The 72,089-nt window shown below is 36.6% G+C and overlaps 2 protein-coding genes across 3 annotated transcripts in view; both read right to left on the minus strand.

Moving 5' to 3' along the window:
* Positions 1 to 22,308: 22,308 nt before the first annotated feature.
* Positions 22,309 to 49,953, minus strand: gria2b (glutamate receptor, ionotropic, AMPA 2b; the record flags this gene model as incomplete). Of its 2 annotated transcripts, none has more annotated exons than XM_081382235.1 (14): positions 49,851 to 49,953; positions 36,428 to 36,667; positions 31,305 to 31,501; positions 30,236 to 30,289; positions 29,976 to 30,134; positions 29,256 to 29,423; positions 28,752 to 28,856; positions 28,548 to 28,655; positions 28,231 to 28,437; positions 27,699 to 28,066; positions 26,943 to 27,141; positions 26,144 to 26,391; positions 24,295 to 24,409; positions 22,309 to 22,554 (listed from the first exon to the last, which is right to left on the minus strand). In XM_081382235.1, the coding sequence occupies exons 1-14, from the start codon at positions 49,936 to 49,938 to the stop codon at positions 22,309 to 22,311; spliced, it is 2,502 nt and encodes an 833-aa protein (XP_081238361.1). In that variant the 5' UTR covers positions 49,939 to 49,953. The 2 variants fall into 2 exon arrangements, with proteins under 2 accessions (XP_081238361.1, XP_081238362.1); XM_081382236.1 differs by lacking the exon at positions 24,295 to 24,409 and adding an exon at positions 24,824 to 24,938.
* A 12,514-nt stretch (positions 49,954 to 62,467) lies between these two features.
* Positions 62,468 to 72,089, minus strand: part of glrbb (glycine receptor, beta b) — a gene marked incomplete at both ends in the record, with an annotated part of 17,558 nt that continues 7,936 nt past the window's right edge. Inside the window, 5 exons of the mRNA XM_081382378.1 lie at positions 62,468 to 62,764; positions 67,262 to 67,548; positions 69,529 to 69,681; positions 69,831 to 69,971; positions 70,438 to 70,520. Coding sequence (XP_081238504.1) covers positions 62,468 to 62,764; positions 67,262 to 67,548; positions 69,529 to 69,681; positions 69,831 to 69,971; positions 70,438 to 70,520 — 961 coding nt within the window. The remainder of the gene's footprint in view (positions 62,765 to 67,261; positions 67,549 to 69,528; positions 69,682 to 69,830; positions 69,972 to 70,437; positions 70,521 to 72,089) is intronic.

Genomic DNA, 72,089 nt, shown 5'->3' on the forward strand with positions numbered 1-72,089 from the left:
TGTGTTTGCTGTATCATCAAGGTTGGCTTATAAGTCAAAATATTTTTTTGGGTCAATGCGTGTGTGTGTGTGTTTGGTATTTGTTTGTATTACAGGCACATGTAATGGCTATAGAATATTTAGTTTTCTAAATTGTTTTACCTTTTAATGCATGGTAAAACTGTGATCTGGCTGCTTGTAAGATGTTCGTAAGATTGTGAGATACAGAGTACTCCAGTCAAGAAGAAGTAAAATAAATATGCTATTCCCATTGCTCTTTGGTCTAGTCAAAACTGGTGACAGAAATTCAATTAAACCTGTTTAATGACCCTCTGAGGAGTCCCTGCCAGATGCCTACAATATTCTGAATGTGATTTAGAACTGGCCTTGTGAAATAAATTACATCCCAAGCCACCCCGGATGCCACACACTAAACTAGCATACTAAGGGGGGAAAGCTGCATATGTAGTATAATCTTAAATATTCATCATTGCAAATAATATATTTTGCTGTATTTTTATTGTACACAAATGAGGGAATCTCAAAGAGAAGGCATTTCAGCTGAGAGAAACATATTAGCACAAAGAGGCCCTAGATGCTGTTTTATTAGTTTCTATTTCCCCTTTGTTTTTAAATTGCCTTTGTTCTTCACATATCCTCAAATCCATCTAGTCCTTTAAGACCATAATCCAAATGTATCTATAGAGTCCTATAATTCAAAGCCATTTTTTTTCCCTCAGTGAACATCTATTAGACTGATCTTACAGAATTTGCCACAGGTGAAATACAACGTTCCTGCTGTACAGCACAATAACAGCTAGTAGTCCCTGGACAGGCAGCTTTGTAATATTGTGCAAAGCTCAGTCAATCTGGCATGGTTTTGTTGTACGAAATATTGAATGAAGGATATACTGTTGTTGTTGTTGTTGTTGTTGATGTTGTTGTTGTTGTTGTTTTATCAACATTTGATAACCCCGGGTGTACGGCTGCAAGAAGGGTCTTCTGGACTAGACTCTAGATCAGGGATCAGCAACTCCGGTCCTGGAGGGCCACTGTCCTGCAGAGTTTAGCTTCAGCCCTGATAAAAACTCACCTGCCTGTATCTATCTAGTAATCCTGAAAACACTGATTGCCTTGTTCAGGTGTTTAATTAGGGTTGGAGCTAAACTCTGCAGGACAGTGGCCCTCCAGGACCGGAGTTGCTGATCCCTGCTCTAGATTGTCAGGTAATTGCAGAGCTTTTCAATGTTAATAGTACTTTTAGTCACAAGAAACAGTCTTTATGGAGTCTTTCTTATTGTGCATATTGAGTCCTGTGTGAATTTCAACTCCTTTGATGTTCATAGCAGTGTATGTCGCCATAACAACAGCTTACAGCTTTATTTATAGCCTAATGCAACGTCGTTTGCATTCCGAGAAATCTATTATGACAGCCAGCGTGAGCATTGATTCATTTCACATTTACATTTTAATGACTGCAATATCATATTGCTGATGGAAACATGCGGGAACAAATATAATTGTACACTATTGCCTGTGGCATTATTTTCCATAATGACATATTCATTGTCCGAATTACAATAAATTAAAGGCTATTATTTTTTTTTATCGGAAGATATGCTTGCTTGAAAGCCAGAATAATTTTTACTCTTCAAATTATTTCAAGTGATCTCTAAGTATTAATTTATTGGCATCCCCTGCCTCTGTTTTGTAACCAGGGTTTATATGTGGAAACTGCTTAACATGAGTGTCAAACAGCCTGACTGAAAATTTCAATGTAATAGGATTGCATGTTAAAAGTATATTTTAAAAATCATGATTTGTTTTTTCAGTTATGATTAGCTTTAGTTTGTATCATAAAGGCAAATAGAAATTATTCAAATTTGCATTGAAACATGCATTTGTTAAGTGCAGCGCGCATATGTGTGTGTGTGTGTGTGTGTGTGTGTGTGTGTGTGTGTGTGTGTGTGTGCGTGCATTAATACACACACTTAGAAATTAAAGGGCCCCTATTATGGATTTTTGAAAATGACCTTTCATGTAGTGTGTAACAGCTCTAAGTGAATGAAAACATCCTGCAAAGTTTTAAATCTGAAAGTGCACCATATATGAAGTTATTGTCTTTCAAAAGTAAGAGTCGACTCAATGAAATGAATTGTTTTTCAAATGAGTCATAAGCCGTTTCGTCGTGACGTCAAGACGAAACATTAGCATATTGCCCGTCCATTGCGCACGCAGACACCAGGGAAAAGTTGAACCTTAAACCAGCAGCTGATTCCTGTGGATACTGGACAACATCATGTCGAGAAGACGATTGATCAGGTATGTAAGTCATAATAGTATACATTTATATGCCAACAGCAAGTATTATTGATAAACAAATGAGATTTTTGTTCTGTTAAATTCACTAAATCACTTTTATTTGCATTTGTTTCAGGAACTCAACAGATTTGTTGAGTCATTAGTTGGACTCATTATACTGGACTCATTAGTTCTATGATGATCTCAGTGAGCCCATCTGTGACCTCATCCGACACTCAAAGCAGCCGACACCCAAATTTGTGGTGTTCTATCATGAACATTAAAAATTACAAGGCACATTTTGTCAAGTTGTAAAATTTCACATATTTTCCCAAGATACTCAAATTACACAAGATAAAACAATCCAAATTCCCAAAAGAAAGTACCTTTGAAACTTTTTGTTTTTTATTGTGTTTGTTTCTTGAGTTTTTTGGTAGTTATCAGCATATTGTTGTGCATGTATACACACTAACTGTTATGGCCCGGTCACATTTTTTTACAAAAATTGTTCTTTTAAGAGTACAACGGCTTGTCGCTGGGGCAGGGCCCTTAAAGGGACAACTATGTACCTTATCAACAGTCAGCTCCCTATCTCCCTAGCCCACACCATAACTATAACAATAACGGCACAGAGAAACAAATTCTTTGGAATCACTGATAAAATATTACAATGATATTTTCCAGCTGATGAACTGTAAAAACTTTGACTGCCAATCAATATCCATCCTGCTTTAAAGAGCTTGAGCATTTAAATGGTCAGACGCCATAACTGCAGCACATGCTTATAATAAACAGAACAATCATGTGTTGCTGTGGATGCTAATATAGTTATCTATATTAATGTTCTTGGTGTGAACTGGCGTTTAGACTGTCCTGGACTCAGTTTCTAATGGCAATGTTCATTCACACCGCAAATATATAACTAAATCTAATTTTGATGCAGCAAGTGGCAAAATAATGAAACATTTATTTTATAGCCACAACATAATGTCCATTGTTGATGTGTCTTATGTTCTAAAACCACCTGCCATGCACACTGTAACCAGACCAGAAATGTAGTGCTTTATTCTGGGGTATGGGGTTCAGTCATATTAATGGGAATGGTTGAAATGGGGGGAGTTTGTTTTAGAGGTAATGTTTACACAATACTAACTATGCTTAACCAACTATTACTTGCTCTGTGATTGAGGTATAGGCTAATTAAGACCTTATTTGGCAAAAGGCAGATGCATCACTGTAATACAGTAACGCTATTTCAGCGAGTTTTAGTAAGTGGCTGCTCATGAGTATTTGTTTTAAATGTCAGAAAATACCACGCATCCCCATTACTTTTAAATTACCTCCGCATTGCCCACCATGCTCAATTAAGTAATGAGAGTCTAGTTAATTAAAGGCAGTTAAAGAATTTGATGTGTACAGTTGGTTAGAGCAGAGGTGGAGGGAATTATAGAACGCTTCTTTGTGAATATAAACCCATTTAGCAAAAAAGCCTGATTCTAAATGTATTTTCACTTTTTTACGGGGCAAGTACAATCATGCAACAAAGTTCCATTTAATACTTAAAAGTTTGCTTATTTGAATAATTATGAGCAAATATTGCTTTTGGACAGTCTACAAAATGGATATTTTCACACTCAAATTAATTCGCCACCCCTGGTGTAGAGTACTTTGTTATTAACAGTTAAAAAAAAAAAACATTTTCCATATAGTCACTCAACTGAGTCTCCTGTGCTTTTAGCCTTTAATTAGACCCAGAGACCCTTTCGGAAAATGCTTGTGTTTCAGCTGAGAGAGCTTGCCCTATGGTGGCCAAGATTTATCTGAGCAGCAGAATGTAAAGTAGCCTCCACAGAGACATGATGCCTCACCGACCACTGTTCAGTCTGGTCTCTGGATAAGAGGCAGTGGAGCTCTGGTGGTGCAAATCACACATCGAACCACATGTTTGTGCGGGCAAATCGATAGGACTCTTGGGTACCAAATGGCAAAGAATTTTGTCAAAATTGCAGATAAAATTGAGCTTATCATCCCATCACAGTGGGAATGCTGGTCAAACTCTAATGTCCTCAGTGATGTTGCCATGAGAAATGTCACATTGCCATTCTAAAAGGTGTAATGGCCATTATTTACAGTTTTTCTCAATTGATTCGAAGTAAGGTTGATGTCGATGTTGAAACGTTTCATATTTTTTTCTAAACAAATTTAAATATTCAAATGGCGTCATATTGATGTCTACAACTATTATACAAAGGTTCATCTGTGAAAAAACAGAGCAAACAAATGAGGACAAGGGAGAAAAAAAGCTTTGTTTCCATCCACCTATTTTTATGCACGTTTTGAGATATTGCATAAAAAATGTTGGACGGAAACCTCAAAATGCACAATTGAGGCGATATATTTTGGAAACACGTTTATCAATTAAATCTCTCTATGTGCAGCAAAAAACTTGTGTGATTTTGCAACAACAGAGGATGTGATTGGATGACTGGACAAACCAGCGGACCAATTTCATTGCTCAGCATCTCAAATGTTGGTATGATCGTTCTGAGATGTCTGTCATCAGAATGATTTGGTATAATGACTTTCCAGAAGTGTCTCTCATGATTGCATTCCCAAACATCAGGCATCCGAACGCAAGATAACATGCCAGCATTTAGTGCATTATTCGTGAATGCTTTATGCGTTATTCCCATTTGCGCATAAGTTATTGAAGACTAAAAAAGAGGTGGTGAGGACAGAAGTAGAGAGGCAAGAGATGAAAAGAGAAAGAGCAAGAGAAGATATATAAAGCAGACAGCAGAGAGGAAAGGGACAGATAATGGAAGATTATCACTTTATCACGGAGGGAGAAAGAGTCTAAGGATTTTACAATGAGAATGATGTTATATACAGTAAGTTTAGAGAGAATAAATGAATCTTTAAGGGCAATTATCTCTCCAAAAATAATCAAGTCAAAAAGGAAGAAATTATTTATTTGGGATTTGTAAGAATTTTTGATTTTAAGATATCACATTTTTGAATTGCAAGATAATATCAGTATATATATATTTATATTTATTTTTCAGAATCTATTTTATTAATTTATTTTTTAACCTTAATCATGTTGTTTTGTTTCCACAATATCCGGCCAGGCTGAATATCTCTAGATTCAAATTATTTTTGGTCCAGTACACTAATATAAGTTCCATACTGGCCGTGGGGTATTTAGCATCTCATACTTTTTAAAAAAAAAATGCCTTTTACATTCACAGGAGAGTCTGGGGAGAAATAGAGAGAGTGAGAGGGGAATGGTTCAAGCAGACAAAGCATGAACCTACATCCTCATTATAGTTCTTACATGATGTACTTCCCACTGTGCCCTATCTTCAACACATCACATGCTGTATTAATAAACATGATTCCATAAATGCAAAAGGAAAAACATATACACATACAATATGCAGAAATAGGAGCTGAAAAATGAAAAACCATCAAAAATCACATAAAAACAGCGAGTCTTATTCATGAAACAAGCACATTGAATTTATGTGCAAATTGTTTGTTTGCATATTGTTGTTTGTTTGCCCTTTTTGCATATTGTCACATTCAATTCAATGCAACAATTTACATAAAAATGGATTTATGAAGGATTTACACAGAAACATGCTCTGTTGCCATTTCATGAAAAAGGACCAGAGACTTTTAAAATGTCTCCTTTAATGATATGCACAGAGAACATTTCAGAAATGTTTCAGCACTGAGAGAATGGGGAGTGTTATGAAGTAAATTCATAATTTATAAGTAAAGGAAGGCAGACCCTATTTGTGCAGAATTGTGTGCTTCTGAGAGAGAATTTTACAGTGTCTCCTGAGCATTAGACGCGTGGCAAACTTATGTTTCAAGCTTTTTCCAATGTATGCTTGTTATACATAAATGATGTGTCTCTCCAGGTATGTTTGTTGATACTTGATTATACTGTGTGCATAAAGGTGTGACAATAGACTTTAACCGGGGTTCATGCCATATTTAATTTTTCACAAATGTAAATGTGGTTGTGCATAATATATATATACACAACCACATTTACATTATATTTACTATTATTATTATTATTATTATTTTATATATATTTTTTTATTATGTCTCGTCTGCTGAATGATCAAAAGCAAGTTAAAAACAGAACAACCTATGGAACTGGCGTACATATCCTTCAGCCTTGTTTTCATCCATGAGAAATTAGATATGGCATCTACCCTAACTAAAGTCCAAAGCAGACACTCTCTCTTGTCATTAAAGACGCTGTATCCGTGTTATGTTCATTATTAATGTTCTTCCAGAGTCTTTTGGAAGAATGCAAGATGACAGGCCTAACCACATACTCAGGTTTGGGGGCAATCAAACGTAATTACTTAAGCATTAACTATTGAAAAGGCCATATTGGTCCTACTGAAATGAATATTTAGGGAGGAGGGATTTAAGGGACCTGCTCTTTGGTTAATGTCAGCTGAAAGTAACTCCACACAGTTCAGGAGATACAGCAGTCTCTCAGTGCTCTTAATTATGACAAACACATGTTGCATATAAATTACCCTGGAGCCAGAGAAGCCATGCATACTCTGTTTATCAGGGTCATGACAAGGTGAAATAAAACACATCTGTAGTGTTCTCTCTTTTTGTCTGTCAGATCACACACACAAATGCACACACAATTTGAGCACAGTGCCTGAGGACTTGATCTTCACAGCAGTGCTTTACTATGCAGCCTCTATGTGTGCTTGTGTATGTGAGTTTGTGTTCTTGAGACATACATTAACACAACACAATTAGGTAGGTGATTAAAAGTGTTGCTCTTTTATTACCATTATTCAGCTATGATTGTATTATTTATTCATACTAATATTATTAAGCAGTTTATCCTTGTATCCACACTTGATTATATTTTCTGTTTATCATCAGTTCTGTGTTGTGATCGGTGCAGTTGAAACCTTTTTTTTAATTTTTTTTTTACTTTTTTATTTTTTTTTATTTAAACTGAAAATGATTCATGCACCATTAAAACATTTTAAACAGTAATTATTTTTATAATTATAAATATTTCTTGTTTGCCTTTTTCTGTTTCCTTTTTCTTTTCTTGCCCAATCGTAACATCATGATTTGTGCCTGCGATTTGTCACTGTCTACAAGACTAGAAAATAATGATTTATGGTCTTGAGGATATTTTTGTTTTCTCATATTCACAAGTAAACATAATTGTTTTTAACCAATATATCTACAGTTTGCACCTGTAATTTCTGTATATTAAATTAAAGATTAATAATTTGAATATTGAACAGCTGAAAAGTTGAGTTATCGATAAACAGTATAAAAACACGTACACAAGCACAACAGAGGACATTAGCAGAGAGCTCCTGGCTCAGGTTTGCCACAGGCAATCCTTGTCCTGCTGAGCGTTTAATGGCCACAATGATTGTAGAGACCATCTAATATCAAGAGCACAGACAGAGCTGTATGGGCTAAAAGAAGAAGAAGAGGAACAGAACTCTAGAGATTGAAAATTACAGGAACTCAACAGTGCAGGACTGGCCCAAGCTATTAGTGGGTCATAAATAAGAAGGGCACAAAGGGCAGATGGGACAGGAGAATGTATTTTAAAGAGACTATACACTTCAGATTGATATGAGAACAGAATTCAGATTAACATGTTTGCCACACCAGCAGGGATAAATGCTTTGCTTTCCTCATCCAAAAAATTTACTCAAGTGAGAACAGCAGAATTTATGATAAATTATTTGTTGGCAGTGTGTGTGTACACAACCACCCTATAATGGTAAAAATCCTCCACTGTTTAAAAAAAAAAAAATCTGTTTGCAGTTTCTAATGCACAGGCCCCGCCCACAACTGCTGACGGACGCTGCCCTATTAGCATAGACTCTGGCCTGAGTGAGCTCGCCAGAGCATTGAACATCAGCATTCAAGTAAGAAATGTATTCTTGTTAAAGCTATTAAAGTTATTAAATCAAGAGCAGTGAGTGGTTTTCTCATTTTCTTTTGTTGTTTCTTCATATTTATAGCAGTAGGTACTGTACATTACTTTGCCTTCACTTTAATACACAGATCTAATATACACATGCGATTTCTTTACTTGCTGTTTTCATTCACAGACATAACCGACTGTGTTTATGTGAACTTTGTGCGTTTTTGACAACCTTGCGATTTTGACAGTTTAAGCGCAATAAGACGTGAAAGAGAACTACTCACGGGACGCGCTGTCTGACATCTGTGTGCATGTGCTTTGGATGTGTGTGCTCAAAAAAACATATATCAGAAGTTTAGACTGATATGGCTATAAAGTGCATGCAGATGTGCAAAGTGCAAACTTTCATGATGATGAAGAACTGCAACATTATGTGAGCATGACCGCGATAGAGATGATAATCAAAACCAAACAGACGTTTTAGTTTTTGACAGAGTATCCAAGGCACGAGCTGTAAAGATTCCGCCCTCTTCTGGAAAGCAGGGTTGGGAACAGCAGTTTATTTACATTTAAAGATACATGCACGAAAACAGCTTTTTAGCGCAATTTTCCAATGGACAAAATTGCGATTGTTAAATGGACACTTCACCCATTTGCATTAAGCTTTGCATTGTTAGAAACCCAGTCATACTATTGAATGGTCATGCAACATTTTTTCATTTTCCCCCGAGACGAGAGAAATCTGTATTTACCTCTTTACACTTCCTCCTACAATGACGCAAAAATCGTCATTTTGCGTCATTGTAGGAGGAAGTGTAAGAGGGGGGGATTTCTGTTAAGACTACAAGCACTAGATCCACCCTTTCAAACCCGCCCATAGGGGGTTGGACCTAATGCGCTAACAGACCTATCACAGATCAGTGCGAGTGCGTTTGATTTCAACGGCAGAAACCTGCAGAAAACATGGACGAAGAAAGCTGAGTAGTAGGGGTTACCATACTCTATTTCCCGGACATGTCCGGCCGTCGAGATCGACAAAAATGTCCGGGATTCAGCTTTTGCTTTCTGCGGTCGCCATCCATTGTTTACATGCTCACCTTTTGTTTCAATCTAACTGAATTCACCCCGATTGGTGAATCTGAATGTAATGTTTACATGAATTTAAACAAGTGATCGGTTGATTTGCGTTTTAGCATTGCTAAGAAAATACCCGCACCTCCGTGAGAGATAGCCCATGAGACCGGTGCATCTCACAGGCGCGCTCATCAGTAATCACAGTAATACAGGGAGCAGGACGAGGCTAGCGCCGCGGGAGAAAGACGCGAGGCCGGTGGCGTGATCGGTTGAAAGACGCGAGGCCGGTGGCGTGATCGGTTGAAAGACGCGAGGCCGGTGGCGTGATCGGTTGATGTGTGTTTTACCATTGCTAAGAAAATACCTGCTCCTCCGTGCGAGATACGAGAACAGTGCCTCACAGGTGTCGGTCGTCGTCAGTAATCACGCCACCGGCCTCGCGCCGTTCTCCCGCGCCCCTCAGCCTCGTCCTGCTCGCCACAGTAAACATGATGAATGGCGACTGTAGAACCCAAAAGCCGAATCCCGGACATTTTGGGCAAACTCGTCACGGAGACTCACTCGTAGCCTAGCCTTGCCTTGATGTTCTGCGCTGTCTTACCGGTAGGCGTGGCTTGGGAGTGGCCTTGTAGGGCAGCGAAGCAAGTGCATTCTGGGAGTTGTTGTCTTTCATCCACATAAGCCAAAAATACATTTTCTGGCTTTTCTCAGTCTAGAAAGCTCCAAATTCAAAAATAATTTCACATTTCTTCTACATAAATGACCCACTTTCAATACACATTCATGTCTCCACGGGTGAAATGACCCTTTAACTCATGATTTCTGTTCTGTCTGTGCGCACCAATCTTGCACTTCTATCTCCTCCTCAACCAGACCACCTAGAGACTTCGGGTTTTCGGCATTATGTTAAGGAAGGTCTAATTTCGGGAACGCACACAAAAAAAAAAAAAAAAACATAAAAAGATTGCCTATCTCTTAGTGTTGTGATCCCATGACGTCAGAAAATTGCGCTAAAACACTCACTGAGTTTTTATTACTTGTTTCCCCTTCTGCTCAAAAATTTGCATTTACAAAATATAATAAATGATCTGTGGGGTATTTTGAAATTTCAGAGACACATTCTGGGGACACCTGAGACTTATATGACATTGTAACGCAGTTAGATGTTGTGAGAAGGAGGAGGCGGGAACCGGCGAACATTTAAAGACTTTAATGGCATAAAATAAATCAACAACAAAACAAAAGTAAAGGCAGCAGTCCCTCACGGACGACTGCTGCCACATATAATAAAACAAAACATCAAATAAAGTAGTCCAGGCCTGGTCCTCTCTCATCCTTCACGATCGCCGCTCCTCCTTTTATGCCTCCGCTCCTCCGTGAGAGATACGAGACAGGTGCGTCGCACAGGTGTCGCTCAACAGCAATCACGCCACCGGCCTCGTCCTGCTCGCCACATACATCTTGTAAAAAGGGGCATAATAGGTCCCCTTTAAATGTAAACTTAAACAAATCAGAAGCCCAAATGAGCCATTACAGCAGCACTCAGGTGATTAAAGGCTAAACCGTTCATAAGGCGTATTTTCAAAGTCGTGTTTTCAAAAAATCTGTATTTTATTAATTCGTTTTTTGTGTGATTTCCTCAAGCATTTGTCATCAGGTGTTTGCAGAGATAGGGATAGGGTATGTTTTAAATGAATATTTTGTCTGTCTTTGTGTTGTATAGCAAAACAAATGCAAATTGATGCAGATTATGCGACAAAGACCTCTCTCTGTGCCTCGCCATAACACTGAAACTCAATGGAAACAACAGCTTTTGATGGCCTGTTTTGTTTTTGCCGAACAAAACACACAACAATTATTTTTTCCCCACTTCATTATTATTATATTCTGCTCTGTTTTTGGGCCCTAGGGGTCATTGTGCCTTTTTATTTCCGCTCTCTGGGAAGTTTTACCACCAGAACACACATGGATGTTGCTAACAGGCTCAGCGGTAGCTATCAGTTCGACATCAGGATTAATAATGTGCCCGTCAACAAATGAGGATCCCACTGTGAAAGGCACCACATGTGGTGGCATGAGTGGGGCTGCAGTGAAGTCGACGAACTGATTGCCCTCCCCCTCAAAGCATACATGCTCACATGCGTCCATCCCTGCAGCTGCTCGCATGACGCGCAGCAGCGACCTCTGGATGTCCTCACCTTAAGTTTGCATGTGAAGGAATTACATCATATTTTAATGCTGCATTCACAAAGCATTTTGCAAAGGTGCCAGTTTGGAAAAATAACATGAGGCATCCCCTGTCTATACAATTTTTGTAATGGTTGTCCGGGGGTGGGACAGCTGAAGCATAAATTAGTGCTGCCATTGATCTTCCCCATGATATGGGCTTATTTTGCGCTGATGAAATCTTCCTTCACATTGGCCAGAGTAAATGCCAAGCTGCTAGCAATGCCAAATACGAAACCCTTAGACCCAGTAATCTCACTCTCTTGGTCTGGGTACAGTGCCTAATTCCCTGCCAGGGGACTGCCCTTCTGTTCTTCTTTGGCACCAAGCTCTCTCACCATGTCTACCATATGTCAAGTGTTACCATGGGATGCTTTTCAGTGGCATCCTGGAGGCTGTCAGAAAACTGAGATAGACTACCGATTATGACCTCTTTACTTTCTTTTGATTTTGTCCTTGATGCTTTAAACACATTAATATATATCATAATGATTTAAGCTGGGGCACAGTTGGAAAGCATAGTCAAAAGCATTGAAAAAAACACTATGAGCATAGCAGAAAACCTATAGGATTAGGTGGCACTGCATGCAGCCAGATGCAGATAGTCTGTGAACATTTGAATAATCGGGACATAGAGGCACAAATCAAATGTTTCCATTAGAGAGTGGAGCGTTAATCTGGATGTGCCTCGGTGGACATGTAAAACCCATCTTCACAGAACACATCCATGGTCTCCCTCTGCATCTATGGTGGGGAAACCCAGAGGGATAAGGATCATGGAAAAGTTATAAGCAGAAATTGAAAGAGGATTCCCACCTGCAGATATGATGCTCTGGTTAGTTTGCCAAGCTCATTTCTATTCAGTTGAAAACCAATTCAGTTTAATCTCACTTGGAATTGGTAAGGAAACATGCAATGATAAAGGTATACTACATCAGTGTCTCACTAAGCATGACATCCCTGTGGGAGATATAATTTTCCTGGTTAAAAGTTTTGTTATATGTTATCCCTTTATCGGTTGTATTTAGTGTATCATGTGGCTTTGTCAATTTTGATATTGGTTGTGTTTTTCCTGTGTTCTGTCAGCATGCAGTTTCTTATGAAGTGTAAAATAGTATGCATAATGCCTACTACAAACCTTAAGTAGCTTCAGTGTAGTTAAGCTACTTTATCTAAAAAGTAATCTGAAGTTTAAAGGTGATGTAAGCAATTTCAGCTGATTTGCTTACAGCCTATAGATATATTGAATTGAATTAGATTTTTTATTTTTTATTTCAGGATAACCCCTTGAGATGTATCATCTCATTTTCAAGGGTTTAAAGGGATAGTTCATCAAAAAAATTGACTTAATTTGATAAAAAATATAAACTGCCATTCACTGCCATTATAAAGCTTGGAAGAGCCAAGACATTTTTTAATATAACTCAGATTGTATTCGTCTGAAAGAAGAATGTCATATACTACACCTTGGATGACTTGAGGGTGAGTAAATCATGGTGTAATTTTCATTTTTGGTTGAACTAACCCTTTAAGTTGTCAATGCTGGCAAATTACCATGGTATAGCATGGTCCACCTTGCGTTGAGGGGTTCGTTGCCTCCACGTCGTGCATTAAAATTGTTTGCTGCACAGCTAGCCATGGATTATCCGTTACTTAAAATGTCTTTTGAACTTTCAGAAAAATCCTGAAATAAATGTATCACAGTTTCCACAAAACTATTAATCAGCCCAACTTTTTTCGACATTTATAGTATTAAGAAATGCTTTCGCACCAAATCAGCATATTAGATAGCCTGGGTTTCCCCATGCTGCCTTGAGCGCAGCACGATTTTATTCACACGGCTAGGCGGCCTGGATTCCATGGACCAGATTTTCGCCTCAGCGAGGGGACCAATCACAGAACGGGGAGGGAGCAGCAAGACGATGACGACGTTTATGCGACACACCGAAGCAGTTTGTTTATATCTATGGATCCAACATGGCATCAGATGCGAAGTTACCTTTCGATGCAGCCTTAGATAGTGTTCTAAGTAGTTTAGAATTTGTTGTCATAGTTAATGACGAATTTCTGTCGCTCTACATACGTCATCCGGTATAATTGAAACGATTGGCTATGAGCTACTTACAGGCGCATTTGATAGACATTCGTAGCGCCCAATAAACGGCTCTGGGCATTCGTAAACCACGCCTCAAATACGAGAAAATTAATGTTCCCAGACCACGTCTCAATGAGAAGAGGTCTGACGTTAGCCAGGCTACATATTAGACTGATTTCTGAAGGATCTTGTGACACTGAAGATTGAAGTAATGATGCTGAAAATTCAACTTTGCCATCACAGGATAAATTACATTTTAAAATGTATGAAAATTGAAAACTTGTATTAATTGTATTCATATGTCTCAATATTACTGTTTTATCAAATAAATAGCCTTGGTGAGCATAAGAGGCTTCTTTCAAAAACATAAGAAAAAATCTTACCAATTGTAATTAATTATTTAATTTTCTTTATTAAACAGTTCTCTCGAAAATGTGATTTTAATTGATTCTATGTATTCTTCGGTTAATGAGGCTTTGAAAGTCATATCTATGAATTCTGACTAAAGGCTATATTATGTTTTTTTGCACAGATGGACAGAGGGAGAGAGACACCAGATGCGGAAATGGGGAATGAACAGATGTATGGAACAGAGGCCTTAGGTCCTGCCACGTCTCATACATCAACCTCACACCTCACTTTGCCCTTGGCCTCAAGTATTCTCGGGATCAGAATTAAACCGGATTAGTGAGTTGATTACGACAAACATGAGATTACACAAGCAAAAACTAATTGCTCGCACATGCTTGTTTTTATGTTCTTCCTGTTGCCTGTAATACCACTCTAGATAAACACTCGAAAAGACCCATGAGGAAAATTATTGAATCACACTAATGCTTTCATTTACATATTTATTTATTTATGTAATGCTAAGGAGCAGTGACTCATAGCCTACTCTCAGCCATTTCTTCAGTCATAGAAGAGACGCATATCTCCCCTCTCAGAGAGACACACCATTTAACTTTACTGCTCTGTCTGTGAGGGGGTGTAAGTGAGCGTGAATAATGTGGGACATTAAAGCACTGGAGATCACCCACTCCCTTCTGCTGACTATTCAAAAGAGACTGTCTGTCTGACCATTTTGTCCATTGTACCACATTTGACTTAATATAAGTAACTCAATCACATTTATACAATCTGTTAGATATAGAGAGCTGTATCCATGCTCAATTTCTAACTCCATTTCATCTGAAAGCAATTCAATCAAGAGATTAAAGTGCCTTTTTTGTACATTTTGAGAGTACTGCATTAGTGTGTTTTAATTCTCTGTCTGTGCTACTCAAAGGTATATTTGTGGTTTCTATCACAACATACTCAGTTACATAAAGCACATTAATACCCTTGCACAGTAGAGAATCTCTGGATGAGCTGAATAATCACTGCATGTAAGTGGTTGCCATAGAAACTCATGCAGTGTAAGGCGGCAAACACTAGTTGAACTTCGGCACAAATTAGTATGTTGCATGACTACCTCAGCTAGTGCCTCTGTGGTTTTGAGGTACAAAGATCACACCAATCAGTAGTTGTAGACATGTGTTTGTGACTTGTAAAGGTGACAAAGACATGAATCAATTACAACAACATCTTCAGATCCCACATGCTAAACGGCATCCTGTTCTTCACACAGGAAAGAGCACAGCCAATGCTGTTTCCATGACAACACAGCCAGGGGATAACAGGTTCTATTTTTTCCCTTCTGTGCAGAATCCCAACCCATTACCGCAAGAGAGAAAAAAAAAATCTGAATTTTTCTTTTGTTGTTTGAAGATAGCCTTGAGAAAAACGAAATGAAGATGAGCTTTCAGCAGTGTGTCCTACGTCAGCTCTACAGAGAATAGACTTCATGTCACATGTCAAAAGCAGATGCCATCTGCAACTTTCAGACAGGGCTGCTAGTGTAGGCTACTGTGAAACCATCTCCCAACTGAATTATGGGTCAGGGATACACATATCGCATCAACTTATCAAGTTTTTTGAAGGGGAATCTGGTAAGATATCCATCTTCCATATCTTGAATATTGACACTTCATCTCAACCAGGCCAAATAGAGTCTATAGTTTTATGCTTAATTTGTGTCGGAACCTGCCAGAACCTCTCGGATTTGACTGTATGTTTTCCAGTACCTGTTTGCGTGGATCCAGTATCTCCCGTCAGAAGAAGCGTTATGGGTGCTCCTTACGAGAGTTAAACAGACAATAACCCCTTTCACACAGCAATCCCGCTAAATTACCGTAAAATTGCCAGAATGACTTTACCAGTAAATACACAAATATGCTGTTCACACATGCAATGGCGTTCTGGCTTTTTACCGGTAAGAGACCATTCACAATTCTGTGATGTCAGTCATCGGAAGGGATCTTTTAACAGTGCGCCATTAGCCACCCGCATGAGGAGAAGCACTTTAGTTTCACTGTCTGTTCTTGACAAAAAAATGTGACGTCTGAGTGAAAGGCATAAGGGTATGATCAAACAGTGTGTTTTTGCTCTTAAAAACACCCAACCGCCGAGCCACAAATGCTGTTGAATGAAAGAAATGGCTGAGTCTCGAGCACATCTTGAGCATATTTTAATAGAAAACCTATTAAAAAGCAGTGCTGTAAACAGTGCTGAGTAATCATGTCATCTCTATAAGAAATTTATGATCGGCTCAAAGCAGACTTCTTACGTCAGCACATTCTGACCTCGTACGTGATCATACCGGTAATCTTCATTCCACGTTCACACAGAGCACATTACCGGTAATGTGCCCACAAAGATGGCAATATCCGAAATCCTTGTCCTTGTGGGGACATTTATTGGTTTATAAATCATACTAAAAGATGTTTTTTTGAAAATGTAAAAATGCAGAAAGTTTTCTGTTTTGGATAAGTTTAGGGGTAGGGTTAATAGCATATACAGTTCAACAATACTACAAATAATTATGTCTATGGAAAGTCTCCATAAAACATGAAAACACAGTGTGTGTTCCCGATCTGCTCTTAACTTTATAAGTTAAGCATTAAACACATAAAGCATTAAACACATATCTTACCCATGAATTTTTTTATTTTTATTTTTATTTTTATTTACAATATGAAATGCTTAACGGAAATGTAATATATCACAACAAAACAAACCAACTTGAATTATTCAGTTTATATGTAAATTCCAACTCTAGATTTAAAATGAATCGTGAGAACTCGGGTGGGTCACATGACCATAAACGATTAAATGATTTCCTTGAAAAGACCTTCACTAACGGATTTGTGGAAGGGCCTGGAAGGCGTCTGACCACTGAATGCTGCGATTGATTAAGTATTCCAGAATGCTAATAAGTGATTATAAAACATAAAATTCAACTATTATCCTTGAAGGTTTTTTTTTTTTTTTTGTTTTTGAATAATTTGATCTGAATAGTACCGTACAACTAGAACAGAGTTTGTCCCGATGAATCACATCTCTGGACTGGAGAAATGGAAATATTTTAGTGGATGAATACAAATGATTTTGTAATGAGACTTTGGCCACTGACCCTAATATCAAAGTAGTTTTCCTCGTCTGGGTGACATATGCAAAATTCATTGCTAGGGCAAAATTGTGAATTCAAAGTAATCCAATGAGCCGTCAATCAAAATGATCTTTTACCGTTCTAGATGGAGAGATATTAAGGTCATGTTACATCATACTGCTGGTTAACTGATGTAGGGAATCATTTCGTCAACCTTTTGTATTTTGGAAAGAAACATAAGTTCATCCTTATGAATATGTACGTACGTACAGAAATATTTACATGTATTTTGCTAAAGCTTGTAATATAAATTATGCAGTGAATTGCTGTATTATTTAAAGCACAATCACATTTTTGAATTTGGGATTATTAGGATTACTGCTGTAAATTTTCTTGCCCCAATTATGTCCCACATAATTCCACTTTTAATGCATGTGTTTTCATAAAATTGTAATCGTGTTCTTGCAGCCCACTCTCTGGTTCCTCTGCAAACCCCAGGAAATGGCTCTGGGGCTTCATTATGAGAGTAGCGAGATGAAAGGTGAGACTGTATGAGGTATTGATGTCTCCACTGCACTGGCATATTCAGGGCAGTCCTGTTGTTCCTCCTGCTGTCATCTAGCTGTGCTGTGCTTGACTTTATCAATGACGGCTTTGATTGAGTTGCAAAAAGGGGAAGCTGAAGCACAGATAGTCATCTTAGACATGGCAATGGGTTTTTGAGTTTAGCCCACTAACCCCCTGTCTTATCATTGACCTAATGACTCATAAATGCTGGAGATAACCCAAAGGTCAGTATTTTCTGACTGATGTAGATATAACCACGGCTATCCCTCCTTTTGTCTCTGTATCGGATGACTGCTTTATTCTTTGTAATGCATCTTTGAAGGTCTTTTGAGGACACGTTGTAAGTCTTACCAATTATTTATACTGTTTTTATATAAAGAGTATAACATTTTGGTCACACTTTAAATTTGGGTCCAATTCTCACAATTCTTTGTTACTATAAAACTAACTTTTTACATTTTACCCTAGAATTCAACATCTGACACAAAATGGCAACTACATTTTGTGCGTTTCGCTGCCAGTTGTTTCTGTGAATTGCAGCGATCCATTGCCTTCTCTTTTCTGTAGCTTTCGGAAGTCTGTAAAAAGATAGCTCAGATTTCTTGTTGATTATATTCCTCTTTCCTATTTTTCCCACGTGTTTTGTGTGTTTTTAGCAGCAATCAAGCTGAACACCAACACTGCCACTCATTCTGCAGTGACTTCCGCCTTGATAAGTTGGTGTGATGTGTATCCCTGACCCATATTCATATTTTATGTATTAAATTAAGCAGTTTACTTGTCTTTTTCAAAATTAACCTTAAATAATTCTTTTTGTTAATTAACATTTTTGCCACTGCTTTCGGCGAAAAGATTAACACTGATGGGGCCACCATGTTGAGATCACATGACCAAACACTTACTAATAAAACTGAAAACTGTCCTATTTTTCAGACACTATTGCATCCATGCTGCTAGATGTCAAAATAAATGCAATTTGGTCTAATAGAAAAATGAGCAGGGGGCATTGTTTGGAAACCCAGTATAAAGGAACGGAAACAGAAAGTCCCAAGCTATTTTGTTTTGCATCAAGAATCTTCAGAAATACAGGGAACATAAAGTTCAGATGATGATGTGAAATTAGATTTTCTATTAGATTCGAAATTAGATAGAAATTAGACACTTCATTTCTAAACTGCCCTGCAATTCATTACATGCCCCTGTTTAAAAGCCCAAAGAGCCTTTAATTATTTGAGACTAAATGTTAGATGAAATATTAAATGGATGTCTCCAGAAGTGCTAGGCACCATATGGGCTGCAAAGATGGAAGGGGGATTATGTATGAAGAGCAGGGGGAGGATATCTGTCATCTCAGAATGTGTGACATTCATTAACACCAATGCGTCACAGCATGATTATTTATGATCAAAAACACCTCTCATTTCCTATCAGCTAGCAGACACGTTCAAATCACTGCCAAAGCAACAAGGAATGAGTGGAAATCACTTCATGAATTATCTATTGGAAAGAATGAAATCCTTGATTGTGTCTTTGTGTTTGATTGAATCATTTTGACAGTGATTACTGGAAACACTTTAAAAAGAATCATGCTAAAATTACTTTTTATTCAAAATGATTAGTACTTCTCAGATGACTCGAAATGTTCTGTAAAATTAGATCTATGAAGCTCTGTTACCTCAAACTCTTGCACTACATGCTAAGACAGAACTTAAGTCCTCCTGTAATTTTATCCCTTAAAACTCATCTTTGATCATCAGAATGACATATTTAGATGTTTTTTCCTTGAATTTTTTTTTCTTATTCATGCCTTAAAATAGCTTGAATGTAACTCTACACCCTTGCCTCATTTAGTACGGTTCTATGAATATGCAAATTAGCCCAGCCTCCACTCACTCGCACCAACTCAGAGATCCACTGATTGACGATCACACGTTGACGTGATTGGTTACAAGGTAGTTTGTGACGTCAGAAACACCATCGATTTCAAACCGCGTTTTTGAGACTGCAGTTTTAAGGAGAAAATATTCAGCAATGGTGTTGACTTATGAATTTGCACATGGTTTGTCTTAAAGCATATTAAAACACCACATAGACATATAAACAGCTTGATTTTCACCACAGGGGGATTTTAAGACTGAGCAGTCTGAGCAGACTAAGTCTGTGAAACTGTGGTACAAGTAAAATGATGCCATAATCTATTTGGTCACTGAAAAACTGCAATCAAAACATAAGAATATTAGTCAGCTTTTATTTAGAAAGAATCCCAAAAATAAACAAGTTGGCACACATTCATTTACAAAATGGTAGAGAGAGCGGTCCTTAAAATTACATGGACTTGTTCAACTAATATTAAGTATATCATGACAAAACCAATCGATCCAGTATCTGTCTCCCAGTCTAGTGCGAAAGACTGAGGAGAAAAAGGCTGAAGAAGTGAGAGAAGAAAAGGACTAATAAAAATCATTCAAAACTGTACATAATTGTGACAATTATCTAAGTTTACAAATGTTCTCTCACTTTTGGTGACATCTCTTGTTTTTTAATCTTGGCTTATTGCAATATCAAGTGTTAACTGTTACGGTTGCCATTGCTTTTATAGGAAATAGTCATTTAACTGTAAGATAGTAAACTGTGAATCGTTATCATTATCAAACAAAATGAGAATTGAGATAGGTATCTTAAATATTGAAGAATAAGCACAGATGTTTTTGCCTGTAATATGGAATTTCTCATATTTTATGAAAGAATATATTAAAACTAGATGCTCGGAAAACAAATTCAAGATGCAGAGTGAACATTTTAAAAAGCCATATTGTGTGAATCCTAACAAAAAAAAAACAAAAAAAAAGAAAGAAAGAAAAACAATCCTTGATAAATCACTGTGTATACCATCCAACTGTACATTTAGTAACAAAACTTACAGAATGTATTGACTACATTCACATTGATGACAGATTAATATATGACTAGGCTATATTTATCAATAATTTTGGCACATTTAATTATTTGGCATTTTTAACAGAGCATTTTGTTGACGTGTATGCTTCTATTCATTTCACAGCAAAACATATGCAACAATACAATAGGTACTTTTTTAAACATTTTCCTTTTTTGTTATGTTCATATTGTAGACACTTTTTTTCTTTTTTTTTATATTTTAACCGCTACCCTGATTTTCTTGGTGTACAAGAAAATACAAACAGATTCTTGAAACCAAACAAGTCGATGAAAGTAAGAGAACATAACTGCGGCACCCACTTTTCAAACAAATTTCAAATGTCAAGCATTGCTAGATATTTCATATTAACACCAAAATGTTAATGAATATATCAGAAAAGGACTAATAAATTACAAGATAAGCAACATATTTGGCATTAAAATGTGAAACTAGTAGCTAAGCTCTTAAAAGTATGTCGAGATTATGATTTACAGCTTTAATTAACTGGTATGTAAGCAGGTTTATTTAAAAGCCATTTCTGTGAAAATACATAAAAATACTTTTTCATAGAGTTTTTTGTTTGTTTGTTTGTTTTATTAAGAAAAAGACGTTTCACATCCTGAAGCAGACAATGGTAAAGTGTGCTTGAGCCGAAATTGACATCGGATGGCGTCAGCTACGAAAACAGACAGACTTTATTGACTTCTTTCTTTCCCGCTCAGAGCTTCTGTGAGTTTCAAGTTTGTTGTCAAAAATATCCGTTACAAGGGGTAGATGTCATCAGCTCGCTTATCGAGCATCTTTATCTCAGTCGGTGTATTTCCAATAGGAGAGTGCATTTTTTGTTATAAAGGGCCAAGAAAGGATTCTGTCTCTTATGACATCAAATGAAGCCTCCGTCTTCCATTCAGACGAGAGAGGGGAGAAAGCGACAGGAAAGAGAATAGAACGCGCTCTATTGAAAACCATTGTGTAAGGCACTCGACAGGTTCTTATCCATCAGGAGAGATCAGTCAGACTGTCGTTCATTCCCACACCAGGTCTAACAAAGGGCACCGCATGTACTGCTTTGGGAAACTCAGGACTCATCACACGTCCATTCTCGCCAGTACTTCCAGTTACAGACAGCCTCGCTTTGCTCCTCATAGCGTCCGAAAAGGTCACCTGGAACACACGCCCAGACGCAAACGGAGAAACAAACATCCACGCACGCACACCAAACAGAGAGACGGCAGAACGTTAGAGCGTATCCCACAAAAGGGCTTCAGTCTTATTTTTAAAATGTTTAGTTGAAAATGCAGATGTGAATTTGATGTGGTGTAAAAAACATTGAAAATGTGGAGCAAAGTTACGAGCAAACACCATTCAGAAAATCATATCGCAGGCAGGGAATGAGGGAGACGGGCGATACAACAACAAAAACATTCATACATGACAATGGGGTTGACGGAACAAAATGGGATCACATGGGATGTCCAAAAAACTTTTCTCTCCAATATATGTGCAGTGGATGGGGAGAAGTCAAGTTTTTTTTCTGTTATTTTTTCACTAAGAACACCAGTACATACGATCCAGCTTTACGGTCCAAACCTCCTCATTCAATAGAACATTCAGGGAATGGAACAGATGGAAGCCAAAAGAAGCGTGCACGGGGATAGATTGGAATGACGGCCGCGTATCCTACCCCCTTAAATTTTTACACTTTCGATCCCATATACGTTGTACCCTTCCTTATAAGTGGCAAAATTCTGTGAATTCTGCGAGGAAGTGGGATTAATATTCTGTGCATTCTTTGCCACCTTCATGCGCTTGGCCTCGGCTCGGGACTTGTAACAGAACTCGACCAAGGCCACCAGCATGGCCAAGCCCAGGCCGCCCACTAGGATGTAGAAGACCCCAGCCACATTGCTCAGGCTGAGAGCGCTGGTCTTCTCCTGTAAATGCACATGAGACACGGGTCAGCGGTCAGGGAAAGTACAACATATCTGTAATAAGCATTTATATGCATAAACAAGAGAATATTTAAAGTGGCAGTTTTACGTCTATGTGGATACAAATGCACAGCTCAGGACAGTAATGTTAAAACAATAACTGTGCTAAGTAGAATGCGCTATTGGTTAATGTGCCCTTGAAGCGATGCGAATGGGGGCATTCAACAATTCTGCTCAAATGGGATGGATTTACTAAAGCCTTTAACATTGACTTGAAAGTTACATACGAAACCAGCAATGTGGTTTTAAATCACAGTCCTTACATTTCCCACATGCTAATGGCTGTAGTAAATATTATTTCTTTGTTGAATTCACAGTTATAGCAAGGGTTAATGTGCTATGCTTAGCTGTGATATGAATTATGCTTGTGTAAGAAAGCCTACAGGACCATTTAAAGGGATGCTCAAGAGAGGCATCTGAATGGAAGGCATAGCATTAGACACAGGGAAGCAGATGAAGGGCATTGTGGGTAAAAGACAGGAGATCGACACACATACACACCTACCAAAAAGGTATTTAGGGGCTGTCAGTTAGATATTCTTTTCAAATATTAGTGTACTGTACTGTGCACAGAATGACCACGCATAAAACACGACACATAGACAGATATAGAGCTTACTTTTGTGAAAATTCATTTCTTGTTTGCACTGTTACCTGTAAGGATATAGCTTCCTTTTTTTAACCTTGAATTTTAAAATGTAACATAATAATTAAAATAATTGAATTATATGTATTTAACTATTTAACCTTTTTAAATAATAATAATAAAATCTTTAAAAATGTATTTTGTTAAGTTTGTTTGTCTAACCATATGCAGATGGATTTGACTTTACCTGTTAATTTAGATGTTACCACACAAAGCACTTTTTTTTTTTAACAATCTGTCCAATAATAGCAATAAATTGGGGTTCCAAAGGTGAAATTTTAAGAACTAGACGTACCAAAATTGATCAACCGCTAACTTGAATATTGCCTATGGTGGTTACAACCCTGAAGCGGAGATATACTTTGACTATATATGGCTATGAAAACAACCTATGCCTTGTTGCAGAGAGTGTACTGTTTTATATTCCCATTTTTGTTGTATTATAAAAGTGCAAACATGGCAAAGCAGTTTTCAAACAATGTACATATAAATATTTCAATAAGCATCGAAATAAAGCACACTAAGACAATACAACAATCGACAAAACACAACCAAACAGCTTAACACACTATGAAAGACATTTAAGAATCTTGGACACCCTTGTAGATGGTCCTACAAATGACCTGAGAGAAATCATGTTTGTACTGGAACAATTTGAAGTCTTTCGTTGTATGTGCTGGATATGAATGTCTGAGAACTGCAATTCTAAACTTGGCACAGCTCAGGCCTGCAAGTAATAGCAGGATCTGTGATTCTCAGATTTAGAAGCTGGAAGGAGACCACTGATTATGGTACAGATATTACAAAAGGTGCATATGGCATAAGTGGCATGCATTACTTTTTAAATCTCAGTGGATGGTACCAGATATTAGTAGCTCTGCAGGCATTAGTCAAAGAATCTCACCAAGGCATCTCATGCTTGTCTGTGCATTGTCTGTCTAAAATCGTTTTTTTTTTTTAGTCATTATTATTTAAAATATGGGTAATTCCCACTAATCAAAAATGTGCTTGATCACATAGAACCTGCAGCGACTAACCTTACTTCCAGAGTCCTTGGCTCCACATTCACCTTTATCGTACCACCATTTGTTTTTCAGCTTGTCTAAGGTGCCTTGCTCACTGAGTTTCAATACTGCAAGGTTTACTGGCGTTCTTCACGTGGGAAATAACATAAATAACATTATCAATGTTATTTTATGTTATTATTACATTCAACTTTCTCTTAGATTTCACCTTTTCTCTCCTCTTTTCTTTATTGCCATAGCGATTATGACGTTGATGCGCCATTTGGCCTAAGCAAATGCAAGTTTTGCAGAGCCAGATGTGCATTAACGTATCGCCTGAAGTAAGCAGCAAGGACAACAGCGATGTGTACTGCACACAATAACCAATCAGAATACCAGTGGCTATTATGTTTATGTGTGTGTCCTCTGGCAATGGTTAGCAATGTTTAACCTGTCAGTGTTGAAGAAAATGTCCGCCTTTGGACTTGTGGTTCCTGTGTGGTTTTGCTGCTTACTTGAGTGTTGCATTGAGTTACCCATCACTTTGCTCTCTGGGGCTGACCTTGGAATCACCTCCCCCGCTGCCGCACTCTCCCTTGTCGTACCACCATTTGTTTTTCAATTTGTCCAACAGGCCTTGTTCATTCAGTTTTAGTACTGCGAGGTTAACCGCATTTCTTGAAACGATAAAACATAACTTGTAAGACAGGGTGAGCCAACTTAGCAATTGTCAATGGTCCTCTTTCAAACCTGCTGATTGCTTTTCTCTGTTTTCAGCATTTAAACAAGTAAGAAGAAATCATATCTCCTCCCTTTCAAAATATGAAGCTGTTAGCAAATATAAGTCAAATCAACTAATATCATCAGTTAAATGTACTTTAGGTGAGTTTAACTGATAAAGGTGGCTCAGAGTGCCGTGAATAGAGACGTTTAACGCAGTACTCACATCCATAACTAATAGCAGTGGCCTGCAAGTAACATTACTTGAAGAAGGACAGCAGAACAGCAATAAAAGCTGGTTATATCTTCATCATATATAATTCAATCTTCTTCTAAGGCCCGCCCACCCAATTCTTAAATCTGTCCAGATTGGTTGCTGTTCACAGGAGGAGGAGAAATTGAATCCCACTAAAAGAAGACTGTCTCTAATAAGGCTGAGAGATGGCATTATGAAATACATTTCAAATATCAGCATATCTTCAAATACATTTACATAGGTAAACCCAAGCAGTGCCACCTGTTCCTTGAATATGGCTAAATTTAGTTTGATTGCCAATTTGGAGGTTCAAAGCACATCTTTGTTAATGTTCTTAACGAAAAATGTGTACTGCAAGGGTTTGGTAAAAACATTTCAGCAATCATTACATTATTAGAAATAGGCAAAGACAGCAATAATTAATGAATATAGAAAGATGAGAGACATGATAGGAGAGGATATTAGGCAAAACCTTAAAACATTCAAAAGACAAAACTGAGACACAACACTTAAAATACAAAATCTCAAAGATATATCTCTATAGATTAGCATTCGGTTAAACTTGAATTCAAAGCATGAAAAAATGCACTAATATAATGTATATCTTTAAGATATAAAAAAAAAATATATTATATATATTTATTAAATAAGGAGGTATTCATATATGTAAGATATAAATAATGAAGTATTCATATTTTTTTTCAAATTTGTAAAAAAATCTGATAAGATAAATATTTTCTTTCTTTAAAAAAAAAAAGATTATTAATCTTTGACTTATTTGGCTCTAATGTATCCAGCTACTACATCTATCTCTTTTATACAAACCAGGACACATGAGCACAGCTACATCAGGGTAGGTGGGATACTATAACAACATTGGACACATTGTTATACTATTCCACCCACCTTAATGAGGATCCTTTGGGGGTGGCGATGCCGTAGCCTTTGGAGTCCAGGTTCCCTCCGACCTTCATAGTGTCACAGGGTTTGCGCTGCTCGATGTACTCGTTCATGGTAGACTCCAGCAGATAGGCATACTTCCCCTTGGACTTCCTCACCCGCATAACACCTTCTGCTGTCGTCTTAACAAATACTGAGGGCTCCGCACTTTTCATGTATGTCCACATTTTGTCGAAAAGAGCGATTTTGGAACGCTGGAGAAAAAATGATTACGTAAACTCTGTTAAATCTTAGTTACACTTTACAATAAGGTCCCACTGGTTAACTAAAATTAACTAACAAACAAATCATTTGTTACAGTATTCATTCATTTGTGTTCTTGTTAGTTTGTTAATACAGCTGTTCGTGTCAGCTTAGGTGCATTAAAAAATATTACCAGAAACAACTTTTGATATTAATAATTTATTAGGAAATGTTCGTTAATACATGCTTTAGAGTTATTCTTAATTTTTTTTATCATAAACAATATAGTTAAATAATGTTAACAAACTTTGTTACTAAAATGGCCATGCCAAACTTTTTTTTTTTTCAAATTACTGTAACTAAAGCAATTTATTATTTAGCTGTGCATTTTATCTTAGCCTCTTAAACTCAAACTTAAAAGTATGTGCTATTTCATCAGTCATATTTAAAACAATCATACATTATATATACAGTAAAAAAATAAAAAAATAATTGCAAATGAAAAAGTAAAGAAAAAGTAGGCATCTGGATTACATGGGAATTAAGAAAATGGGTGTCTTACCCTGAAAAACTCTTTCGTTGAACCAGAATCTAAAGTTCCATAAGCAATCTCTGTTTGCTTTGCTAAGTCCTCTGCACTCTCAATTGGAGACACCATCCTTTCCACTGTTAGGAAGGCAGCCAAATTAGCCGTATAGGATGAAATTATGATCAGGGTGAAAAACCACCAGACACCTCCAACAATGCGGCCAGAAAGAGACCTGATAAAAAAAAAGACATGAGATCATGATCACAGTTCAAAAATTGTATTCTCAGCTAACAGGCTACATTGAAAGCAAACTGCGATCGATGTAAAACTCAACCATATAAATGTTTTAACAAAATTTTGCAAATTTTACATATTTTCCATGACATGCAACTCATTGTATTGTTGAAACTGTGACATCTTGTGTTATCTCTGAAAAGATATTTACAGTATGTAAGAGTTAGACTAAGGTTTTTGAAGGCAACATGATGTCTGAACAGAAGCTTCACTAATGATAATTTAAGGTATTTGTGAAAATAGCTGCTAGGTAGAATTTGCTTTGCCTGCTTAGATGAGTATGCGTCATGCATAATGAATAATGAACATCTCAATATATAATGTTTAATCTTAATTTAAAAGTGTAGTATATTTATGAATTTCAGCATATAGATGTAACTAATAATTTATCTTAAATAATATCTTTCGACCAAAATGCATGTGCCTTTATAAAAGCAGCATTTCTTGAAAAAATGGCATGTAGAAATATAAAGAACTTATAAGTCAAAAACAAACCTTGGTGAAATATCACAGCCTTGTCTCATAAAAGCTCCAAGAGAGAACCAAAGGCTGTTGAAAATCCCAAACTCATTGGTTGACTCGTTGGTCTGGATCTGGCCGTCCTCATATTCCTCTGTGTGCCACTCATATGGACTGAAACGACTGACCAGGAAAAGCACCACGCTCACGCCGATGTAGGCAAACACGATACACATCCAGATCTCATAGGCCAGAGGGTCCAGGAATGAGAACACTCCAGGCTTGGACTTCTGAGGCTTCTTGATCATGATAGAAATGCCCAAACTCATGAATGGCTTCGAGAAGTCGATGACTTCTTCTCTGACTAATGTGATAGTCAATGGAGCCACTGCTATGTCCGCTTTCTAAAATGAAAGAGATTTAATTTAATGATATTGTTTGAACTGAAAAATGTTTTATCAAAGAAAAATATTTATGCTCATCATGGTTAAGACTACTTTTCAGACCAGCAGCAGTTACTTGTCAATTATGCTCAACTCTGAAAGTTTAATAAATAAACCGTTCTTACCCCATAAACCAGTTCTCCAACCATTCCATTCCAGATCTTCGTCTCTGCATCTCTAGCTCCATATTTGCCATCTTCCACTATTTTCAGCTGATATTTAAATCCACAGTGCTTTGCTATTTCAGCTGCCAAGTCCACACAGTACCCCTCATATCTTTCATTGTCCATAAAAAGGTCAGCATTCTTCTTTAGCATTACATACGGCGCTTCCTGAGAGCGACAGCAAGGAACACCTTGTCAGAGCCGTGCCCATTTTTACTACAGTGCACATATTTCAACAGAACAGCATAATAGCATGGAAAACCACAAGTGAAACCTACTAGAATGGTGGTGACAATCACAGTCTTGTTTTCCAGCCCCATTGTATCATTTGGGAAGAGATCAGACTTTGTCACGACCATTTTGTCAACTTCATTCCAATAGCCAATCTGAAAAAGAGAGGCATTTGTGAGTATCTTATGACTTATTTGAAATGATAAAGCATGCTTTTCTGTCCATATACTTTTCTTAGAACAGAGTCTTACCTTAACTGGCCCATTGCTTTTCAGTTCCATGACATTGACGGTGTAATTCACCCTCTTTCCATACTGGTCAAACTGAATGTTACCAGTGAGACCATCAACTCTCACCTGCATGAAAAAGATATGACAGTGAGGAATTGTTTCCTTTCTTTTTTTTCTAAGAAAGATGAAATATCTAAAATGGGCATCAAAATAGTATTTAATCATGGGAATAAAAAAAATAAAAAAAATAAGTTTATTTTAAAAACATATTTAAGACCCAATATTAAGAAGCTCTGTTTTCTGTTCAACATTTTTTATCAAACATTATTTAGAGATTAAATTAAATGTGAAATAGAAACATTTTATATAGTGTTCCGAAAAATTAATCAATTAGAATTATTAATAACATATTAATTAGATATGATTATTATTAATAATATTTAACAAATATAAAATTGTAATTAAAATAGTTCTATAAATTTCTTTGTGCTCATCGTATGGCAGGGTGGCGTGGTGACTTGTCACCTGTTTTAGGGCACGCTCTATCTCAACCCCCTGTGCCCATGGTACAGCTGGATTAGCCAGGCAGTCTCCGTTGTTAGCTCGACGAGAGATGTCAATTCTCTGTTTGTGCAGATAGCGGAAGGCCTCAGTCATCACCTGAACCGCGTCATATGTCAGTGCTGAAGTGTACTGGATACAGAGAGAGAGATAACAATGAGTTAGTTATCAGGAAAAAAAATCTGAAGGTGGTGTAGCAATTCAAAATGTAATTTGTGGTCCAGAATTATATTTGAAATGAATAACACATGGCAAAGCCATATGCTTTTACTTTAACATGTATTTGGTGAAGCCGTCTCTGAAAGAATAACAGCAGGTATATTTGAATTTCATTACATTTGAATTCTACTCACATACATTTAAATTCTGTATTCTGTTTGTTGCCTTAATGTAGGTTCAATTCATATTCAGGATCCGTTAGTAATGTAAGAATGACACACTTGATTTCAGTCCCAGGAAATTAAACACCTACTTTGTCTTGGTGAGAAGACAGATGAGACCACATTTTATCTGGAGTACAAATTGACTAACAAGCTTGTCCTTTAAATGGCCTGAACTATACAGGCATTTAAATGAAGACATTTTATGTTCATGTAGCAATTACCTGAACATCTTTTTTAATCCAATTTAGCAAAGCTGTCTGAAATAAAATAATTAATGGACGGACACAAACCGGGATCTCACCCGTATTTTGCTGTCTGCTCCAGGATATTCTTTTTCCTCCAGAGCTTCCCAGCGCTGGTCAAATTTGGACACCAAGGGGTCATCGAAATCCACAATCTGAAAGCCTGATACATTGGATCCACCATACTGGATTTTTGAAAGATCTCCATCCACAAAACCCTGAAAACATGACATGGTTTTTCTCAGCAATTTTGTTTAAAAAAAAATTTTCTCATCGTCATATGTTTTTCTTCGGTAGTGTTCCATTTCAGATCATTTACCAGATTTGCTATGATGTAGTGATATCCCTTCACATGCCTGCCAATAGTTATCACCTGCAAAGAGAATAATGAAACTCATCAAATTAATGAGATAAAAATAAACAAAATAAAACTGCACTTAACATCTAAGCCATTATAATATTTTTAAGACATGACAAGACAATGCGAACTGCTCCACACTGCCGTCAAACAGACGGACTGAAATAAAAGCAGCTTCAGAAGTTTGTGTGTGATAAGGGCAAGGCACTTGTGATGTATATGTGTGAGTGTGTGTGTAGATGAAGCTATATTATAGAGCCAAGATCAGTTGCATTGATTCTGGCGGTTGGTTAAACACACTTCTGCAGGCCTTAAATACAAATCAATAGCTCTTCCCTGAGGGTGCAGCGAGTGAATGAAAAACCCATCTCATGAGGACTTTTCTGCCCGCTAACAACATTTGTTTGTGCAGCCTAATTAATGATTCATAGTTATGGTGCTCTTAGTCTTAGTCCTTAGTTGCTTTAATTATCTATTTTTTTTAATAGTTTTTATGTAGACTTATTAGACTTACAGTATATAAGATTTAAGATCTAAGATTTATATAAACACAAACATTTCACATTTCTTTTGGATTGTCACTTTCTTTTTCTTTAAATGTTCTACCATTTAAAAGTTTGAGGTTGGTAAGATTTTTTTATGTTTTTGTTTTCTTCCGCTCACCAAGGCTGCATTTATTTTATCATACAGTAAAAACAGTAATATTGTGAAATATTATAACAAAACTGTTTTCTATTTTAATATATTTTAAAATTTGTTTTATTCCTGTGATGGCAAAGCTGAATATTCGGCATCATTACTCCAGTCTTCAGTGTCACATGATCCTTCAGAAATCATTATAATATGCCGATTTGATGCCCAAGAAACATTTCTTATTATAATCAATGTTGTGCTTTCACTTTTGATGAATTATTGCATTGCTGCTAATTATGCCTGGCCAGGTTGGTGGCTGTTAGTGAATATGAGGCAGGTTTTTCAGCTGAAATGTTCCAAATGTATATTAAATTGTTACATGTGTTTATGTCTATACCTGCTCCATGATGTCTTTAACTTTGTCCTGCTCACAGTCAAGGATGACCCTCCGCTCCTTCTTGTTTTCTAGGTCCTGAAAGAGTGAGCGATATGCTTCATCCTTTTTCTCGTCCTTCATGTTGCCCACGTTGATGGCGGTCACCTGCCATTTCTTCTCAGCTGCTGTGTCTAGCACAACTTGGAGTGTGGTAAGTCCTGATTATGAGGAAGAGGAACAAATTAGGAAAACAAAGACCTCCAAATGTCGATTAGACCCCTTATAAACTGCTTTATAAGTGACTTAACAATAAGTGGTTAAGAACTATGCAATGCATTTGCTACACCGTTTAGACTGTTTGGGTTGTATCGCCCGAGGGCTGACAGAAACCACAATGTGATCAGGTCAGCACTGTTTTTGCAATATTCATGGCAAGCAGCAATTCAGGGGTTATACATAATATAATATAATAAATAACTGTCTTTGTTTTTATTCAGTCACTTTTTTCCATTTCTTTCCATGCTTAACAGAGTTGCCAGTTGCATTATTAATAATACTCCATGGAGGATTTGATACAGATAATACGACTCTAAAATTGGCATTTTGATTTCTGTCAGTCACAGGGGAGGTAAACAACTAAAACAATCAATTAAGCGTGCATAATAGCTACAGCACTTGTTTATACACAAGTACATGTCAATGTAAGGGGAGTGTTTGCATGCTAGATATGTGTATTTTTTTTTTTTGAAATACCATGTATGTGAAGTAGTTAAGGGTAAAATCTCAGGGAGTGCAAGGCACAGTGGGCTCCAATGTTTAACCTTTGTAAAATGTGTGTCTTGGGGACATGAGGATCAAAGCTTACAGCTATTCTTGGAGATAAGTGATTAAAAACTCATTAGTAAGGGCCATTAGCGCTAACAAATGAGATGATAGCATTGAAATGCATTGTTACTCCGGCACACTCCAAAATCACTTCTGAATCTAGGAAATCCTGATGTGGGTCACTAAAAGACTAAGGAGCAAATTAGATGATAGCACTTCTGTTCATTATTGTTCCAGCACACTCCAAAATCACTTCTGAATCTAGGAATGCCTGATGGGTGAATTTTCAGCATCATTACTCCAGTCTTCACTGTCACACGATCCTTCAGAAGCCAATTGCTGATTTTGGTGCTCAAGAAACATTTACTATTATTATTATCAATGTTTAAAACCGTTGTGCTGCTTAATATTTTTTTGTGTAAACCATGATAAAAAAAATCAGGATTCTTTGATGAATATAAAGTTCAAAAGTCTTTAAAGTATAAATGTCTTTACTGTCACCTTTCATCAGTTTAATGCATAGGCTTACTTGCTGATTTGAAGTATTAATAAAAAAAAAAACTTATTGACCCCAAACTTTTAAACAGTAGTTTTTTTTTTTTTTTTGTTTGTTTGTTTTTTTGTTACATAAACATGAGTGAAACCTTAGTGAATAATAGTCCAATATCTGTCTATTTGTTTCCCGGTATGGGGTCTCCCTCATTGAACTGTGCTGTCAACTGCATTACATAATCTCATTGTCTCTTTATAAGCACTACACAGCTGGATCTTTGTAGATTGTGAGAGGTGCTTGGCTGATTTAATTAGCCATCCCAATTATGCAGAGGTCATGGATGAGTCATACAGTGAGGGAGAATTAGTCTTTGTGCACAGCCAATCATTTATTGATTATATAAGACACTTTAACATAAAGTCCAATGAGACAAGGATCAGTGACTGTCTTTAAAATCCTTCAAGCTCAAACAAAAAAAGAAAACAAAAAAAGAAAAGCACAATCCAAACTTTAGTTGACTTTATTGACCTGCTGAGACAGGGATTCTGGTGCTCTAGTATGTTTCCAGTCGTAAGCATATTTCTCTGTTGTTGTTGTTTGTCATGCACCTGTCCCTTAAGACAACACACCATCTAACAAGCACTAGAGAGTGTGTGTGTGTGTGTGTGTGTGTGTGTGTGTGTGTGTGTGTGTGTGTGTGTGTGTGTGTGTGTGTGTGTGTGTGTGTGTGTGTGTGTGTGTGTGTGTGTGTGTGTGTCAGTGTCGCTCTGGGTCCCTTGTCTCATGCACTCCAGGACCACGGACAGCACCACGCCAGATGCACATAGGCAGTAGGCAGGGTGACGAAATGACCCTCAGCTGCAGTCACTTACTCACTTCTGTGCTCATCAACACTGACTACAAAAGAGATGTTAGCATCTCTGTCAGGTGGGTGATGAAAAAGTATCTAAAGAGATCAATTGAATTGCAGAAAGCAACTAGCCTGGGTTTCCCCATGCTGCCATGTGCGCAGCGCAATTTTATTCATGCTGCTAAGCAGCCTGGACACCATGGACCAGATTTCCCCCTCAAAAAGGGAACCAATCACAGAACGGGGAGGGAGCAGCAAGACGATGACGACATCTCTGCGACACACCGAAGCAGTTTGTTTATATCTATGGATCCAACATGGCAGCAGACGTGAAGTTACCTTTCGATGCAGCCTTAGATAGTGTTCTAAGTAGTTTAGAACGCAAGTTTATTTCGTCTTCTTCCTCGTCGAATTTCTGTCGCTCTACATACGTCATCTGGTATAATTGAAACGATTGGCTATGAGCTACTTACAGGCGCATTTGATAGACATTCGTAGCGCCCAATAAACAGCTCTGGGCATTCGTAAACCACACCTCAAATACGAGAAAAAGAACATGTGGTTCCCAGAGCACGTCTCAATGAGAAGAGATCTGACGTTAGCCAGGCTAGAAAGCAACCAGCATGCTGTAAGAATCCACCATGTCATCACATGCCAGCCAATGAACGAACACTTAGCAGGAATCTTTCCACAATTTATATAAGCACAACAACTACCATTCTGGCCATCAGTTACTTTAAGCCTTAAAAATAAAAGGCTTTCCGGGGTTATAAATTATGAATTTGTTTCCTGCTAAAGTGCTCAATATCAGGCTTGAATGAACTCTTTATTAACCCATCAGCCATTTCTTTACTAAAACATTCACAAAGCCATTTCTTTACTAAAACATTCACAATGTATTTAATGCAACAACAAGTGTGTATGCCTCTATCTTTGAAGGTTATCCGGGCCAATGTAAAATGCAGTTGTGTGTGAAGGCAAAGTCACTTTTTTTGTCTAATATAAACTCATATTCCAGTTCGGTTTGATAGTTACACATTTTCCAGACATTTTTTCCCCCATAATTATTTACATTATAATGTAAACTACCGTTCAAAAGTTTTAGGTCAGTAGGTTTTTTTTTTTTTTAAGAATAAAATACTTGTATTACTTTTATTCAGCAAGGACAAAAGTGATTAAGTGACAGTAAAGGTATTAATAATGTTACAAAAGATTTCAGTTTAAAATAAATGCTGTTCTTTTGAACTTTCTATTCATCAAAGAATCTGAAAAAAATATCAAGCAGCACAACTGATAATAATAAGAAATGTTTATTGAGCATCAAATCCGTATATTATAATGATTTCTGAAGGATCATGTGACACTGAAGACTTGAGTAATGATGCTGAAAATTCAGCCTTGCCATCACAGGAATAAATTACATTTTACAATATATATTAAAATAGAAAATAGTTATTATAAATTCTAATAATACTTCACAACATTACATGTTTTACTATATTTTTGATCAGGTAAATGCAGCTTTGAGACTTCATGAAATGAGCAGAAGAGACTTCTAAAAAAGTTAATATTAGCAGATTATAATTTGAAACCAAATTCAAGTTTGTTTATTTTTTCCTTTAAAAATACAAATAACTACAATAATACAGAAACACATATTTCATATAGCTTTTATTTGTTATTATTGCCCTTTCGTAGCCTTTATTTTTCATAGCCACCTTCTTTCAAACTATCAGTCAACAAATCCTCTATGAACAACACAAGTGTAATGAAGGTCGCAGACACACAGATGTACCACTATAAACCGGCAAATCACTCACAAATCATCATTCAGTACATTCCATTTACACGCGACCGAAAGTGATGTCTGAGTAAGTGTGTTATGTCATACTGATTTAAACTAAAAAACTCTGAAAATTATGTTCTTATGTTTCACATACCAAAGCATGCAAATCATTTGAAAATATATATATATTATGTACCCTCAATCTTCAGGATTATTTGCACAAATGGAGGAGTGAAATACTGGTTGTGGCGTTAAGTTTGCATTTATGTCAGAACAATCTCACCAGTGGAATGCATCATGACCACAGGCGCAGTGCTGCTGCTCTCACACTGTAACGTTGACACATTAATAACACACACAGCACAATGGTTGCCATGGGAATGCAGCGTCGATTGACCTAATTAGTATGGCAGGTGATGAAATATGCACCTTGACACACGTTTATTACCACACACACAACCACACAGGTCTGAAATAAATAATGCAGCCAGATTCAGCCCGCAACAAAAGCAAACAGTCGCAAATGCACGCATGCAAAAACACACACAAAGGTGATTTTTTTGTGGGGTGGGCATTGTGTTATGTATACATAATTAATATTAATAAATTATAAATGGCACTGATCCTCATCACTGGGAAGTTGAAAGTAGCAACCTCACAGTTAATAAAACGTCCCCATTACAGATGTATGACACCGCGATCCTTAGAGAGACACATCAACCATTCTCATTTGTGCCACAAAGCTCTCAACCTCCGCAACCATCAAAGAAATGGGAGGGCGGGAGGAAAATGAGTGAGACAGAGAGGGAGACTGAAAAAATGGAGAGTGAGAGAGACAGATATGCTTGAGGCAAATAGAAAGCTGAGAAACAAAGGCCAGTGGGTCCAACAAACACAAAATGAACCTTTAATAATTCTGTAGCCCACAGGATCCTGCCACTCTTGCTCAAGGTGCAAAACATGCCTGTGTTTTATTGTAGATATGCCTTTTGACAGGCTATGCTCCCTTAAAATATACTTAAAATATGTGTAACTATTCAGAAAACAACAGCCATAATCCATAATGACATCCCTAAAAACACATACGCAACAAGACACTTTAGTGATATCTATTTTAAAAATCACTATTTATCTTCAACCCACGCATCTCATGTTCATATGGTATTGAATAATGCAGTGCAGTGCTTTACCTCGGTCACTGTCGTACAGGTAGGCAAACTTGTCCCATTTGTAGTACTCTATGAGACTCAAGAGAGGACCTTTGATGTCTGGTCGCATCTGAATGATAAACTGCTGATTTCCATCCAGGGGAAAGCTTGGTGTGATGAAGGAGACGTGAAGTGTCCCGCAGAACGACGTTATTGTGTTCACTGACTTCTTGTCATAAAATCCAAAAATAGCATAAACTCCCCTTGAGAACTGTGAACAGACTGGAAATAAAGAGAATCAATTAGAATCTGACAGACAAACTCTAAAATCTCATCTGTAAAACATTTAAAAAGTATTAAATGAAGTGTTTTTAAGAATTATGTAAAATGTGATTTGAAAAAAAAATATATATATATAGGAGAAGAGTTTGTATTAATCTTTTATCAACAACAATGTGATCGAAAGAGAAAATAGGCTATATAATGGTGCGTGGTAAAATAAAATAGGTATATGACTCTATACATCAATATTTACAATTTTTAAATTAAATTATATTAATTACATCTTTTCTCTTTCTCTCACCAAAGAGGCGAATAGCCTAAAAAAGATGAAAACCCCTGATCTACAATTTTATTGCAAACAAAACCTGAAAGAGCCCCCAGCACAGATAAAAAATTCTCATTCGGAGCCACTCATTTTTAAAGTTGTCTAACGGGCTGATGAAATGAATTTGAGAATCTGAGCACTGTAAACTTCATTGTTCCAATATGATGTGAGAAGCAAAAGGTGAAGATTATTACTGGGGGATGGCATAATCAAATTCATTGATGAAATATGCATTGCAATCAGTGTAATTAACTCTAATTACTCTTGTAATTAAGTCTAATTGCTGAACAAATTATGACTTTATGATTGATCATATAGTTAAATTAGTATATTAAAAAAGCCGTGAAAAAATAGAGACAGTAGTACTAACAATTTTTTTTGGTCTTACTGTCTGGTCAGCCTCAGGAGTATATGAGCAAGAGAAATGATATTAGTAATAAAGAATGGTTGCTGGCACAAAGAGTCCTGCTGTCACTGATGCCGTGCACGAGTATAATTCACCTCATATAATACACCAAGATTAAAAAATTGTACAACTAACGTACAATGTGTCCTCATGTTCATGAGATGGTACAACATACTGTAACTGGGCCACCTCTATATATCAATGACCATCTGGCTCTGAGCCTCTGAATTTTTTTCCCTACTTGGTCCCTTCCCCCACTCCACTTTTCGCTACCATCCCCAACTCGGACTGTCGCTATTTCCCAAGACACCTTTCTGCCTGTCACTTCCATGTTTTATACAATGAAAGCTGCATGGCGTGTGACAGATCAGGCTGCTCTTAGACCTGTCCTTAATGAGTATATTGCTCTGCACTATTAGTGAAACCATTTATGAACATTAAACTTTCTTATCTATAACCAGTTTCAACATTTCCGTTGATCTATAGCAATCAAACGGTCAAGAAGAGGTCGGATTATCAGATGGGTCAGGTCATCTGGTATATGGTTGGTTGTTGAATCAGCATGAATCAACCCCATGAATGCATTTTTTTTTTTCAAAATACCAGCCATATAATACTGTAACAAAATAGGTAAAAAAGGATGTCAAGTGCAGATAAAGATACACTTTTGAATTGCCTTTCCTCAGGCTATTACTGAATAAAAATAAAAGGACTATTTTTTATTTTTACAATTCTGCCAATTATTGCTTGCAGTCAACCTCAATACATGTTGAGTGATTCTTCCTTCAGGGGAACTGTTTTGGTCTCTAGTATGAATTTAAAGGGGAACATGAAATTATTCTAGTTGTAAAGGATAGATTGTAATAGCCTTGAACTTCTTTATTATGTCTCTGTAATTACTCTTTCCTAATTAGAGATTAGAAATGTTACATTTGCCAGAATTTCTCGATATCGGTCCTCTACTCAAACTTCCCCTCTATAATAAATGTATAAAACAACATTAAAATCAGCGATGTCCTACCTTGCGCTTTTTCCTAAGAACTTTTGCTATTTACAGAATGTTTACAATTTTTTTTTCTAACAAAGAATCACTGTATCATCGCTTGAACAATGATTATTTAGTAGGATGAGTCAGTTTATTATCTTGAGTGAACTAAACGAATACTTTCAACATGTTGCTAACTAAAGTTGTTTAGTTGACCTTATTTAGATTCTCAAGTATTTGTCTAAATGTTGTCCCAACTTTCCAAATTGAGTTATCTGAACAAACAATTTTACGTTGAACAATGTTGTGCCAGTTCCCAGCATGCATCGCAGCTTGAAAATAATATGTGGTAATACGTATTATTAAAAATGATCACTGCTTTGCATTTACTGGCTAGAAATGTATAATGCAGCTGGTTTTTTTTACAGTTATTTAGCTGCGGTTCAGAGTTCATATTTTTACTGAATATGCATTTGTTGACGATCATCACCATGTCTGAGATTTGTGTTGTGTTGAGGTATATGTGTATCTTACTGCAACGTTTGTATGCAGTTTATTTGCCTAACAGTGTAAAATGTTTGGCTCTTGTTTTAAGAGGTAAATAAAGTTCATATAATGTAGTTAGCCTTGAAAATGGACAGGAAAGAACAAGGATTGTAGCCTCTCCATCACTAAATGCTTAACAATCTTTGGTTACCTTGACAAGAATTTCAGTTCAAAAGACTACTAGTTACTCATTAGATGGAACAAAGGTTGACTTTAATTGGAGCAAATTAGTTGAGTAAACTTAACAAGTTGAATGTGGTAGGTTGCCTTATTTTTTTCAAGTTTTATTATTAGGATTTAAATTTTAACCGATAATGTGCTACGTAATGAACAGAAATTTGAGACTTGAGTTCATTTAAATGTTTGCATGGCCCAGTCAGTCAAGTGTGGAAGAACAGTAGATATATGTCGTCTTATTAAAGTCTTTTAATCAAGACCAAGACCGCCACCATATACAGAGAGCGAATAAGAGACCCAAGAAGTCATTAATGACACTGTCACAAATGACTGCTTTTCAATAGCACAGAGTCATTAGCATACAGAAACACCCCCAATGAGTGAAGTGTGAGGATAAATTACTTCATGCTGTTAATAGCTAATGCTTCAAAGCTCTGCTTATTTATTTCATTTCTCGTCATCATTATTTTTACATTTAATCGAAGAAACACAATAAAGACTGGTCTGTCTTAAAGGATGTACTACTGTATGTATAATATGTATGCGTTCTGTCTTTAAACTTTGCTCACAGCAAATTTCTATCTTTGGTCACACTTTAGATTAGGTTCCAATTCTCACTATTAACTATGACTTTTGCCTCAATAAACTCCTAATTACTGCTTATTAACAGTTAGGGTAGGGTTAAGGGAATATGGTCATGCAGAATAAGGCATTAATATGTGCTTTATAATGACTCATAAACAGCCAATATCCTAGTAATATGCATGCTAATACTGTAGGTAGTTAATAGTGAGAAATTGACAATTATTTTTATATGTAATATTGCAGTATTTATTATAAATGATTTATCAGTATTTGTACAAATAGGATAAACATCACTGCTAAAATAGCACCATAAAAGCTACTACTGGCGTTTTTTATTTAATTATTTATTTTTGAAGCATGACAGCCCTGGTCACTATGCTGTATGACAAGTTGCGTAATGATTATTAAAAAAGAAAGAAAAAAAAATCTACTTTCATTTTCCACATAAAAAATAACAACAGCAAATGGGGTCAGAACAACATGACGGTCAGCAAACAATGACAGAATTTTCTAATTTTTGTTCTCTATCCTTGGGCACAAAAATTAGTATGTCTTCTTTGAAAATTATGATGGTCCAAACCCCAGATAAAGCTCTATATGGGCTCACTGGGCATGACCATAAAACTGATATTAAATGTGTCCTTGTGTAATGAAAGCAAGGTAACCTTCAGAGAGAGAGAGAGAGAGAGAGAGAGAGAGAGAGAGAGAGAGAGAGAGAGAGAGAGAGAGAGAGAGAGAGAGAGAGAGAGAGAGAGAGAGAGAGAGAGAGAGAGAGAGAGAGAGAGAGAGAGAGAGAGAGAGAGAGAGAGAGAGAGAGAGAGAGAGAGAGAGAGAGAGAGAGAGAGAGAGAGAGAGAGAGAGAGAGAGAGAGAGAGAGAGAGAGAGAGAGAGAGAGCGCAGAATGCCTGAAGTGGTATATTTAGCTGTCCTCATTAGTTGGCCTTATTTTCTTGTGTCTGACACATTCTGTTCTATAGGGCTTCCATTTCCGGGACCTGCGATCAAGTTTCCCAAACGTGTTGCTTGATTGACTTGTAAGCTAACTAAGCGCATTTCTAGTACACGTATTGAGTCCACGGCACATCATTTTCCAGCCTCCATGTTATGTGTCAGTCACCTTTGATGAAATAACTATATTAACTAGAGCAAAAATTAGCACAATACTGTGCAATATATTACACTCACATGCCCTAATAACTTACACATAAACTGCATAGGTGCCACACAAGAGCAATCAACTCCCCCTTAAGTCCTCATTATCATTTCTAATTTGTTGTTTACTCATTTACTTATTTGTTTCTTTATATTGACTGAGAGCGTGCACAGTAAGTCTAATTAAACATTGATTTTTTAACATGATAATTTCTACTGTTCCTCCTCCTCTTATGTGTTTGACATTGCAATATATTGCATATGGCACCTTATCACTGCTTGCCAAAGCGTTTCATAGGGTTTGTGCTGTTAGCAAACAGAATTGCTGTTCTCTTTTTACGCTTGACAGTACATTACTCTGTCACTTTTCATATATGATGTGCTAAGGATGTGAATACTGAAATGGCTTGGTCAGGTTTAATAGGCTCTGACTGTAACGGTCTGGTCCTGTGTGTGTTTAAGTCTGTATGTGTCTCTGTGTATAAAAGCAAGTTTATCTGAGCAGACATGTCTGAGTGGACACATTCCTGCCATTGGTTTAAGAGGAGCATTGTGGGATGGATGTGGTTCTCACAGTCTCTTCCTGCAGCTGCTCCATGGAAACACAGAGAGCCTCAGTCCCCAGCAACCCTCTTGTTTACAGAGACCGGATAGAAACATGCTAAAAAGACAGGGGGGTGTAAACCAGACAAAAACCTAACCTTTGAGACCTGACCTAAATGATCTGATTTTAAACACATAGGGCAAAAGTTCAAATAAAGCAGATTTCAACACATAATCAAGGGAATAATCATCTGGAAATGGAGTGACTTTCTGGTTCAAAATATAATGCTCTCTATGAAATAAACAAATTATGCTTCAGTAATGCATGTGATTGTTTTGATGCTAAATTATTTTCACCTATCTCAATAAAAAAATTAGGGGAAAAAATTACACCGGTCTGACACAGCAACACTAGCTTAACCAATGGTGGAGTTTGGGGCGGGGCTAACTCTGTATTCAGCCAATGGCAGACGGGGGGAGTTTTCATGAAACCTCATTAAAAAGTTTTCTCTCCATTTTTCCCCACTTCCATTTGGTGAAACAAGTGGTTCAAAAATTACACACATAACCTTTAATAGACTTCTTGGGACCATTTAAAAAAAAATACTTTTTTGGTGGAAATCATTTTGCTTTTATTAAACTTTAAAAGGTTATAAAATATTAATGTAGTACCCCATTTAACATGGCCGGAAAGACAATGTTCTGTATTCTTAAATTATATTCTCTTCTTTATGAGAAAAACAACTCTTTTGGATCAATTATCCAGTAATATAACAGCAAAAAGTCAATTTAAATGTTGTTCTGCTTGATAATGGTTCAATTTGTATTCAATTATTAAAAATTTGTAAACCAGCTTTATTTATATACAGTATTTAATAATACTTTTAATTAGCTTTATTTTTCTATTTTCAGTTTTCATTTTTAGTTGATTTTTTTTATCAATATCTATTATATTGATCAAAAAACTACTATATTGATATTGATAATATTAATATTTTCTATTTACTGTAGCTTTCATTTATTTTTACTTTAGTTTTATAATTTTAGTACTTTAACTTAAACATATTTTATTTCAGTTAGAAAACATTTCTCATTTCCGATTAAGTTTTTTTTACATTTCAAATTTGTATTTTATTTCAGATTTATTTCAACAAACAAAAACAATTTTGAAGAGCTTTAGGTTTGTAGCTGATTTTAGGGGCACGATCAGTGAATTCAGGCACAAATAAATAAGCCTGAATGCAGAGCAGGTGCGTATGTGGAAATTCTGCAAATGGCTGGATTGTGCAGTGCACTGGTGTGTCACGGCATCTAATAAGCTTCTGTAAGTCGTTCCGAGTCGGAGTCCAGTGTAATAAACACATGAGACTTGATGTTTGCTCATTATTGACGTGCCGTTGCCATAGAAACAGCAACCGCCAGACATTCAATGGTGTGAGAGGGAAAGCTGAATGTTTCAAAGGCTGTGAAATAAACTTGAAGAATGATTAAGGGAATAGACAGATAAAACATGAATCGAGTAAGATTATCATTTTGTTTTAGAAAACACCTAGCAGTGGGAAAATCATTTTAACACAAGGACTCAAGTACTAATATAAATGAGCTGTGCACAAAAGACACTCAATAAGCAGTTTTTTTTTTTTTTTTATAATAGTGCTTTTATAATAGTTGTATTAATTATGTCATATTGCCATCAATTATTCCTTGAGCTTTTATAAACAGTGTAATTGTCTGTGTATATTGGAAAAGCGAAAGCGCTTTGGCGGAATTTATTATAATGCAGTCTGCATGAATACCGGCACAGCTTGCAGACTTTCAGACACTGTTCTGAATTCACTTCTGAGAATTCCTGATCAAACATGCACACTGTAACAACTAACTGAGAGAAACCATGATTAGTCATGCTTAATTTCAGTCATGAACACTTTATATGGATTACAGCAGGGCGACAGCGATAGATGCAATTTCCATTATGTAAATGCAACCCTTTAAAAGGAACCCAGCATCTCCATGGTGACCGTCGAATAGAGCGTTTATCTTTCCTGTGTGTGTGTGTGTGTGTGTGTGTGTGTGTGTGTGTGTGTGTGTGTGTGTGTGTGTGTGTGTGTGTGTGTGTGTGTGTGTGTGTGTGTGTGTGTGTGTGTGTGTTGAAGTTGATTTCACACTCTGGCAGGACAAATCATATTCCACCCACACATACAAACACACACACACACACACTCATTGAGGGAGTTCTCAGTGGCAAGTGTACAAGCTTAGGAACAGATAAACCACAGGGTGTTAGAAAAGTCTTCCTCTAACGGGGAAGCTCATCACTATGGAAACAATGGCACAGTCTGGAGCACAGGCTGTGAGGGATACTAGTTGGAAGTCCCTTCGTTTCCTGTGAAAAGTACCACAAGAATGTCCATAAAATATGCACATTTCAAGTTTTAGGATTATCTCAGAAATTAGTGTTTGCCTGGAAAGTATGTTCAATTTATTCATTTTATTTCTATTATAATTGTTTTCCTTTGTTTGTTTATTAGGTTATTGAATGTGCCTTATGAAACCTAAGCTCAGGTGCCTTCAATGCATTTTTTTTAACCTGTAACAATCCCAAATTTTCCATATTTTTTTTTTATGGCATTGCACATACATCTCAGGTCAAAGTAGAACTGCACAATTGATCGTTAAAAAGACTGTGATCTTGATTCAAACACCCACACAGCCTCAAATGACAATGATTTAAGCCAGTTGCACACTGTACATTTTGGCCACGATTTGCCTGTCTGAGACCAATTTAGCAAATCCTAAAAGATTTCTCTGATCCAAAACACTGATTCATTCAGGAACAAACAAATGACTGCCTATAGTGAGTCATTGGATCATTTATTAAACTGATTCAATACATTTTTAAAAATAGATTGAAACATTTTATTCGGAACCTCAGAAGCCTGGATATTGCAAGGTTTTTCTTTATAAGCCTAATTTTCAGGTTTTGTAAATCACTGAAATAAAAAAATATATAATTCTCCAGAATCACGAGAATCACAATTTCTGTTGGAAGAAAAGAATAGTGATTCTCAATTTATTCAGAATAGTGCAGCTCTAGTTCAAAGCTATAAACCATTTTATCCATTCTTAAACATGGATCGCAGGTGTGAACCACCTCTGGCCATAGCTGAATGGAGCACAGACTACTAAAATAGGCCAAATTGAGATGTTGACCAGTTCTGACTCTCACTCATTTGTCATGATGAGATGATGTACTGGACTTACGCAGAAATATGACAAAGCTGCGCTGTCTCACATGGCTCAGTTTTAAAAGCTCTTATTGAATGTCACACAATTACTGTTTCCCTCTGTATGAGAAGGCCGGAAAAAGTGGAAATCGAACTGTCAGATAATTTATGCAGCCCATTTCTGTTATGTGGCTGCAGCCAGGGGAAAAAAGGGCTTTTAATAGACGGGGGTCATCCCTGTGCGGGGTGGGGGATGAAAGAACTGCACTTCACTGAAGACAAGACACCTTCCCAACATAATTGCCATAAGGAATTTTCATCTTTCTTTCTTGGATTTCCTGGTTTTAAATGAAGTAGGCCTATAATAATGATCATTTGACCCTTGTTGATGTAAATTATCTAAGCAATTCAAGTCAAACCATCTACAGTAATAAAGAAAAAAAAAATCTGTCGCTTTTACCTTGGTGGAAAAGATGACGTTTAGCTGAGCCTAAAGTTTTTTTTTTCCTCCAGAACTTCTTGCGACAATACTAATGTGGATTATTTCATGCATTAAGCCACCAAAATGGAAACATGAGAAAACCTGAGAAAAACATGAAAAAATCGCGATGAGTCATAATGTGTCAAGTGCAGTTTTACCAAGAGACAGAGTCTGTCACAAGGACTAAAGTATGTATTTTAGCAAGACAAAATATGCAAAATATAGTTTCATGGGCAATAAGAAATATTTATGACTAGTAAACGTCCTCAATTCGTTCGGCATCAGCAGATGTGGCATAAAGTTATTTTGGACCCTGACTTCAAATCATTCACAGTTTCTAATGCTTTTTTCTGTTCCGTGCTTCTTTTTTTCTCAGCAGTGCAGCACTAAAGCCTTTCCCAGGCTGCTGTGTGACAGCCGGATCAGAGCGAGCAGTCCTGAGAACCCTGCTGTGTCAGGTAGGAAAAAACAGCAGGTCTTTTTAATTGAAATGGGATCGAATCACTCAGTTAGCAGAGGATAGTCGAACGACTTATGTATGTACTGACAAGAGACAAGGATTGAAACACACGCAGCTATTGATCATGATCACGTAATTTATTTCCCACAGTTAATAGACTTCACAATCCCAAACCAGACTGAATGATGTGGAAGGGAATAGGGTCCTCGCTATTTAAGACTACTGATTTGGTATCTGGGGGTTTCATAGTTACAACATTTAGTGAAGCACAAATGCACTGAACAAGATCCAGCACTGGAAGTGCTTCCAAAACCAGGGACAAAACCACACTGGATATCAATCAGTGCTCCCAAGTGTACATGAAAATGAATGTCCTGTGAAAGTCATGGCACGTACAAAATTAATTTCACATAGATTAGTCTGAGTAAATATTTTGCTATCCAAGCTCAGAATATATGTTTTTATTAGGATAAATTTGTGTAAGTTGAATACATAACACACATTTACCAATTTGCACAATCAGTGCTGGCTAGCTTATTTACAAATTGTAGTCCGTTACTGATTCCAAATTACATGACAAAAACTCTATTAATCCATTACATTACACATTTAAGGTAATACAATCTGACAACTTTTTGATTACTTTTAGAATACTTTTAACCTAACTCGATTATCATATTGATTTGAATAGGATAAGTATCATACTGATACAAAGAGAAAGAAAATATGTTCCATTCTTTGTTATCAACAACATGAACTGCATTAAATATTATGGGGTTCATAATGGAACTGCAAGGGGTTCATGAGTTTATTGTAAAGCTAAATGTTAAATTAAAATAAATAATTTTAAAATGAAAACAATCAAAATAAAACATTTACTAAAAAAGCAATATATATTTAGTTTACCTGCATGTAATGTGACCATTAACCGACATCAGAGACCGTAATTGTATTATTTAATATTTTACTTACTGTCATAATTTTATTACTGACCTAACTTATAAACTAAAAAATTTAGGGAGTAAATATATTAGGTCAAAGGAGTTTCAGCTGACTAAAAAAGTTGGGAATCCTTATGTTGCATTTAAATATAAAATGACGTGAATTTGTACATTGTAGTGTGTTTGAAAGACAAAAGCCTCCCAAAGACAGTAATACATACTGTAGTTAAATGACTCACTGAAGCATAATTAAAATAATACTTATTGTGTTTGTCAGAAGTTGATTAGATATGCAGTGTTGCAAATGCAATGCTGAGTAAACACTTCTTAAAAGTGAAATGATTTTTCAGTTTTCAGCGATAGGCACATGGCTCGTTGCTGGTCTGTGTGTTTAATTCCACAAACCCAGAAGATATTCTGAACATATAGCAGGCTTATATACGATTAAAAAAAAAGTAGTTCCAATGTAGAAACAATGTATTATAAATAATTTACTGCCATTGTGAGAATAACATGTGATCCATAAAAAGTAACTGTAATCTGATTACGAGTATTTTATGTTGCTGATACAGTTTCCATCCAATTAATTTGACAATTAATCTTCAAGAAATGTCAAGGAGCAGCAGACTCTTTAAATGTATTTATCTACAACTAATCTGTGTTGTGTTTTGTGCGATGTCAGCAAACGTGCTCCAGATATATCTTCCGGATAGATGGAAGGGCTAAGGAAAGCTGACCAGCACATCTGCTTACTTGACTCAAATATATGCATTTAAATATGAATCATAAATCCACTAAATTAGATTGGGAGGCCCTGCGCAAACGTAAAGCTTTTATGTTTAAAGCTGGGGTGTTTTATCATTCAGTCTAGTCCATTCCTGTTTAGATTTTTTTAGTTTGTTCAGTGAAGTGAGCAAGCAATCATGGTCAAATCAGAACATAACATGATCGTTGCAACTGACTCTTAAGCTACCATTAATTGTGACACCTTTTCTTGTAAAGCAACAGAAAATATGTTACTCTAACACATACTGAAAACATATTTCTGAGTGGTCAATTTGAATCAATTTGAAGTTGGGATGTGGCAAACAACCATATTTACATGATAGTACGAGTGCCATCAATGCCTTTCGGGTTATATAGTATGTGGGTTAATTCACATCTGAGGTAAGTGCTAATATAATAATACACAGCATCTTGCCAAAAGCTATATAGCTTCAAAGGAGAAGAGTCTCATTAGTTGCATTTCATACCAAAGTAGCATATCTTTTTCTCATTAGAACAGCCATTTAACACTGGGCTATTCACAGTATTTGTACTCGAGTTGTCATACTTCAGTTACAAGAATGACTGTAACTGACTCATGCCTAACCAACAACACAGAGCAAATGTCAGGTTTAGAGAGTAAATGTTTTTCAAACCAACAAGACCCATGAAGTCTTCCATATACCAGAGACCAAAATCAGTGTTGCATTATGAATCATATCATCGGTTGTGCTCTTCAAACTATTTATTTTAAGTAAAGCAAGTGTAAATGACATTTAGTGTGGTCCAGATTAAATACGACTGATGGACACATTCTCCCCAGCTGCTTTTAAAAAGACACACTAAACTGTATGGGAAAGATTGAAAACGATAAAGCAGTGCCTGTAAATGCATAGTGCCATCTAGGGGTTTTTATGTTTGAGAAATAAAATGAACGACGCCTGACAGACCAAATATTAACACATAACACTCATCTTGGGGAAGAAATTCAGTGCTAAAGTATGTTTTTCAAGAATACGCACAACAAATGAAGTGCTACACTATCATTATTAACAATATCAAAGAATACTAATTCTAAAAATGCATCTGTATTGAATAGGAAACTAAAGCATCAAATAGAATGTTCTCATAAGGTTGTTATGAGAAAGTTCTGCAAATGATTTAGATATGTAGTATTTTTTAGGAAAAATAATTGAAAAAAATGGAACTGAACCTCTTGAGGAGACTTCAACAAGAATCATTTTCGAAATATTGCTTAGCAACAGCCCACTGAATACTTAATGAAATCCTTGAATATAAGTGATCCACTTAATAAAGGCTTCATTTATTCATGATCATCTCATAAAGTTCTTTACTAATTAAATCTAATGCAGTGATGGTCAGTAAATGTAAGAGAGGTTTCTCACATATTGAAAATGTCTTCTTTCTACTCTTTTGACCATTTGTAGCTCAACAGGCTACCCACGTTAAAACAGCAAATATGTGAATGCAAATAAACCGATGACATTTTCTAGCCTTGTGATACTGATAGACCACAAAAATTCCTACAAGATAATATTATGGCATAGTTTCAAATGTCTGGATATTTAACGATATACATTTCGTCTGCATTATAAACCTCCTGAGTTAAGCAGGTAATTTATTCAGATAAATAGACACTCTTGTAGCCTATGCTTTCTGCGACATTAATCTTTATATTATCCTAAGACACTATATATATATATATATATATATATATATATATATATATATATATATATATATATAGAATGTTCATTGAATAACTCAATCTAATATTACAATAATTGTTAAAGATCATTGGAACATAACTTGTGCAAAATGTGTACAAAATGTAATGAATCAAATAATCACTTTTGCATTTCATAATAACTCATGCAATTTTTAACAAATATGTGATTGGAGCAGTCAATATGGGCCAAATTTGAACATCTGTCTTAACAAATCCATTCCTCCCTGCTTATGCAAAACAACCATAACAGATGTTTAGAAAAATGCCACTGGGACCCAAACTTATAAAGAGAAAAGTGTGTGAGTGGTTCAATCTAAAAACAATTAAAAAATAAAAAAAAATAAAAAAAGGCCAAAGGTGAAAAGTCGTAATCCGGTTCAAAATTGTGAAATTGTTCAAATCCGGGTCAAATGCGACAACCTAAATACATAATATCATATAGCCTATTTTTTTTTTATGTAATTTTTATACATGTAAAAAGATATTCGAGATAACGTCAAAAAAGCTTGGTTATAGTAACACAAATATAGTAGGCTATTTATGTATAGCGTTTTCTTTACCGAAGACAATAGAATGGTTAAGCTGCTTCTGATGATGTGAGCTCGTGCTCATCTCCGTTACTGTGGAAACCAACTTCACATCCTGCTATACACAAATTCCTACCAATAGCCACACTGAAACTTCAGCATGCAAACAAACTATCCATTAACACTGACGAAATGTAGAAAAACGAACAGCTGTAAAAACTGTGCAATCACATGTATCTATATATATATATATATATATATATATATATATATATATATATATATATATATATATAAAGAAGAAGACATAACTTACAGCAGTTAGTTACAGCGAAACTGTTTGCTACTTCCAGATTGTCGATGTGAGGCGTCAGTCTAAATTCAGCCGTTCCGAACTGAACCATTCCGATCCGAAACGCGCTGTATTCCTGATCAGCTCCCCTCGGAAACAAGCCCCCTGCACGACACACACCACAATATGCTGAAAATAATCATACCGTTCACACGAATTAAAAACGCTGATTTAACACAAATGACGCCCATATTAAACGTACCAATTTGAACACTTGGAGAGCCTCCAGTTGACAACCCACATAAAAGGGAAATGAGACAAATCGATAAATTCTTTAACTGTTGCATCTCCACGCCAGTGTGTGTTCACCCACTGTATAAAGGAAGTATTTGTCGTTTACACAGTGTTCAATCAAATCCGTAACATATTGAGGCGTTGCTGGAGAATGAGAGCGGCTGCTGCCTGCAGGTGGTTCCTCTATCGCGGACTCCTGCCTCAGTCCCGCTTCTGGAAGAATAATGCAGATTTCTCTCTCTCTCTCTCTCTCTCTCTCTCTCTCTCTCTCTCTCTCTCTCTCTCTCTCTCTCTCTCTCTCTCTCTCTCTCCTGCTCCTATTCGCGCGCCTTCCTATGAGTTGATATTACCTTTACAAACATACAGAACGCTGCATTCACGGTAACTGATGACGAATGACGAAACATGGGTCAGCGGTAACTTTAGCTATAAACTAGTTTAAAACATTTCTACATTTTTGAAAAACCTTTAAACCATTAAACATTATTTGAATTACCGACTCTAAGAATATCGAGTGCTGTACAAGGTGGTGTAACCATTATGTAAAAATATGTAAAAATACTAAAATAGGCTACTGTGCTAGGCCTACTTGAACACATTTTTTTTTTCACATCTCTCAACTAAAGTTTTCAAACATATTTTGAAGTAATCATGCACTAGAATCATGAAGTTTGTGTTTTTTTTCAAAATAAAGTAAAATGTGATCTTGACACACAAACAGGAGGGTCTAAATGGGTCTTTTCTGTGTTGTCGTACTGTATGTAGTCACATGACGGCTCCTACCATGTTGGTTACACCAAACTGACTGCATCCAGAATTGCATACTCTCTTGAGTAGGTAGCCTACTTACTTTGAATAGACTATAATTACTTAATGACCGCTAACAAAGTACGTTATGAATGTAATCCAGACATAGGCTACTACATGCGCCATGTTGTCATTATCATGTGAACTATCAGCGTCCGTTGCGTCGCTTCACTGCCATTCACAAATCCTCTCCCGTGGCCTCATGGGATAGTAAAGTGTCCATCCGATGCACACTTCAGAATCTCACCGGAAGAAGTAGGTCATCCGGGTACTATTTGCCTACACTTTTATGAGTACTGTGAATTAAGACAGACTTCTTTTGTCACATACTGTTTTTCGCCTACTATTTAATAGGAACATTATGCAATTTCGGAAGCTTTGATTTGGCTGACAAAGGTTTTTCAAATATTAATAAGATTTTTAAACAAAATTGCTTCAAAGAAATAATAATAAGAGCATGCCAAGCTACATACCCCATACATTTTTATTGTCAATAATTTCAGCATTTTATTTATTAAAGGAGAACTCGGCAACTCTAGCGAACTCTAGTTACTTCTTCGCTGATTTTCCTTTTTGTTGTCGCATGTTTTCCCCACAAGCTCCCCCTACAGCTGTGGTGGGGCGTATATGTCACAACACGGTCGTAAAAAACTCACTTGCGGCGGCCTCCTCCCCCTCTCTACCGCTGCTCGTGTGCGTTTGTTATGATCGGAGCAAGCCAACTGTATCGTGTAGAGCTATGTCTACCGAGGTGGGTAAAATCTGGTAATACATCATACATGCATGTGTGTTAATGTCGAATTGCCGTAAAGCAATTTGTGTTTCGCGCTCGCGCTCGTTCTCGTTCTCGCTTCTCACGAGACTTCCTATTTCTGTCTTGCCGGGACGGTAGTGCCCAAGTTGCAAGGTTGGTTTTCCACCTGGGAACGCTGGGGGGAGCGGGGAAAGTCACCAATATCACCAGAACAGGTTGTTTAACCATCCAAATGATTTCTAGACAGTTTTATTAAGTTAAAAAAGTTACCAAGTTCTCCTTTAATTTTTTTTTTCGAACTCTGGGCATAAACCACTTTTTATTTTATTTTAAGCCCAACAAATATATAAAAGAAAGAAAGAAAGAAAGAAAGAAAGAAAGAAAGAAAGAAAGAAAGAAAGAAAGAAAGAAAGAAAGAAAGAAAGAAAGAAAGAAAGAAAGAAAGAAAGAAAGTGGTTAGTTTTTAGTTAGTAATTTATCCAGTTGAAAATGGACTTGGCTGATAGATATTCTGGTCCATTTCCCCTTTTAAAATGTGATGACTCACTCAATGAGAACAGGCGATCATAAATGAATGAATATTTTATAGTCATACAAAAAGTGCTAAATGAGACAGATTTTATTTTACCATCCATATAGGCTAAATATAGAGAATATCTCCATGGAAGTACTGCAGTGTATGTAAAGAGGGCTGTATCTAGGTATTCTGGGCCTCTTACTTTTTCATAATAAAATTAGAATTTATTGTGAGCCCCATAAAATTAGAAATTGGATCTGTGCGCCCTTGAGTCATTCCCACCATTCACCCCACTCGCTATATATCCTGTTCTAGAATACTGGACTTCCTAGATTTTGGCCAAATCTCTGATGTATAGAAGTTGCATTGCATTCAGGACCATGGACAGGTCCCTCTCACCTCCTCAAAAACAAATGACATGAAAAGTGACCTGATTTGATGAGCCGAACATATAGCCACACTTCGTTATTTCTCTGGATGTCCATATCTGTGATGAAACAAAGTCATTCAAACTACAACTCTTTGTGCCATAGTTTTGCAGTGTACATCACAGCACGCTAAACCCCTGATTGCTTTCATTGCTGAATATATAATGGCAATGAATCTACTAAAACTGCACACAGATATCTGATTGGATTTTGGAAACGGTTCTGTTTGCCTCCACCTCCTTTTAGCACAGACCACAAGCAACACCTTAATCATCATCTCTTACAGCTCCCCAACTTCCATGTCCCAGTTTCATTCCCCTCGGCCCAAGCTCCATACTGCATGAGTTGCTAAAACAAGATCCCAGGCTGCAAGGTCTTCCAGAGTTAAATTGCAAATATAAAACCGGAGCTCACTCAAGTGATAAATGGAAAATTAAATATTTCATGATGAAAAAATGACAATGTGTTTATCTAAAGAAAGGTGAGGATAACCATAACCCAAGAGGGGGCTTTTAACCACATTTAATCATCCAGGCTCAGGTACAGTAACTTCTAACCACAAGCATATTTTAACTTCAATCAGTATGGCTAAAATTCCCCGGAAGATCTTATGTCTGAACTGAAAGACAGTTTAATGTAACATGCTGAATCTCTGTAAACAATGCTGTTTAGTCATCAAGCCACACAAACTATACCATGTTTGCCCAATATATGTCTTTGTAGAATTATGAATGACAAGCAAAAACTTAGTCTAAACTATAATTTGATCCATTTAAGCTTTAGTATATGTTGTTGTGCATGACACATTCATGCTCTCGATTTCTCTCTCTGTGTCTTCTAGCACTCTTCAATGTCCTTTCTCATGCTCATGGCTGTTTATCAAGTGGGTCGTCCTCACATTAACACATTACTGCTCTATTCTCTCTTCTCCTCTTAGATAAGCCACCGTGAATCTACCCATATATGAGTAGAAAGGTCATGGAGTGGGCAAGGAGATTGGCTGCAGGACTAATGGCCATTTCGCATGGACCTAAGTGTGACACACTGACAGAAGTTCACATGATATAGCATGATTTAGCCTATAGCTATATCACAGGCTAGTGTGTTTGTCTTTCTGGCTTCGCTTTAGAAAATTTTACACAAGGCATACATTGAACATGATATTGCACAGTTTGCTGGTTATTATTTTCAAAAGAAATCAGGATTCTTTGATGAATAGAAAGTTCAAAAGAACAGGATTTATTTGAAATATAAATCTTTTGTAACACACAAACACACACACATACACACACACACACACACACACAATATATATATATATATATATATATATATATATATATATATATATATATATATATATATATATATATATATATATTAGGGTGCATCAAATTTGAATGGAAAATTTTAATTTCAAAATATCAATTTGGCTGGCATTGCATTTTTAATATTCAACGATATTATTGATCTGCCTTATTAGGGTAGACAATGATGCAATTTTCTTCTAGAAACAAACTATGTTGTATTATTTTCATTTTTTCAATGTGAAGCTGCTTTGATACAATCTGTATTGTAAAAAGCGCTATATAAATAAAGGTGACTTGACTTGACTTGACTTGTTCCAATTAACATAAAAATGACTTTTGAAAAGTTTTGAGGGATTCCATTGAGATTTAGGGGTGCCACCTAACACATGAACTTTGGCGAAATTTCGAAAAATGTGCAATTTTTAGTCTAATTGCCAAAAGGTTGACCTGGAAATGTTGAGTACAGTGAACTTTTATACAGTAACATGTTCTATAGGGTTATCAAAGTAAAAGTGGTTTGTTTGAACCCTTTGGGCAACTTGGGCATTTCTCAGAATTCAACTTTCAAGATTGTCCATTCAGTTGTCCTATAGACAAAATGAATGGAGGTCAATGGGACATGTTCACGTGGCCTTACCCTGTTAATTTACTGTAACAACTACAATGCTACTCTCAATACACATGAGACATCTACAGTGGGGAGAACAAGTATTTGATACACAGCAGATTTATTAGGTTTTCCCACTTACAAAGCATGTAGAAGTCTGTCATTTTGATCTCTAAAGTTGACTCTTCAACTGTGAGTGACAGAATCTAAAACAGAAATCCAGAAAATCACATTGTATGATTTTTAAGTAATTAATTTGCATTTTATTGCATGACATAAGTATTTGATACATCAGAAAAGCAGAACTTTGGTACAGAAACCTTTGTTTGCAATTACAGTGATAATACGTTTCCTGTAGTTATTGACCAGGTTTGCACACACTGCAGGAATTTTGGCCCTCTCCTTCATACAGACCTTCTCCAGATCCTTCAGGTTTCGGGGCTGTCGCTGGGCAATACAGACTTTCAGCTCCCTCCAAACATTTTGTATTGGGTTCAGGTCTGGAGGCTGGCTAGGCCACTCCAGGAACTTAAGATGCTTCTTACGGAGCTACTCATTAGTTGCCCTGGCTGTGTGTTTCGGGTCGTTGTCATGCTGGAAGACCCAGCCACGACCCATCTTTAATGCTCTTACTGAGGGAAGGAGGTTGTTGGCCAAGATCTTGCGATACATGGCCCCATCCATCCTCTCCTCAATACGGTGCAGTTGTCCTGTCCCCTTTGCAGAAAAGCATTCCCAAAAAATGATGTTTCCACCTCCATGCTTCACGGTTGGGATGGTGTTTTTGGGGTTGTACTCATCCTTCTTCTTCCTCCAAACACGGCGAGTGGAGTTTAGAGCAAAAAGCTCTATTTTTGTCTCATCAGACCACATGACCTTCTCCCATTCCTCCTCTGGATCATCCAGATGGTCATTGGCAAACTTCAGACGGCCCTGGACATGCGCTGGCTTGAGCAGGAGGACCTTGCGTGCGCTGCAGGATTTTAATCCACGACCGCATAGTGTGTTACTAATGGTTTTCTTTGAGACTGTGGTCCCAGCTCTCTTCAGGTCATTGACCAGGTCCTTCCATGTAGTTCTGGGCTGATCCCTCACCTTCCTCATGATCATTGATGCCCCACGAGGTGAGATCTTGCATGGTGCCCCAGACCGAGGGAGACTGACCGTCACCTTATTGCATTTTCTAATAATCGCACCCATCCTAGCATCCTAGCCTTGTGCTTGTCTACAATTTTATTCCTGTCCTGTCCTGTCAATTTTATGTCCTTACACAGCTCTCTGGTCTTGGCCATTGTGGAGAGGTTGGAGTCTGTTTGATTGAGTGAGTAGACGGGTGTCTTTTATACCGGTTCTGAATTTTTGTTTTAGATACCGTCTCTCACAGTTGAAGTGTGCCTATGATAAAAATTACAGACCTCTACATGCTTTGTAAGTGGGAAAACCTGCAAAATCGCCAGTGTATCAAATACTTGTTCTCCTCACTGTATACTCTGAATATGACATTGTCCACTCTAGAATACTGTTGATGTTAAGCTTAATAGCTTAGCTAACATAGATAGCTAACTGTGGTTAGCAAACTGTTGCTAGCTAACGTTAGCTAGATGTAATGAGCACCAAATACCTATAAATATGACTTAAATGACTTATGATAAATAAGTATACAAACACACAATTACAGATATGATAATAATTATGTAATAATACATACCCAACACAGAAAGAGCACCTCAAATAGAAAGATCACCTCAGTTTTCTTGAGCTGTAGTATTGTTTACCTCAGATCTCTATTGTGACCATTGAGCACTGTTAAGCACTTTATCCAACAAAAACAGATGTGTGGTGGCACCCCTAAATCATCATGTACTGGAAAAATATTTTGCATGTGTTGTTTCTACATATATTGGAAATTTTTTAGCATCCAGCCATATCAAAATTCAAGAATTGTGTTTTTTGATGCACCCTAATATATATATATATATATATATATATATATATATATATATATATATATATATATATATATATATATATATATATATATATATATAATACCAGTCAAAAGTTTGGAAACATTCTTATTTTTTATGTTTTTGAAATAAGTATCTAATGCTCATCAAGCCAGCATTTATTTGATAAAACAAAAAACAACAACAACAACAACAACAACAACAACAAAAAACAGAAAAACATTAATATTAATATTAGTAATATTAGAAAAATATGATTACAATTTAAAATAATGGTTTTCTATTTTAATATACTTTAAAAAATAATTTAATTTATTTCTGTGATGCAAAGCTGAATTTTCATCAGCCATTACTCCAGTCTTCAAACAATATAAATCTTTACTATCACTTTTTATCAATTTAAAACATCCTTACTGAAAAAAAGTATTCATTTCTTTCAAAAAAAGAAAGAAAAAGACGTTATTCTTTTTTAAATAAATGCTGTTCTTTTTAAACTTTTTATTCATCAAAGAATCCTGAAAAAAGTATCACAGGTTATAAAAAAATATTAAGCAGCACAACTTTTTCCAACATTGATAATAAATCAGAATATTAGAATGATTTGTGAAGACTGGAGTAATAATATATATATATATATATATATATATATATATATATATATATATATATATATATATATATATATATAATTTTATTTTTATTTTTCACAATATTACAGTTTTATTCTGTATAATAAATGAAGCATAAGAGACTTCTTTCAAAAACATTAAAAATAGTAATGTTTCCAAATCTTTGATAATTCAGCATTTGGTAATATTTAAGCATATGGACCTCCCCCCATATATGTGTGCTGTAGACTGCAGCTGCTCTAATCCATGGTGACATGACATTGAGGCCATAATCAGCAGTGTCACCCATGCAACATGCAGCCATACTGGTCAGAAAGAAAGCGACAGTGAATTGGGGTTTAGAGGAAGTGATGGAGAATGAAAAAGACAAAAAGAGGGAGAAAAAATGAGCTCTCATCATCCATTTCCTCCACACATTATTCCGTCTCATTCCTCCCCTATCCAGTTCTGTCATGCCTCCATTTGAAAGATGGCAGCCGTTTCAAACACCAAGACCAAATTTATGCACACACTATATATTGTGCGCACAAACTCAATATCAATCCTTATCATCAGTCTCAGCTCATGATAAAATTTGACCACTATGAATTCACTCATGCGTGGATAAGAAACAATGACACTGTAAAATTCTGCATTGGAAACATTGCTTCAAATATTTTTTTCCAGTGCCACCCGTTCTGATTTACAGAAACACCTTTGAATTAAATATTGCCAGTTTATCATAAATACCTAATGACATCAGCCATATTAACATCAGCTAAAGAAATGTAACTATACACTCTTAGAGGAAATAGTTCTATATAGAACCTTAATGGGTCCTGTCAGGCACTTCATAGAACCTATGCCTGTTGCACATTGTACGATTTTTGGCTGTCCCAGACGAAATTAAGATGACCAATCACGGCGATTTCTGTGGTCATGGCTCCTAAACTGTGCATGGTCCTACATCGTACAGTGAGAGAGGTTCAAAGACGGCCGTTGTCATGGTCTTGCGGCCAAAGAAAGCCTGCAATAATTTTCTGACAGTGTCTCAAAGTGCTGCGTCCCGAAATCATATACTTTCTTGAATAAGTACTTATTTTGAATAAGTAATTACTTCACGACTGCTAAAAAGAAGTATGTTGTAGTATGAATGGGTGTAGTATGAATGAAATCCAGACATACTATGCTGTCATTATCATGTGACCTACCAGCATCAGTGCATGGCTTTATTGCCATTCATAAATCCTCTCCTGGGGCCTCATGCGATAGTAAAGTGTCCATCGTATGCACACTTCAGAATCTCAACTTTTATGAGTACTGTGAATTTGGATATAGCCTACTACTTTTGTCACATACTATTTTTTGGCCTACACAGTAGGAAAGTATGTGATTTCTGATGCAGCCAGTGTGTTTGCTGCTAGGACCTACGTCTACTAACTAGCCAATAAAAATGCAACATGAAATGGCGTATTGATCAATGTGACATTACGCTAAAACTTAAAGGGTACATACAGTATCATGAAAATCTGACTTTTTCCATGTTTAAATGTTATAATCGGGTCCCCGGTGCATCTACTGTACCAACCCAGAAAAAGTGACAAGTGACAACCCAGTAACTTTGTTTTGGTAAGCCTTTCTCTGCAAGCATATAAAAAAAATAAGCATCATTCTACAAGTCACCATCCTCTAACCATCATCTGGTTCCCGTTGTTCCACCACCACTCTGCTTTTAATAAACACTGTGTGCACCTAAACCTGTCTGTCTCCTCCTGTGTTTATGACACAGGCATTAGGGGTTCCTATTATGGATCATTTTATGCATTTAGTTTTAATTTTTCTAATTTTTTTTATTTTAATCACCCAACCAAAAAATTTTGTTCATTTAAGACCCGACTGTCATTGTTAATGTTATTATTGTAATATTTTTGCAAACAAAAATAACATAGAAAACAAATTAACAACAAATAAAATTAGCAGCACTGTGTATGAGTACTTTTTGAACATTTTCAGACCATTTTAACAATACCGTGTTAATTCTGATAAACCACGATAATTTTAAGTCCCTATAATCATGATATGAAATTTTCATACCGTTTCATTATAATAAAGGGTGTGGAAACTGCAAGGAAGAAGAGGCAGTCATTCTACCCCCACCCCACCCAGTGCGTGTTCAGGTTTTATTAGGCAGTGGTATATGTGATATAGGTTACAGAATGAACTGACCTGTGGGGTGGGAGGACAGATAACCAGCAGGAATCAAGACAAGCTGCTTGAAACAAATGTGTGAGACAGCAATCACGGAGAAAACGCAGAGGCGAACGCGTGTGGGTGGGCTTGGAAACACATGCTGAGTAGTGTCATGCTCAAGCACACAACTGCAAGCTGAAGCTGCTGAAAATAACTTTGAAACCTCTGAGACACATTTCTGAAAAGATTTTACCTTTTCAATCTGGCCTCAACCTTCAATCTTCGACTGTCAATAGCCTATATAAAAATACATAAATGGAATAATTCGTGTGATGCAGGTGCTTCTAAGATGGTGTCAGGTTATATGAGAATGTGCTGTCTTTTTATGTTTCGAAGTCTTTATAGATATCTTAAAATATGTATTTTCTTCAAAAGAAAAAAAATTGTATCTTCATTTTAAATGGACAGCAATATATTGAAATCATGTCTGAAAAAGAAGATAATTTAATGATCTGTAAGCCTTTCACATATTTCTACACCAATTATATAAAACTACTATCAGTAAACCATAGTAGTATGCAAATGAACTAGATCAATGCATGTCCAATCAAAGGGATGGAAACTGATAGGAAAAACATAAGCCTTAAAAGATCCTGTGGCTCCCACTAGTGTACAACATTAATATCACAACCTTCATCTTTCATTTTAAATAGCTGACCGTTTATAATTTGCTGTTAGCCTCCCAGACATTGTTATTTCTCCTTGCAACGTGCTGATTTGTGTGCACAATCATATTTTTTTGTGCTAGAGTTTGGGATTTGTTATTATTATTGATATTTAGCAATAAAATGTGTTTATATTAAAGGTTTAAACCCTACAATGATGCCATAGTATTTTTTTTTTTATTTTTTTTTATTATTAAGGTCTGTTCATTTGTTCGGACAGTTGCACCACCTGACATTTTGGAGGTTTAAGATAAAACAAAATATTATGTAAATTTAAATTTACTAAAAATTAATTCTAACTAGGCTAAATAGGTTTTATATAATAAAGTGATATAGCCTATGTCATGAATTTATCAAATTATTTTAAATAATGCACTTGGACACAGAGTGAACCATTTCACGAGGGCTGCTTTACGAAACTGATATCCATATACGGTAGCCTATTCAGAGGCTTCCACCTCCATGTTAGTCTGTCTAGTTGCACAAAGAGCGGCGCTACCACAGTAATTAGTCAAATGACTGTGGAGGAGGATGCAGAGGGAAGAAACAGGCCACATATCAAGTAATTGCCAGATAACTGAGAACTTCATAAGTCTGCGAATAGTTTTTTCACCACTCTCAAACACACATTAGCATGATTTTGCATATAGGTTTACTGAGCTTTACTTCATGATTGTCTCTTTTGTGAGTTAGTTCATAAGTTGTACCCCTAGGGGGCTCTATAGTGCATCTTAACATTTGGAAGTTGAACTAAAGTAGGCTACTTAAAATACACAATGGCTAATCAAAAATATGTTCAGATGATGATCTTCATAAGGAAAGAACTGGCTGAGATGACTTCCTCCAGCATCTAATGTGACTGCTTTAAAGGTTTCAAAAGCAAACCTGGCTCCAGACACAGTCAAATATATCAGCGAAATCACGCAGTTGCTGTCTCTGTGTCTGTTGCCATAGCAACTAACTAACCATTCGCTCTGCAACTCTGTGTATACCACCACAAAGATAATATTGGATGTGGTCAGGTTTAAGACAATTTTCCTTTCAATTGCCCTTCCCTTTTTATATAAACAACTCCAGGTTTCTCTTAGATTTATTGGCATGGCCTATTTGTTGTGTGAATGTGTCAGGGAGGGGTGGGGCATTCTCCATTCACCACGCTTCATTACATTCCAGACAGATTTCATATTCCAACTAGTGCAAAGACACCCGTGGGTCAATCTGCCAGCATATTTCACAGCATAATGAATACTGGTTCTTGGGTTGGGTGCAGGAATAGGCCAAACCATGACATCCAGAAAGATGTGTAGCCTATTGTGTGTCTTCGGTCTCAAGTACATGCTAGGTCAGTATAACACATTAAAAGAGCCATTATATAGAAAAATACTGATAGTTTTCAGCTAAATTAACTATGATATTATGATTTATCGCCACAAAAAAATAAAACTTTTTTTTTAATATTTTTAGTAACTTAGTATTTTTATCAGACACTAATGTTGATTGAACTATATTGATATCCGTTAGGTTTAAATGATAAAACATTTATGCAGTTTATTTTTTATTTTTTTTATTTTTTTGAGACACCATTAGCATTATCAGGGTTTGTTCAATTAAACATGTTCAAACTGCTAAGAAGTTTTTGGTCAAGTGGACTTCAGAACCACCCGTTTTGAAAACGCTTCCTAAAGTTAGCACAGTAGCTTTTTCAGTCCCTTAACTTTCAACAATAGTTAATGTACTTGCAGAGGACAGTGTCTGTTAAGCATTTACAAACATTATTTAATAAAAGTACTTAAAAAATTGAGGGATTTTTTGAGGGTTTCAAAATCATTATATATATATATATGCAACACATTTCTATGAGTTGCCTTTTCAAGATACGATGAGCTTGAGAGAGGATTTAGCAGGAAAGAGAGTCATAGGTCAGGAGGTCAGCTGAGCCATTGGGCCATTTATTGATGGATGATTCACAAGCACAGGAGATGTTTTTTTATATATACATTTGCTTGTAATTTCTGGAATGCTTGTAATAGAAACATCATCAAAAGACAGTTCTTATGGCAGTGTTTTTCAGTACAAATGTCTCAGCATCATCTTAACAGTTGATGATCTGTAGGTTAAAAATAATATTAAATGTTTTAAATATAATATATTAATATCCATATATTCCATTTTCACATGCAGGATAATAATTTCTCTCTTTTTTGTGCATAAATATAGTCTGAAAATCAAACATGTTTCAAGCAATGCCTTCGCTCTTTTTTATAAGAAAATGTTGCTTTTGTTTAGCAATACTGTTTCTTCCCATAGTGTCGCTCTGCACACCATTGGCATAACTGCTCCGTTTGATATCTGGGGTAAAAAATTATATGGACCGAGACGTTACGAAGGAGAGAATAAAAGTTAGCTGAACGAAAACAGGTTGATCTTTACACAATCACAAATACACAGACCAGTAAATAACATTAAAGAATAGGAAGGTGAAAGGGAAGATCGCACGGGCATATAGATCTACACGCTTAGCTGCCGAGGGGATGACAGGTTTAGGAGGTGGCGGCTTCTTGTTGTTTTTGGCTTGCGATTTACCCAAAGCAGCGCCGACTTCGATGGGTTTGCCATAGCAGTCAAAGTTTGAGAGTTCAAAGTCCCGTGGCAGTGAGCCTACGATGCTGAAGTCATTGGAGCGCAAATCTGACTTGGAGGTGCATACCTTTTTGCACCTTGTCTCTGTCACCTGAGAGAGATAAAGAGGGAGAGAGTGAGAAAAAGATGAATAAAGAGACATGTCAGATTCCAGCAACATCTGGTATGATTTTTCCTGAAACAGTATAAGGTTAGTTCACCCTAAAATGAAATTCTGTCCCCATTTCCATTCATTTCCTCACCCTCATGTTGTTCCAAACCTGTATGACTTACTTTCTTCAATGAAAACCAAAAGGAGTTATCTAGAAGAATGTCCAAGCTGCTCTTTTCTATACAATGAAAGCAGTTGGTAACCAACAAGGCTATTGGTCATCAACACGACTTCCCACCCACACAGTTTGTTCGAAGATTCAGTCTCTCTAAACCCCTCCTTTCCACAAGCATACTCTGCTCTGGTTGGTCAGACGGCCCAGTCTGTTGAGATTGGTCTACCACTTACAGCGCGTGTCGGAAATGAAACGGCCATAACCATATCTGAATTTCAGCTCTGGAAGCTTCTTCAGTGTTTGTATACACAGAGTGATACGAACAGTAATGATGGCATCGTTTTTTCCGTATCAATTCTAGCGTGAGTCCTGATCCTTTTGAACTGCAAGTGGATTTCTTGATCCGTGAAAGTCTTCTTGACATGACGACAACACGAACCAAACTCTTCCAAGCCTCAGCTACAACTACAGTGTTTGAAGGCGGGTCAAAGTAGTCATTGTTCACGCGCAGCCAATGAAAACCACAGGCTGGCAAATTTGTTACATTGTTACATAGGTATGTAACAGAAAGTGAGTCGTGAACTGAAATGACTAATTTCAACAGTTCAGAATCGATTCTTTCTTTAAGCAGGCAATAACTTTATTTGTCATGGACTTAGATCTCTAAAACTTTGCAGACCTTTAACATTTGCAAACAGCTATATTTTACACTGCAAGATAAAGGCACTTTAAACATTGAAAGAGTAACTGATTTACATAAGTGTTTTCCAAAGTGTGAATTAGGGTTATATACAGTATGAACAAGAAAGAAAGAAAGAAAGAAAGAAAGAAAGAAAGAAAGAAAGAAAGAAAGAAAGAAAGAAAGAAAGAAAGAAAGAAAGAAAGAAAGAGAAAGAGAAAATCATACTGGTTTGGAACGACATGAGTGTTATTGATAACAGGACATTTTAGACTGAACTATCCCTTTAATTTCACACTTAGGTATTTTCATTTATATAATTAGGAAATGAACAAACGATAGCTGGCAGGCGGATCATTTATGCATTATGATACTCATTCAGGCATCAGACATGGACAACTCAAACCAAATCTGATTAAATGTTTCCCGCAGAACTGTGTCCCTCATGTAGAGGCACATGCACTATCTATCTCTTTCTTGTAGCATTTTCCTTTCTCTTGACACTCTGAGGTGCTGGGAGAGGGAGAGTTTGAGGACAGGCAATTATTTTGGGCTCTTCCTAAAACCCTAACAGGGCAGAGGCAGTGTAGCATGGCCCTCCCACGCAGGAACAACAGGAGAAGAAAAGAAGTGGTGAGTAGAAACACCTACCTCGCATCAAAATAGAACAGGACAAGACACGCATTAAGAACTGATGTGACATTGCACTGTCTCTCTCTCTCTCTCTCTGACTAACAGAGCAGAGGGATGTCTGGAGTGATGTCTGATGGTCTAATGCCAACTTGTCTGTTGTATTAGTTCTGAATGTGTGGAAAGGGGCAGAAGCCATGCAGTGCTGGACCGTACTACTTCCCACTGGGCACACAACACTTAAATCCTCAAACAGCTTGATATATTTTCTAGTGCAAAGATTTAGGAAACTGTCTGTCAAATACAGTATTGGAGCTTTCATATCCTTCTAATAAATATTGTCTGCTCAAAAGCTTTCAGCATGTCTGAACAGCAATTACATGGCTGGAGAATCGGTGGCAGAAAACAAGCCTTGGGACAATTCCAAACAGCTCTAATTCAGAGCAATGAATGAGGTTTTCTTGGAGGTCAGTCATTTTCAGGGGTTGTGCAAAGAGCAGGTGGGTTAATTTCGGGTCAGATGTTCTTCTGCTGTCAAGTTCCAGTCTGGGAGTAAATGTGTGACAGTGGTTGCAAACACACTGCATCCTTAAGCCTCCCTCTGGGGCCAATTTAAAGCTTATAATAGACTTCAGCAGACCACATTATTCAGCCTATTTCTCCTGTCTGTCAGGCAACCCTTGCCTTCAAGCTCCTCTTCCAATTGTTGCTATAAAGCTGTCTGTTTTCTGAAGAACATGAAGTACTGTGATTATACCACCTACACTTTTGCATGCAGACCTGACATTAGCAGTGCATGATTTTAGATTATATAACTACAGGGACAGCAATGCAACTGAACACAATAAAAAAATAATTTAAACAATGATCTCTTTGTACAGGCAAAATTACTAATTTAAATATAATGTGTGTCCCCATGTGCTGCTTAACGTATGTCTCTATTGTATGCTGTCATGGAATAAAACATACTTAGAATGAATACAGATGTGTCACATTTGTATTTCAGAATCTAAAATATAGTAAACAAAATAAATAATAATTAATTAACAGAATATTATATTTACAATAATTTATTATAATTCATATATTTAATTGTATATTAATGTTAAAATACTTACACTACTGTTCAAAAGTTCTGGGTCAGTTTTTTTTTTTTTTTTTAAGTAGGCCTATCTTATGTTCACCAAGAGTTCATTTATTTGATTAAAAAAATTCAAATAATTGTTATTATAATTGTGTAATTTGAATCTTTTTTAAAATGTATTTTATTTCTGAGATGGCAAAACAGAATTTTCAGCATCATTACTCTTATTAGTCTTATGAGTGTCAGATGATCCTTCAGAAATCATTCTAAAATGCTGATTTGCTGTTCAATAATCATTTCCTAATATTAGCAAAGGTGAAAACGGTTGTGCTGCCTAATATTTTTTTTTTGTGGAAACTCTAATGCTGGACTATTTGATGAACAGAAAGTTCAAAAGAACAGCATTTATTTGAAATAGTCACATAATACTGTGACTTGTGTCACATAGAAGTGCTGAATATAAGTATTAACTCATTTAAACTTTTGAACAGTAGTATATTATATTAAATATATAATTACATACATAATTACACTCACCTAAAGGATTATTAGGAACACCATACTAATACTGTGTTTGACCCCCTTTCGCCTTCAGAACTGCCTTAATTCTACGTGGCATTGATTCAACAAGGTGCTGAAAGCATTCTTTAGAAATGTTGGCCCATATTGATAGGATAGCATCTTGCAGTTGATGGAGATTTGTGGGATGCACATACAGGGCACGAAGCTCCCGTTCCACCACATCCCAAAGATGCTCTATTGGGTTGAGATCTGGTGACTGTGGGGGCCATTTTAGGACAGTGAACTCATTGTCATGTTCAAGAAACCAATTTGAAATGATTCGAGCTTTGTGACATGGTGCATTATCCTGCTGGAAGCAGCCATCAGAGGATAGGTACATGGTGGTCATAAAGGGATGGACATGGTCAGAAACAATGCTCAGGTAGGCCGTGGCATTTAAACGATGCCCAATTGGCACTAAGGGGCCTAAAGTGTGCCAAGAAAACATCCCCCACACCATTACACCACCACCACCAGCCTGCACAGTGGTAACAAGGCATGATGGATCCATGTTCTCATTCTGTTTACGCCAAATTCTGACTCTACCATCTGAATGTCTCAACAGAAATCGAGACTCATCAGACCAGGCAACATTTTTCCAGTCTTTAACTGTCCAATTTTGGTGAGGTTTGTGCAAATTGTAGCCTCTTTTTCCTATTTGTAGTGGAAATGAGTGGTACCCAGTGGGGTCTTCAGCCGCTTCAAGGCTGTGCATGTTGTGGCTTCACAAATGCTTTGCTGCATACCTCGGTTGTAACGAGTGGTTATTTCAGTCAAAGTTGCTCTTCTATCAGCTTGAATCAGTTGGCCCATTCTCCTCTGACCTCTAGCATCAACAAGGCATTTTCGCCCACAGGACTGCCGCATACTGGATGTTTTTCCCTTTTCACACCATTCTTTGTAAACCCTAGAAATGGTTGTGCGTGAAAATCCCAGTAACTGAGCAGATTGTGAAATACTCAGACCGGCCCGTCTGGCACCAACAACCATGCCACGCTCAAAATTGCTTAAATCACCTTTCTTTCCCATTCTGACATTCAGTTTGGAGTTCAGGAGATTGTCTTGACCAGGACCACACCCCTAAATGCATTGAATCAACTGCCATGTGATTGGTTGATTAGATAATTGCATTAATGAGAAATCAATGAAATCAATAATTCAAATGAAATACTCACCAGGATACAATTATGGTATTAGATGGTAAAACAATGGTATTTTAAGATTATGGTCGATGTTCAAAGAAGTGATATTGCTGTGTCCAAAAACTATAGTGTTATAGTATTATCACTACCAGTGGTGCTTTTTATTAGTTTTATGAATTGTGTCAGCATACGGTATAATCATTAGAGTCAGCTGGTTGTTTCTGACCTGTAGCGTACTGACATGTATAGGGGTGCTTCCCATGCCGTTGATGGTGTTCTTGGCAGGGGTCTTTCCCTCTGCTTTCTCTTTGCTGGCAATCTTTGCTCTCTCCGCCTCCAGCCGTTTAGGGCTGTTAAGCATCACCTGAACCACAGCATATTCGACCAGAGAGGCAAAGCCAAAGAGCAGGCAGGCAATCAGCCAGATGTCAATCGCTTTTACATAGGAGACTTTGGGCAGTTCAGAGGCCAGAGACGTGCACTCAGAAGAGAGCGAGAGCACTGATAGTATCCCTGCAGACAAAGAGAGGGGTCATTAGATCACATGAGCTGAGGAGAGATGAGCTTAAACATTGATCTTAAGTTCTTCACACTAGAGCAGGCTGTACAACATAATGTGAATGCATCTGTGACAGCATTGATTTGAAAATGCCATCCATGTATTATAAGTTCTTTGCAAATTATGTTAATTTCCTTCTCTGTTTATACATTACAGTTTCAAATCTGGTGTTGGATGTTTTGATGTTTTTAAAAGTCTTTTAAGCTCACCAATGCATTATTTTATCAAAAATACAGTAAAACAGTTATGTTGTGAAAACAGCTGAGTTGCTTCATATTTTTTTGTTGAAACCATGATTTTTGAAACCATGGTGCATATTCTTTAATGAATAGAAATTTCAAAAGTACAGCTTTTATTTGAAACATTAAACGTCTTTATTGTCCCTTTTGGTCAACTTAATGCATCTTTGCCGAAAATAGAAAATATTACTGACCCCAAAATTGCAAATGGTATACCTATACCAATACAATGCTGCTTAGAGAATTTCATCGATTTTATTAAAGATGCATACAGTATATTTATTTCAAAATATTTTATTTTATGAGCAGGCTCACATGGAATCACACAGAAGCACATCCCTGTCCCTTATGTGTTTGTTTACTACACATTTGAATTTTATTTAATAATAATTTATAAATATTTCAATCTTACAGCTTATTCTCATATTTTTTTTAAATTTAAATATTATTAACTCTTTCCCCGGCAGTTTTTTATTTTTTTTTAAGTTGCCAGCATTTTCACCAAAATGTGACCCCCAGAATATTTTGTTGTAAGAAAATTACCAAAAGAAATAACAGAGCCTTTTGCTTTAAAACAAAACAAAACAAAACAAAACAAAACAAAACAAAACAAAACAAAACAAAACAAAACAAAACAAAACAAAACAGATATTCTAGATTCATGCATTCTTTTATAATCAACACTTGAATGTTGATAAGTTTCATAAAAAAGCAACATTTGAAACTTTCTTCTATCGCTCGTTCTTCTTCTTCTTCGCTTGTTTGTGGATCTGGAGATTATGTACTCTTTTAGAAGATACATGATAGCGCCCTCTAACGTATAACAGTGAAAACATAGATTGCCGGAAAATTCTGTCAGTGGCGGGGAAAGAGTTAAATATTTAAATTCATTCAGCAGGTTTCCCCACAAAATCTGCAAAACAGTATCTGTAGATTCCATCTAGGCCTGTGTATAATCAAAATGACACACACATACAAACCAAACACTCACAAACTGCATTAACTGACTGACCTGAATTAGTATGGGTTTGAGACCATGGACAGTGGTTTTTTGAGATGACACACTTGATGTAATCACGTTATACTGTGACAAGGACAACAATGTGAACAGAATGGTGGTGTTACTGGCATCCCCAATGGAATCGCAGATTGTAACCAAATCACGGCAGAGGATTTGCAGACATTTTGTAATGTCCACCCATGAAACAGAACTAGCACAAGGAATAAGCGTGTTCCATGAAAACAGTACATGCATTTATCAGCAATATCAGGCTATAATTGGAAAACACAAGAAATTGTCACATTTCACGGCATCTCACATAATCTTCATCGTATCTTGGATAATCTTCTCTCACTGAACTCTGCGGTTCTAATATTGAAATAACGCCTGTGGGCTGCAGCTGAGGCGGATGGAAATATCCTGGACGTGCATTACATTTCCTTGGAGATGCCTTTAGGTAAGCAATTGATGAAAAGAAGCTATAGTGCTGTAGGGGATAAAAAACTATCACCCTAAACCTCCTGTACTGATGTGAAATCAGCGGCATTGAAAAGATTCATTGGTGGATGTTATATTGGTGAAACCGTGGAATGAAAAATGTAAAGGATGGGGTTGTTTATGGGGGAACAGGACTCCACAGAGACATGAGATGAGGTGCTGATGCTTGTGGCAGGACTGATGATTGGAAAAAGTACCCAGAGGCACACGGGCAGCGCTGGCGTCAGGGTTGATCCAAAAGGAGAGCCAGGAGAGGACGACGATGAGCAGGGTGGGAGCGTACACACCCATCATGTAGAAGCCCACCTGCCTCCTCAGAGTAAAAATCACCTCCACACACGTGTAGTAGCCTATCATTCAACGGTTGAAAAGGTTGCTTTAAATGGACAATAGGGTACATTTATTGTGGAATCACATCTAATGGCTACCTCTTCAACTAGACCAGTGAGAGAACTTATGCACACATTTAGTGCCATTCATAAAAAGTGAAAACTTTTACCTGTCCCTGCGTAGAACTTGGTGCAATTGCCATATTCAATGTCTTCTTGTTTAATATCGAACTGAGGCAGAGCAATCTCTTCCATCTGTACGGGGTCACCAGACTGCCACATGAACTGCAGGTCATCTGTGGTGTAGCCGACTGCACACACACACACACACACACACACACACACACACACACACACACACACACACACACACACACAGATAAGGAGATTACTAGATAAGGATTTTTTTTTTTTTTACAATATTTAAACACACTTCCACAATTTTAAAATATGAAATAAATTTTGAATGATATATAAGCTAGACAGTTGTTCCTTGTACTGTTTAACAACACCTAAGTAAACTATGTTCATGTTTTTTTTTGTACGAAATTAAATCCAATATACACTTTGGATACTTTACATTTCCATGTCTTCTTAAGATACTACTAATTTTCTTGACCTATTTATTTGCTTCATATTTCCAAGTTTGTCCTGATATATATATATATATATATATATATATATATATATATATATATATATATATATATATATATATATATATATATATATTATTCTTCTAAATACTACTAAATGATGTTATTCATATTCACATACAGCTCTCAAGCTGCATTTTGCATCGCTGGGTGTCCATGGGGAAGAGAGTCAAGTCCAGGGGACAAGAGAGGGTAACAGACAACCTAAAAAGAGAGAGAAAATAAATTTTAAACAATGAATCATGCAGCATCTTGGTCAGTTTGAATCAGGGTAGTAATTTGGAATGAGGCATTTTCTTTTTTGATCAACTGTATATGGACACCTAAACATCATACACATTTGAGCTTGTTAAATGTTTAATTTCAAAACCATAATAAGAAGTCATATAAAATAATAATGAGTGAAATAGAAAAATAACAGATTCCACTAACTGCATTTAAAGTTCCATGCTGAAACGTTCACTTATATGAATATATTCAGCAACCTGGCAAAGACTATTTTAGACTATCACCAGATTGCATTACTTGAAAGTCAATCGAAATTTAACCGATTTGATAGATGCCACAGACATAAAATGTCTTTCCCAACAGTAGAATAAATTCTTCATGCAGTTCCCTTTTTGTGCACAGCATGCACACCAAGGCATGTTTATTTAAAACACCATTAACACATGAAAGCTTTTTGGTTTTCTCTCATAATCCGACAAGCACAGTCTCAGACGCAGCAAAGAGCTACTTTTTACACCAGCAAGGCCACACAACAAATGAGTGCACAGCAAGCAACTGAAGCACTGTGCCAAGTTATTTTTGTAAAGGCCTGGGAGAGGTTAGAGAGAATCATTGCTTCCCTGTAAGATCTGTTTTTCTTTAAGATGTATCTTTACGGTGTGTTATACAAATTATCTGAGAGGAAGAGAGATAGAGAGACAAGGGTTAAGATGCAAGATGGGGTCAGACGGGAAAACACAGGGGGAAAAACAAAGATACAAAATAAAGATTCCCCTTGAAAATAAACACTGCATCCATTATATTATCCTGCTCCAAACAATATTTAGTTTCGAAAAAATGAAATGTCTATGTATTAGGCTAAGCAGCAAAAAGCAGTTTCAGGGAAGGGGACTTATACTGTATCCAATGTCCAAAACTGAACAGTTTGACTAAAGCATATAAAATAGGACATAATTCTAACATAAAGAAATATATATAGTACAGTATATGAAATGGCATATGTTCGATAATTATTTTATATGTACTTGTTTCATACAATTTGGTGTTTATATATATATAGGTAGTATATAGTTATATATATATAGTTTAATTGGTGTTACATGTTTTCTTTTCATATGTATAGTGTTATAGTGTCATTCTGACAATGACATTTCTGAAATTATTTTCAAGATGACCTAAAAATAAATACATGAATAAATATTTGCATAAATGACCAGTCAGAATGTTCCAAAATAAAAATATCAAATAATGTGTCTCCAGTATACTGGACGTTCGGAATGGAGAGGTTATGGGGGAAAAGTGATAAGAAGGGCTATTAAGGTGTGTCAGTTTCATTGAGAAAAAGAGATAAGATATAAAAAAGTAATGTATATGTAGGGAAGAAGTGGAAGGTCGATGGACTAGTAAAGGCAGAATTTGTTTCAGGGAGGTATAATATGAAATAAACACTCTTGTTCCTTTTTGAAAGACTCTCATTAAGACAGTAATCCCTTGCCACACACATACCCAGAGAAAGAGCAAGGCATCCTGGGCCAATGCCAAAAG

The sequence above is a fragment of the Scardinius erythrophthalmus genome, assembly GCF_964197995.2.
Source record: "Scardinius erythrophthalmus genome assembly, chromosome: 13".
Lineage (NCBI taxonomy): Eukaryota > Metazoa > Chordata > Actinopteri > Cypriniformes > Leuciscidae > Scardinius > Scardinius erythrophthalmus.